This window comes from Rosa chinensis, chromosome 7, assembly GCF_002994745.2.
Source record: "Rosa chinensis cultivar Old Blush chromosome 7, RchiOBHm-V2, whole genome shotgun sequence".
NCBI classification, from domain to species: domain Eukaryota; kingdom Viridiplantae; phylum Streptophyta; class Magnoliopsida; order Rosales; family Rosaceae; genus Rosa; species Rosa chinensis.
Window position 1 is genome coordinate 33873609 of NC_037094.1, and position 69157 is coordinate 33942765.

The 69157-nt window shown below is 37.9% G+C and overlaps 8 protein-coding genes across 12 annotated transcripts; 7 read left to right on the forward strand and 1 right to left on the reverse strand.

The window, feature by feature from the left end:
• The first annotated feature begins 8439 nt into the window (after window positions 1–8439).
• LOC112176817 (transcription initiation factor TFIID subunit 4b) lies at window positions 8440–16647 on the forward strand. Of its 2 annotated transcripts, XR_002927121.2 has the most exons (16): window positions 8440–8722; window positions 8948–9104; window positions 9211–9316; window positions 11053–11588; window positions 11675–11770; window positions 11860–12843; window positions 13291–13415; window positions 13504–13591; window positions 13704–13839; window positions 13960–14015; window positions 14093–14149; window positions 14236–14376; window positions 14527–14592; window positions 14673–14937; window positions 16079–16335; window positions 16453–16647. XR_002927121.2 is itself a non-coding variant. In XM_024314906.2 (15 exons), exons 2-15 carry the CDS (start codon window positions 9063–9065, stop codon window positions 16249–16251), a joined length of 2871 nt encoding a protein of 956 aa, XP_024170674.1. In that variant the 5' UTR covers window positions 8440–8722; window positions 8948–9062; the 3' UTR covers window positions 16252–16647. The 2 variants fall into 2 exon arrangements, 1 of the variants encoding a protein (XP_024170674.1); XM_024314906.2 differs by having other exon boundaries at window positions 16079–16647.
• A 5667-nt stretch (window positions 16648–22314) lies between these two features.
• LOC112175644 (protein S-acyltransferase 21) lies at window positions 22315–27326 on the forward strand. The gene is made up of 10 exons (XM_024313352.2): window positions 22315–22808; window positions 23519–23632; window positions 23717–23828; window positions 24262–24443; window positions 24724–24792; window positions 24990–25061; window positions 25162–25290; window positions 25402–25482; window positions 25557–25763; window positions 26261–27326. The coding sequence occupies exons 1-10, from the start codon at window positions 22764–22766 to the stop codon at window positions 27146–27148; spliced, it is 1899 nt and encodes a 632-aa protein (XP_024169120.1). The 5' UTR covers window positions 22315–22763; the 3' UTR covers window positions 27149–27326.
• Window positions 27327–27967: 641 nt separating this feature from the next.
• On the forward strand, window positions 27968–29092 carry LOC112177809 (NAC domain-containing protein 67-like). Its single transcript, XM_024316062.1, has one exon. It carries the CDS (start codon window positions 27968–27970, stop codon window positions 29090–29092), a length of 1125 nt encoding a protein of 374 aa, XP_024171830.1.
• A 1588-nt stretch (window positions 29093–30680) lies between these two features.
• Window positions 30681–32924, reverse strand: LOC112176884. The gene is made up of 3 exons (XM_024314985.2): window positions 32644–32924; window positions 31355–31469; window positions 30681–30931 (listed from the first exon to the last, which is right to left on the reverse strand). Exons 1-3 carry the CDS (start codon window positions 32875–32877, stop codon window positions 30858–30860), a joined length of 423 nt encoding a protein of 140 aa, XP_024170753.1. The 5' UTR covers window positions 32878–32924; the 3' UTR covers window positions 30681–30857.
• Window positions 32925–33060: 136 nt separating this feature from the next.
• Window positions 33061–38432, forward strand: LOC112176883. Of its 2 annotated transcripts, none has more exons than XM_024314983.2 (2): window positions 33061–33200; window positions 35626–38432. In XM_024314983.2, exon 2 carries the CDS (start codon window positions 35656–35658, stop codon window positions 38404–38406), a length of 2751 nt encoding a protein of 916 aa, XP_024170751.1. In that variant the 5' UTR covers window positions 33061–33200; window positions 35626–35655; the 3' UTR covers window positions 38407–38432. The 2 variants fall into 2 exon arrangements, with proteins under 2 accessions (XP_024170751.1, XP_024170752.1); XM_024314984.2 differs by lacking the exon at window positions 33061–33200 and having other exon boundaries at window positions 36037–36175; window positions 36723–38432.
• Window positions 38433–39411: 979 nt separating this feature from the next.
• On the forward strand, window positions 39412–43965 carry LOC112177810 (MLO-like protein 9). The gene is made up of 15 exons (XM_024316063.2): window positions 39412–39734; window positions 39835–39892; window positions 39988–40238; window positions 41089–41205; window positions 41307–41361; window positions 41475–41563; window positions 41730–41804; window positions 41885–41973; window positions 42114–42163; window positions 42270–42310; window positions 42396–42569; window positions 42669–42704; window positions 42804–42871; window positions 43057–43117; window positions 43393–43965. The coding sequence occupies exons 1-15, from the start codon at window positions 39606–39608 to the stop codon at window positions 43639–43641; spliced, it is 1542 nt and encodes a 513-aa protein (XP_024171831.1). The 5' UTR covers window positions 39412–39605; the 3' UTR covers window positions 43642–43965.
• A 589-nt stretch (window positions 43966–44554) lies between these two features.
• Window positions 44555–47224, forward strand: LOC112175669 (peptidyl-prolyl cis-trans isomerase FKBP18, chloroplastic). 2 transcript variants are annotated; one of them, XM_024313380.2, is made up of 6 exons: window positions 44555–44862; window positions 45450–45523; window positions 45791–45877; window positions 46027–46176; window positions 46379–46438; window positions 46864–47224. In XM_024313380.2, exons 1-6 carry the CDS (start codon window positions 44595–44597, stop codon window positions 46924–46926), a joined length of 702 nt encoding a protein of 233 aa, XP_024169148.1. In that variant the 5' UTR covers window positions 44555–44594; the 3' UTR covers window positions 46927–47224. The 2 variants fall into 2 exon arrangements, with proteins under 2 accessions (XP_024169148.1, XP_040367590.1); XM_040511656.1 differs by having other exon boundaries at window positions 45453–45523.
• Window positions 47225–55382: 8158 nt separating this feature from the next.
• LOC112179956 (alpha-glucosidase 2) lies at window positions 55383–57782 on the forward strand. 2 transcript variants are annotated; one of them, XM_040512273.1, is made up of 5 exons: window positions 55383–55975; window positions 56612–56703; window positions 56828–56937; window positions 57077–57140; window positions 57229–57782. In XM_040512273.1, exons 1-5 carry the CDS (start codon window positions 55925–55927, stop codon window positions 57365–57367), a joined length of 456 nt encoding a protein of 151 aa, XP_040368207.1. In that variant the 5' UTR covers window positions 55383–55924; the 3' UTR covers window positions 57368–57782. The 2 variants fall into 2 exon arrangements, with proteins under 2 accessions (XP_040368207.1, XP_040368208.1); XM_040512274.1 differs by lacking the exon at window positions 55383–55975 and adding an exon at window positions 56388–56506.
• Window positions 57783–69157: the final 11375 nt, after the last annotated feature.

Here is a 69157-nt window from a genome sequence, read left to right on the forward strand (position 1 = left end):
GCTGGAATTGCGGCTGCTTTTTGGTTTTGCAAGAGTCACAATGGGGAAAAATACTTTCAGCTGCAACAAAAGGGAATTGGATTCAAAATGTAGTTCTGACCACAATAACATGCAGAAATATAATTTGTAATAAGTCTATTAGGCACCCAAATTTGGGAGCTCCAAAGCTACCTGACAATAAAGAAGACTAGTATCTTTTCCACGGAATATCTTCGCAATAAATTTACCACCTTCTTTAGTTACTTGAGTAACAATTGTTAAGGCCTGAAAGTAAGAACCACCAGCTGGTCTCTTATATAGTGTTGGTCTCATACATGTAATATATAGTGTTGATCTCTTATATGCATGTATTTCTACATCTTCACCTCCAGTTTTTGCAGAGTTGTCTGCCTTCTGCCCTTCTTTAACTGCAGCAGAATAATAAATGAATGAATTATGCAGATATCAACTAGTTAAGAAAATTTGGAGACAGGGAGAGCAGGAGCGAGAGATAGAGTCAATGTAAAGGGTAATTTAGAACAAAGTTCAACACAACCTAAGATATAAGAACAAAAGCATGATCGAGCTATACAGTTCCAGACGCATCTTGACAATAATATCAGACTATTTGCAGTGAACCCAAACAATATCTCAACCCCTTAATGCCACATACATAATATGCATTAATCCCATATATAGTGATTCCACCTCTTATATGTTCCAGAATTCAGGATTACAAAGAAATTCTTTAAATAAACCTATGGCTAATAAAAAAAGATCATGTCAACCCATTAATATCAAATTCGTCCACATAATTGGCCAAATTTCTATCATATGAGGCTATTAGGAATCAAAGCACTCTGTATCTTTAACATATATGTTTATTGAAGGTCTTACTGGATCAAGCTGGGAAAGAAAAGAGACAAACCTAATAACCAATTCACATCCTTGCTACATAAAAAACAAACAATTTTGATTCTAAATTCTACTTCTGTCTATAATTACTCTTTACTTTTTAATTCTGCAACTATAATTCTTTTATGTGCTACATAAAAACCTTATGGACAATCTTTTGGTAATCTTTTCAATTTCTAGAAGTATCTTTTGAGTTTCCACGGATAAAGTATCAACAATCATCTTATAGTTTGAAACCACTATCAAAATTATGTGTTTTACATAACCACGTTACATGTATGAGAAAATAAAAGACTTATATTGGTTAACTCTTCTACTGTTTCTGAACTCTGCAAATATCTTTTTGGCTTTCCCAGAAAAAGTATCAAGAAATCACCTAATGTTATCTGATCACTATCAACTTATTATTACATAGCTTTCTACATCAACATATTATTACATAGCTTTCTACACGCATGAGCTAGCAAGGCCATGCTCTCTCTTGCATAGGTGATACAGGCTGGAAACCCAGAGAGTATGAAAATAAACAATAATGCATACAAATGACTACTACTACTTGGGCCATCGAAATTTGCACAAATCAAAATAGGCTGGTGTCATTTAATTGAAGACAACTACCATTATTAGGACATTTAACAACACCACATATGAAGTGAAATTTAGAAGCTATAAGTAACGGGATTACTCAACGAAATATGACTTTAATAGATAGGAACACATCAGACAACCATTACTCCATCTAATAAATTGTCAAAAGACACTCCCAAATTTGAAGTCACAAATAAACATCCAAGACTTGAAACAAGATACGACAAGTCCTTACTAATGCATCCGCATGAAATGACATTAATCCAGAAAGCCACCATCCTCAAGATAAAAGAAAATAAGATAAAATCCAACTTGAGAGAAACTCTACCAACACAAATGCAGAAGGTAGCAAATTCTTTCTCTTATAATAACTTATAATTACCTCCATCCTCCGGGATGTCAGATGTCCACAATGTGAGGTTGTCCCTCAAGAGTTGCATGATTAAGGTGTTGTCCTTGTATGACTCCTCACTCAAAGTATCCAGCTCGGAGATAGCTTCATCAAAGGCTTGCTTTGCAAGATGACAAGCTCTGGTAAAAGTTACCAATGTACAACCAAGTAAATTTCTTTTCTTCTACTTTTGCTTTCCGTCAACAAACAAAAGTGTTGATTGAAGTGAAGCAGACCTTATTTTAATCAAATCAGACCTTTTGTTTCTACTCAAATCAGACCTTTTGTTTCTACTCTAAGAAATAGACCTCATTTTAATCAAATCAACATCCCACTGATGATTTATCATTCACCAAGAGAAAAACATAAAACACCATAATCAATTGCAGAAGAGAAATCCCACCACAATTGCAGAAGAAATTCCACCACTAATGAGTTACAAACAACTAATGCACTACTCAATTGTTCATGGAAATAATTAAATTGTAAATCGGTAAAGAATAGAACAATACCACTCTTTCTAGAATTAGGGAGAGACAAAAGTTGAAATTGGGAGCAGGCATTGCCATCAGTGCCTACACATTAACATACAGAAAACTTCAAACAAATTTCTTATTCCACCACTTAATCAATAACAATCTAAATCAAAAGTCGAAAGCTTTTCAAGATTGAAATGCAAGTTGAGGATCTTGACTCCTCCATCCTCGGAAACTAGCGGAGTACTTGCAACATATTCTCTAATACTCGACGACAGTTTCTAGCATTACCATTAATCATATTAAAATAAAAAATGCACATCAATAAACAAAATATTAACCATCTAAATACTTTCAATGCACATAAAACTACCTTGACCACTATTCTCCACCACATTGGCTTCGGAAACGTTCTAATAATACAGTATGAAAAGATTTAGTTGGCGTGGCATACCTTCTTCTTGTTGGTGTTGTTGTGACGATAGAGGGTACAGTCTTCACCAATATCAATGAAAGAGTGATCATCATCACTCCTGCAGTTGTTGAAATAAGAGAAGCTCTGATAGGAAGAGTGAATTCGGGAGCCAGAGGACAAGGCCCACTCAATCTCCATCATCTTGGGGTTGACAGAAACTACCTTGCCATCCAATGTGACCAAAAGCGCTCCATCATTCCTACTGCACCAACCAAGTTTCAGAAAATTCAGAACAAGAAGAAGAAAGAAAAGTGAAGATAATGAAGGAGGGGTGGTTGCAGTGCAGGAGGCAGAAGAGAGCTGAACAGCTGAAGAGTGCCGCCGGCGGAATCTAGGTTAGCAAGAAAGGTCTCCTCGACTGAACCTGCCTTAACGAAACACCCGATCAAGGGAGCAAATAGGAGAAGGAAGATCACCGATCGTCTTATTTGGATTGGATTGGTTGATTAGGGAATCTAGGAATTGTATGGGAATTGGGAATTTCGGAGTGATTCGGAGAATTATTGTGGTCTCCTCCGCCTTTTTTGAAATTTGGGTCAACCTAAAACAAACAGAGTGAATATCAATTGAAGGACCCATACCGAATCAACGGAGAGGATCAGCAGTATATATAAATCATAACCTTGGACTACAGATTGGGCTCCCAGACCTGATGACAACCGCTTGGATTATGGTCGGTGATGGCCTTGAGGGGCTCGTACCGGAGATGATGGGGAAGAACATCTTCTTATGTGACGCCTTCCGCTTCAACATTTTCCTCTTGAGATTGAAAATTGAAACCCTAGAAAACTGGGGATTTCGAATTCAGCAGAGTGTGATGGGGATCTGGAAGGGACATCAGAGGACGACTCGTTTTGGATTTAGGGCATCAAGTCGTCAAGCCGTCAAACTTCGGGGATATTGCTGCAATCCACATAGACTAAGTAGAGATGAGGGTCATGTTCTTTCTTGACCCGCGAGCGGGTAGAAGTGAACGAGTGCGAGGGAAAGAGAGTGATAGGAGCATTTTAATGCGACGTTTTAACTGTTATTTCCCTATATTTTCTGCGTTATTTCCTTAATAAAACTCTGTTTAGGAAAGTTTCCATTCTTCGAATGGGAAGGTTCCTAATTGTAGAAAGTTTCCGTTTTGTTGTTTCTATTTTCCATTTTTAGAAAGTTTCCATTTTAGTTTAAGAAAGTTTCCATTTCTTATTTTAGAAAGCTTCTATTTTCAGGTTTTTGGAATAAATAAGCTGAATTGAGTTCATAAATGGAACGAGAAGTTTCATGAAGATGACATGGCAAGGAGGGATTCAAGGAAGAGCTTTTAAAAAAGGAAAATACATTTTCCTTGGGAATTAAATTTGCCGTGTAATACTTAAGGGAAAACAAGGTGACAACGTGGGAATTGAAGATAATTGATTGAGGATTTCAAGGAGAGATTTTCTTGGGAGACTTTCATGGAAAGAAATATTGTTGGAGGAATAATTTGGTGTGATTGCCAACGTGAAAATCAGAAATAATCAAGGAGATGACGCCAAGAGAGATTCAAGGGAGATATTTATGGAAGGAAAATATGTGTGCACCAAGGAAAAGCTAAAAAGGCGTCTAGATTCATCCCTAAATTCCCTAAAGGAATGTTGGCCGAAATTCATGAAGAAAATCAGAATAATTTCAAGGAAATTCGGCAATTAAATATTAGGGAGGTATTTTAGAGAATTATGATTGGTTGGAACACATCACAAGGCTTACTTGGCATTCTATGATTGGTTGGACCACATCACAAGCTTACTTGGCGAATTATCATTGGTTGAAGCTATGTGGAAAATTCTGATTGCTTTGTGAACCCTAGCCATGCTCCTATATAAAACTCCCCCTTTCTCAACGTCAAAAGTTCCTCTCTCCCCCATACAATTTACACTTTAGAAAAAAATCAGAAAATCTTCTTAGCATAGCCGTGAGTTTCTCCATCCTCTAGTCATCTCCACGAGTTCAAGCAAGGCCAAGGGAGAAGAAGAATTGCCGTGAGCATCATCATCCACCACCATTCTTGAAGCTTGCTTTCGAGATTCAAGAGACCACAACGTTAATCATCCATCTTCATCCTCCATCCACGGTGTAATCCGATTCTCCTTTGTAACCTTTGCTTTGAATTTCGTTGGTTATGAACTAGTTGACATATGTGTTTGAACAAATATTAATTTCTGGAATTTTTATGATTAATTGAGAATTTTCAGATTCATATTATTGTTCTTCGAGAGTTGCTTATGTGGGTTTGTTTAATTAAATTTGCGTTATAGATAACTTTTGTATTTTAATCTTATGTGGTTGCAAACACTTAGGGTTTTGATATGAATGGTGCTAGGTTTAAGAACATGAAATCGACTTTTCGTTTTGTGTAAACTTGAATCAAAGTAGTAAAGGTTTTGTGCAAAAATCGAATTTAATTAACGAGGATTGCAATTAGGTGGACTTTTCCATACTAAGTTGTACACTTGAGTTGATAGCCTTTCTCTATGTGTAATGCGTTAAACATGACATGATTGACTAGCTTTCTAGGGTTTGATTGCATGTTTGATAGGATTAATCTAGGTGCTTTCGCTTAGGTTAATTAGCATTGAAAAGTAAAAAAATGGGAATTCATTTGCTTTCGAATGTTTCACATGATCAACTCCTTTCTCATGACTTAGATGAACAATATTAGGGTTTGAATCAATTTTAATCATATGTTTCGATTTTGATCTTTGTTCTCTCATTCCATTTGTATTTTTATGTTTTTGCATTTCAATTGTTTTGTTAACTTAGTTTTATTTTCAAAAAACCAAAAACAAAATCTCCCCTTTTCGTATATATGTATATATTTTGTTATATCTTTGTAAATATTATACTTTGTTTTAATTTTAATTGTTTAATTGTTTGATAATTACAGGTGTACCCTCAATCCCCGGAATAGAACGATCCCTATTTATTACGTACTACTAATGACATTTCAGGGTTAAATTATGCGCTTGCTCATAGCGCATCAGAGAGTGCTTCAGTTTCGCCAAAAAGGTATCGAGAAAATTGAGGTTGTTGGCTTCTGGAGGTTTGAGGAAGAGAGACTGGTTTTGGTTTTAAGGTGAGGCGCGAGCGAAGATTGATTTTGGCTGCAAGTTTTTGTTCGAGAGTGAGGAGTTATCGAGAGTGAGGAGTGAGGCGTTGTGGAGAGTGAGGAGTGCGGATTTTGGTTTTTGTTATTTTTTTTTCGCTTTAAGTGTAGGGTTTCAAGTTTGGCCATATCAATTTGGACAAGCCCTACAAGGACTCACACAACAGAAATTAAAAACAATGTGGTCTGAATGCATAAGTTTTAAATTTGGGATTTGTCTCGTGTTAACTTGACTTCTCCATTTGGGGGGTTGGAGAAAAATGGTAGTGGGAAATCTCCCTCCTTTTTGTCAAACTATTTTATCAGACCACAGTTATATTATTTTTCATCGTCTGATCAATACATGTTGGAGAAAACTTTGGGTTTCATATGAAGTATGGCACCACTAACACGATGGGAAACTTGCTGCTCAATTTTTTTGAGCATCACACAACAGTTTTTATCTTAAACGTCTTCTGAACTAATTTCTAAGTCTCTATCACACAACAGCTCTTACAAAAACGACGTCTGAAAAAAAAAATTCAATCACACGACAGAAAATTGCATACTGTCGTCTGATTCAATTTTTGTAGTAGTGTGTCACCTTCAACCAAAGCATTTGGGGGGGGGGGGATCCATTGTACTGGGGTATATTTTGGAGCCTTTACAGTCAAGGATGAAAGACCTAGCACGGCGAATAGGCCTTGCATTCTCAAAGGGTTAGAGCATGGCATAAAGTGAATGGAGGCAGATTCTTTCAAAGAAATTAGAAACCAATGCTTGAAATGTGCTAAGTTAAAAGTACCCTCATGAAATCAGATTTTGTTTCTCTCCCCCCTTGTATTTTGCAGTTTCATTAATTAAAGCTTGCATGAGGGCAGCCGCACCAGCCCGCTTTTATAAATATATATATATTTTATTTTTTTTAATAAAAAGATCTTCCTAGAGGAAAAGAAGATTAAATTAACAAAGGTTAGAAAACAGTCGAAAAACTGATAAAAATTAAGACAAACTTAACAATTAACAAAGAAAAGTCTTGATGAATGTCCAAGAAATAGCAAAAATTTGGATATAACAAAAAAAACCTTGTGTTAACAAAACTAATCTCTCCAACAAAGATAGTTTATGAGTCAAAACTTCAAGAACTTTTATTGATTAATGCGATCGAATACAATCAGAAGCTATAGCATCCAGAATACTTACTGGAGCTTGGTTTATCCATACTTGAGTAGTATTGGATTCATAAGCAATGACTGCTAACCTATGTGCCACAAAATTGGCAGTTCTAGGAGCAAGGGAGAATTTCAAATTATGCACAAACTTACTTCGAGCAGCAGGTTTGCATTTTCATTAAAGTCGCAGTCTCCCATATCAATATCTTGGATCACTCCTTGACAGTCGCTTTCAAGGCATACATTATGAAGGCCGCGCTGCTTGAGGAAGTCTAGGCCTTCTCTAATTGCTAACAGTTCCACTTGTAGTGGAGATGAGACATGCTGCACACATTTTGAAAAAGCAACTACAAATGATCCGTCACTTCATCAGATTACTCCACCAATACCTCCAAAGTCCTTTGAAGGCAAGAAAGCTCTATCAACATTGATTTTGAGCTGATTGCTAGATGGTGAAGACCAATGTTTACTTGGTTTGGCAGCTGGTTCATGCAACGAAGGCTTCTGCGCTTGTAGAAATTGTTCATACCAAGTGAACGTAGTAACAACAATTTCATGAGCATTTGCGCATGTATTGTTCCACAGCTTACTATTTCTATTTTTCCAGAGAGCCCAAAGTAGCATAAGAAGCTTCTCCCATTACTCTTTATTTAGATGATGTCCCTAGAGCAAAATCCATTCCAACAAAGACAGTTGTTAAAACATCTACTAATTTTATGCCATTAGAAAAATCTGCAAAGAATTAAAATGAAGTTGTAAATTTATAGTTGTTTTGTTGTTTCAGAGTAGCTTTTGTGTTGGTGGTAATAGTTTTCTCAGTCTCTAAAAATAACTTTCTTAGTTTCTGTGAGTAGCTTTTGTTATACTAGTTTTTAGTGTCGGTGAGAGTAGTTTTTTATGTTGGTAAGAGTAACTTTATGTTGTTGATGAGTGTATTTTTTTTTATTATTTGTGAGAGTAGCTTTTGGTGTTGAGGAGACAGTATCTTTTGTAACCTCACCGAAGGCCGCCAGAAATCTCACATGAGTAGGTTTTGTCGTTAGTGAGAATAACTTTTAGTGTTGATGACAGTACCTTTTGTGACCTTGTCGGAATTTTCCGAAAACCTCACCGGTGTTCAGCGGAAGTTGTCGGAGAGGAGAGAGAGAAAATAATTGTTGACTTTTTATTCTAGTGACATTTTTCGTAAGTATATTAATTTTTATATTAAAAATTTAACACAATTTTTAATCTAATAGCCGAAGAGGAAAAAAAAAAAAACAGAAAGATGCACGACATGTGTGATTAATAACACCACTACCCCTGATATAAAGAAGAGCTAATTTTATGTCACTTCCTTTCTTTGTTTCTGGGCAAAACTGGGACTCTCCCTCTCCGTCGTTTGAAGCTGCCCTATTTCCGTCGCAACTCCTAATTTGCTCACCAAACAACATAACCCTTTTCTTCCTTGAATTAATCTCAACACCCCATTCCTCACTGTTTGATTCTTTTCTGACTTTCAAAAGCTCCATTATATACATATGTATATATATTTTTCAAGCTTCAAGCTTCAGAATCAACTACACACTGTATACACAACCACAGGCTCCTTCATTTTCTTCAATTCGACGCAATCAGGTGCGCCCTATCTTCTTCCTTGTTTTTCACACTATTTCGCTCAATTCTTTCAATTTCTTCCGTAATCTCAACTTGCCGATTGGTTTATTCCTACTCTTCTTAGCAAAATTTGTTTCAAGTTTTCATCTTTACTGCTAATTCGCACTGTGGAGCTGTTTCTGATCTATATACATATCCCTTTACCTCATCAAGTTCGTTAATTGCTTATTGGAATCAAACTACTAGGTGTATCTCAGAGATCAAGACCCTAATTTCGATAACCTAGGGCATGACTGATTCGCTTTGGAGTGGCAAGTGGGGACCCTAATCTAAGTACTGAAAGGATATACATAACCCCATCATGGACCCGTCGATTATGAAGAAGCTCTTGGAAGACGATGAGGTTTTGTGTCTGTCTGGCTGTGTCTCTGTTTCTGCCACAGCTCTAGCTTTGGGTGCATTTGATGCTGAACTTTTTTTATTGTTTTTGTTTTTGTTTTTGGGTGAAGGATGAAACAATGCATTCGGGGGCGGATGTCGAGGCCTTTCAGGCGGCCCTGAATAGGGACATTGAAGGAGATGTGTCTGCTTCTCAGCGGTCTGATTCAGACTCTGGTATTGTTCTAAAGCGAATCTTGATTCAAGAACTACATACATGTTAATCGTAGAACTAATGCAGATTACTTGGTGAATACTTTGTTAGAATTATTTAGTTTTCAGTTATCAACTTTGGTGTTTGGTTAAATATCAGAGAGCACGAGTGGTTTGAATGGGAGTTGATTTTTGTGCTAATTCATTCGTCTCTTTTCACCATTTTCTTTATTGGTCATAAAACATCCGGGGTGGTTTGAAATGAATTTACCTTAAAATGATTTCTTCTCGAACTATGTAGTGTTTATTTCAGTTTACTTCCCAGAATGTGTGGAAAAGTTTGCAAGTTGTGGCCATAATCTCTAGTTAAATGTCTTTGGCTATTTGGGACTGGGAACCTCTAGGCAAGCAACACTTTTTTTTTTTTTTTTGGACAATGGCTATGAGATTTCCTTTGGAGAGGGAAATCTTTGTGGCATGCTGTAATCTAAAGCACGGAGCCTCTCCATTGGTTGATACTCTATTTCCACCCTGGTATTCTCCTGGCAAGAGGATATCGCTCCATAAAATCTATTTCCGATCTTTCTTTCATAGCCTTCTTTCTTGCAGATGTATATAATATAGCAATGGATTGAAGTGGTAGGCGAGCTAATTCCGTGTCCTCTGCGTCCCATGAAAATGGTTGAAATCCTACAGGGTCAAGTTCGAGCCGTTGGCAGGATATCTTAGTCCGTCCAAATAATATTCCCTGTTTACCAATTGGTTGTTGGCAACGGAAGGAGAGAGGTTTTGGGGAAGACACACGGGGTGGGGGTGAATGTTTGAAGCAATGTTTTCCAATACTCTTTAGATTATCAAGATTTTAAATTGCAACAATAATCAAGTTTACCACTGAGCTGTCTTATCCTATGGGCTGGGACTTTAGTTTAAAAAAAAAAGGAAAAAAAAAAAGAATCTAAATTATAGGAGATTCCAGAGGTATCTTCAATGACGGAACTCATAGATGGAGTCAGTTTGGTGAAACAACTAAGTTTAGATGTTAGGAGGTGGAAGCTAGAGTGTTTTTGAGGATTCTCATGGAAGTCTTTTTCAGGCATTAGTGCATATACAAATTAAAGGAAGAGTTTGTCAAAGGAGAAGACCAAATAAACTCCCCATTGGTGCGTTGTGCTTAGACTTCAAGGAGAGAAAGCTAATCATGTTTTTGTGCATTGTGCAGTGTCATAAAATTTATGGCAGAGATTGTTAGAGGGTGGGGAATCTCCAGCAGGGTGGTTTGTTCTGTTAAGCAAAAATTCTTACTGGCTTTGACAAAGGGAATAAGACTAAAGCTCTTTGGCATTGCAGTGGCTGTAATTTGGGTGATTTGGATGGAAAGGAATAGAATAAACTTTGAAAACTATAATGGTGTGGGGTGGAGGGCCTCTGGGAGAATGTTAGATTCTTGTCTGCCTTGTTGGCTTCAGTTTTGGTTGAACTTAAAGACTATTCTTTCTCCTCTGTTTTTCTAGGCTCGAAGGCTGCAGTTGTTGAATTTTATGTTTTTAGGCCTAAGGTTTATCTCTTTAGTTGTAGTATTCTTTGTTTGTGTTTTGTTTCTTGTAGTTGTGAACTTCTTGTCCAGTGCTTTTGTTTCTTGTCCTCTCGGTTCCTCTTTCAATAAAAGTTTCTTCTTATTGAAGAAAATGTGTTTTGCTTTTACTTATGCTCATACCTAGAACTCTTTGCTTATTTATATGCTGTGCAATTTAATGATGCAGCGGTTTTGTCTCAAGGAAGCAATAATACTTCTAGTCAATCATTACCACAGTTGCATACTGCTAGCCAGGATGAAAGTACTGCTGGTCAAATTCAGCATGACCAAAATATTGCACAACAGCGAGAAATGCAGTCATATGAAATGGAGTTAAAGCCACAACGTTCCGTCTCTGAGAATATGCCACAACAGAATGATGCATCGCAGGAACTTAATCATTTTACTTTGCCCCAGAAGCAACCCCACAGTGATCTTCAGCAAGGGAAAGGAGATCAAAAACCTCTCCAGACTGGAATGTTGATGTCTGGAAAAAATCCAGTGTCAACACAGGAGCAGGACTTAACTCCTAAACCAGAAAATGAATCTCAGTATGTAAAGCTTCAGAAGATGAGTAGTCAACAGGCAATGACCACGGAGCAGCCAAGCACCCCGATGAATCGCAGTAAACAAGTACCATTTGGTCTGTTACTACCTGTCTTATTGCCTCAACTTGATAAAGACAGAGCCATGCAACTTACAACTCTTTTTGGTAAACTGAAGGTGGGTCCTATATGCAAGTTCAATGTAAAGTAGTTTTGTATTTTGATAATTTTTCTGTTCTCTGAATTGTCTGCTGCTTATTCTAGAACAACGAAATCTCCAAAGATGCTTTTGTCCGACACATTAGAAGTGTTGTTGGGGACCAGATGCTCAAGATGGCAGTACATAAAGTACAGACACAGGTAAGAGAAGAAATGAAACTACTATTCTTTTCATGAATAAATAATGTTTTGATGACTTAGCTAACTATAATCATATGAAAACATGGCAGCCTGCTCTTAAACAACAGTTGATGCCTCAGGCTTCGTTGCAGCAGCAACCTCCTAGGATGCCATCTATTAGTGCAGGTGCTACCCAGTTCACTGATCCTCGTTTTGCAATTCATCAGAGAGGTGCGAACCCTTCCACAGACCCATCGCACATTCCCACAGTGCACGTGCAGACTGATTCAAGCCATTCGGCCATTGAAAACAATGCCAAAAAATTGCGGGAAGCAGAACGTCAGTCAGATTCTCATGCAATGCAAGTAAATCAGATGTCTTCTTCCAGCACAGGAGCTGCCAATCAAGAAAGGGAGCGGTCCTCGGTTGCCATGCAAGTACATAACAAGCAGCAGCAACAGCAACTGCACTACCCCCAATCATCCTTTGCCATGTATGGATCTACTGGTGGTAATTATCGTCCATATTCAGGGACAAATGTCAATACAATGCCTCTCAAACAGCAATCACATGACTCTCATTTGAGGCAAATTCCTCAACATCAAAGCATGGGCTCAGCTCAGCCAGGTGGGGTGGAAGCCCAGGGAACAAACATCATGAGTGTGCCCAAATTGGAGGGGCAAAATTCTATGAACGACCCTAGCAGACAGCAGGGTGGATCTCTTCCTCACTTCACAAATAATTCGACTTTACAACAAAATCCAGTTCCTTGGCAGTCTTCAAATAAAGAGCAGATTTCTGGCCCTTTATCATCAATGCCTTATGTAAAACAGGAACCCATTGACCAGAGTGCTGAGCAGCAGCACAAGACCCCGCTATCTAATTCTCAGCGTTTGCCTTATGCTTCTTCTGTGCAACATGAACAAGGAAATGCATCACCTGGAATTTCAATGGACGAGTCTTTAGAGAAGCAGTCTTCAAGAATGGGATTTTCAAACACAGGGCCCTCTGGGAGCATGGTGCCTTCGTCATCTACAAACACAGGGCCCTTGAATCCTGTTTCTTCTTCCACAACCACGCAAGCTGATCCTAACGTACATTCATCTTCTCATCTCTCTTCTAAATATCCATTCTTAGGTTATATTGTGGAATACCTATGTTCCATTGATGTGTTGTTGAAAAGTTCACTACTTAAGTAGTTAAGTTATATAGCACCTTTTCAATGGTGGTAAAACAGGAACTGTGTCCTGTAATATGTGTCCACTTGGTCATGAATTGCGCGATGATATGGGATATGGGTTGGGATCGGAGTGCAATTATTGTTATGAATATATAATTTGCTCATTATATTTGCTTTATCAGTAGTAATAGGTTTCAATTGTAAGAATACAATTTCACTGGGTGGCCTAGTTTCATGCTGGTTCTAGTTTTTCTGTATTTATTTTGACGTTTGTTTTTACAATTTATACTTTTGGTGTAATAAGAATATCTTTTCGCTCTACTCACAACTATTTTCTTCTCTGATTCTCCATTTTCACCAGTTAAGCTCTCGGATACCTACTGGCACTTCTCCTGCTGGGATTAATAATAGAGTAGCTGCAAAAAAGACTTCTGTTGGCCAAAAGAAGCCTAGTGAAGCACTTGGTTCTTCACCACCGCCTTCAAGGTAAAATTATTTTCTTTTATTGTATCATACTCTGGATGATTTAAAATCACATCCTCCATATAACTTTCTGTTGAATCCATTGTAACAGTAAGAAGCAAAAAGTATCTGGGGCTTTTTTGGATCAAAGCATTGAACAACTCAATGATGTCACAGCTGTTAGTGGAGTTAATCTAAGGGTACACTATCTTATCATTTTCAATCCATGCTAATGCAAAATATTATCTAATTAAGTGAACATTAGCCATAAGTAAACAAGCTCAGAACATTTTGATATTCTTGATGATATAGGAAGAGGAGGAGCAGCTGTTTTCTGGGCCCAAGGATGACGGTCGAGCTTCAGAAGCATCTCGAAGAGTTGTGCAAGAAGAAGAAGAAAGGCTGATTTTGCAGAAGGCTCCCTTGCAGAAAAAATTGGCAGAAATCAGTTAATAATCTTATTCCATATTTTATCTATTCTCATTCAGGTGTTAAGAATTGTTTTTGTCATGAAAGGAAATATCAGACACATAACGATGTATGGTATTTCTACATTTGTTCTTAACAGTGTTCAGATGTGGTTTGAAAAGTATAAGCAATGATGTGGAACGATGCTTGTCACTGGTGAGGGGCTACTTTGTACATTCATCTTTTTTGATATAAACTTGCATATATCTTATTCAAAGGCACTTGAATTTCAGTGCGTGGAGGAAAGAATGAGGGGACTGATAAATAATTTGATAAGACTGTCAAAGCAGGTTTGTTTCCAATAATTGTTTCTGAACAAGTATAAATCAATTTGAATTAAATATCTCCTGACTTCAAGTGAATCTTCTTATGCTAGCGGGTTGATGCTGAGAAACCAAAACACCACACCATCATTACCTCTGATGTTCGGCAACAAATTTTAAATCAGAACAAGAAAGCTAAGGAAGAATGGGAAAAGAAGCAAGCTGAGGCAGAAAAGGTCCGGAAGCTTAATGAAGTGAGTGTCCTTTTTTATTCCCAATTTCAGTTATGCAATCACACATGGTAACCTATCAGTGGGCTAACCATGCACGCATGCATACAGTTGAATCTTTTATCTTCATGTGCATTTAAATAAATTCAAAGTATTGATTATGACTGCCTACAGCCTGAGGTTAGCAATGGAGTTGACGGTGATAAAGACAGAGATGAAGGTCGTTCTAAATCATTCAAGGTATGTGGATTCTGCTTAGCATTATGTTTTTACTCTTGAACGGATATAACAACTGGTCTTCCAACTTTCTGGTTCTTCAGGTAAACAAAGAAGAAGATGACAAAATGAGGACAACAGCAGCAAATGTTGCTGCCCGTGCTGCTGTTGGAGGAGATGACATGTTGTCAAAATGGCAACTTATGGCTGAGCAAGCTCGCCAAAAACGTGAAGGTGGGAGTGATGTGGCATCTGGGTCTCAGCCAGGTAAAGATGTAAATCGCAAGCCTACATCAGCAGCTGGAAGAATTATGAAGGACAATCAAGAAGTAGAAAAAAGAGGGGGTGCAGCTCCTGTTTCTGCAGCTGGTAAGTGTCATTAAGGTTGATTGCTGGTCAAATCCTTTGTAGAGTGTTGTGTACTGGGTAGTGTGAAAGTAATTAAATAATAAAAAATCTTGAAAACTTTGTGAAGGAGGAACTGTATGGTTGTAGCTTATTGTGTGTACTGGGTAGTGTGGATGTAATCAAGTTATAGGAGTTTTGAAAACTTTTGGGGGAGGAGGAAATGTTGGGTTTCGGTGTACAGTCTATTGTTTGACATTAAGTGTGCACTCTTTCAAGATATACCTTTCTTCATGCAAATTTGAAGGTGGTAGTCTCTTGCATTTATGTTATGTAGTGGTATTCCATCAATAGGAAGGAAATGTTATGTAGTGTAATGTGTTTTAGAGTTACTTTAGTGTTTGCCTCGGACTTTTACCATTAAGTTTTCAGATTACAGGCACTCCATATTGTTTTGTAACTCTTACTAGTGGGCAGCTTGTTTTTACTGTGCTCTTATATTCACTTCCATAATAATAACATCTGTGTTTCTGTTATTTTTTTTTTCCTCTCGTGTTTTATTGGAAAAAGTGCCATTTTTTGCTTCTCTGCAATTTTTTGCTATTTGTACTAGTTCTCAAATTCTGAATATTTACTGTTCTCATTTGAGACATCTTGTTCAATGTTCTTGGAGTCGACTAGAAATGGTCTGATATCTTTTCATATAAATTCTTTTATTTCTCTCTGAAACTAACCTATGAAGATATACTTGAGATGGCTCGGATACAAATGGTCTTCTTTAGCCTAGTTTTTAATTTTAACGATAGGGTCGCATCTCATTTGTTTTGGTCTACAAGGGTCATGGAGGATGCCAATGGTGTTGCAACTTATGTAAGACCAAAAATCATTTGTTGCCTTCCTAATTGTATTTTTTCTCTCTTTCTTTTCATGGTTGCTAAAATTCTCCTTTGTTAGCTATACATATTCAATGTAATCCACATTCGCAATTCATAATATGGTATAACAATCATTTTTCTACTTACAATCATCTCGTGTAACGGCTTCCATGGATAAGTCTTAGTGAATAATTTTATCATCTTTGGTATGGCATTTGTTGAAGAATCATTCTATATCTTTCTCTAGTAGATGGTGATTTGTTAAATTGCGATTTTTTTCTTTCCTATAGGGACTGTTAGAAAATTTGGGAAAAACCAATTTATTGTGCCCCAGACAAGGGTGGCTCGTAGTATTTCTGTCAAGGATGTGATTTCTGTTCTGGAAAGGGAACCTCAAATGTCCAAGTCACCTCTGATATATCGCTTGTATGAGAGAAACCAATCTGACTCTGCGGGTGATTAATCCAAAACTGTGTGAAGCACGGTGCCTATGAGATCCTTAGAAAAGCTCTTTCAACCGACCTGGTCTCTCTGGCTGTACCATACGGTTCGTTTGAGTTATGATTCTTCACCTTGTTCGGTGGTTGTAATTATATTTATTTGGGTTGGGTAAGTTTGTTTATGTACGATTCTCTATTCATCCTGTTTTTGGTTTGTAAAATAGCATTGTAGCTGACCCTGAGGAGCAATAATGTTCAGCCAGAAGAGAGCAATGAAATAGCCCCACTGCATCCTTGGTCCTTGGATTATGCTGATATCTGAATATCTGAGTCTCTGATGGCATTGTAAATTACTTATTTTTTATTGAATATAGAGGAGTTTTGAGGCTGGAGGCAATGAAATACTTCATGCTTTACCACTCTGTGTAGTGCTCGTGAAATCCTATTAAGAGTTGAAAACTTCCAAAGCAATTTGTGCTCTTCTACGTATGAAGTGCTTTTACCTTTAGGGCTTTAGGTCTTGTTGGTTTGCAGATTTGAGAGCCTAACTCTTTCCTTTCCTGTGTTTGGTAAAGCATGAGGAAAGAAGTAACTTTTCTGAGGACAGAAAAAATAGGGGAAAGTGAAATTTTTAGGTGCTACAGTCAAACCAGCTTGGATATATTATTGGGCGTCAAACCAGCTGGTGATCCAAGCTTGTTTGACTGTAGCACCTAAAAATTTCTCTTTTCTAATGACTTTTCCATGCATTGAAAAAAAGAATTATGAGGATCTTAGTTTTCTATCTCTTGGGAAATGCAAAGGAAAAACTCTACTTTCTTTGAAAGGTGGTTCTAGTTGGACCTCTAAATTTACTATTTGAACCTCTCATACTTAGTACACTTCTAATTGCTTTTTAGAATACTTGAAAAGCTACGTAGATCTCTTTATTTTTATCAAAACACACCCTTAAACATGAGATACAACAGTTTGTTACTTTACTTTTTTATCTCTAGTTTCAACCATGAGATGAATAATGAATTAAAATCACATGATATTGCTCTCTTATGAGTAGGTCTATCATCCACTAAAATTAATCAGAGGGTTTGTTTTCGATCTTGATATGTTGTTGGAATTCCTTTAAATTTGCTAAAAGAAGAATTTCAAGGGTTTTGGGTTAGAAGATCGAGTAATAACTATATCATAATATTATTAATTTAGTTTAAGAAAGTTCTAAATTAGATTGTTTTGAATTTACTTTTGTATTAAATGATGAGCCATGTATAGAAATTATTATTTTTATTTAATTATTTTAGGTAAATTATAAAACTATATAGGCAATATAAGGAAATTTCAAAAAAAAAAAAAAACAATTTAATTGAATGTAATATTTGGTTGGAGGAGGTAAGAAGAGTATTTATTTATTTTTTTCATTTTTCTCTCTCTCTATTCTTATTTGTCTTTTCATATAACTTGACAAATTCTATTAATAATTAAAAAAAGTTGGAGGTCTAAATATCAAATTTAGAGGTTCAACAAAAACAACCCTTCCATAAATCAATATGAATGTGGAAGATATCTTTTGTGTTAATTACAGATCCTATGCTAACGTCTTTCTTTTTGTTTGTACATTGGTACAAATCTTATATGAACCATTGATTCAGACTAATTTTAACTCAATTTCTTGTTCTCTCTTGCCATTTAGCTAACCCCCAATGTGAACCGGTCGTCCTTCAGTAAACTAGATTATATGTTTGATATTTGGTACAGGGAATAATCACTTTGGTCACTCAACTATGATTTATTCGACACTTTGGTCACTCAAGTTTCAAATATATAACTTTGGTCACTCAAGTATTACACTGTCATTCACAAAAGTCACTTTGTTGTGAGAAAAAATGCCCCTTGGGTGACTTTTGTGAATGACAGTGTAATACTTGAGTGACCAAAATGATATGTTTGAAACTTGAGTGACCAAAGTGTCGAATGAGTCATAGTTGAGTGACCATTTGTAGACTTCTCCCTTTGGTATAATTAATACTGTGGACGCTACATACTCAAATCTCAATGACATCAAAGGATAGGTTGATAAGGGGGAGTGGAGTGGATAAAATAATATTTTCATGTAAATGCTAAATTTGATTTAGCAAGGAATGGTCTATTTTGAGATTTAAAACCCTCTCTATAGAACTTAGGAGAGAAAAGTAGATCTTAGACCAGCCTCCCCCTCCTTCTCCTAATCCCAGTGATCTAGATTTGTAGGTTTCAGGGTCGGGGGCAGTGGGTAAATTTTGAAAAGGTTTTTGTCTATTTACTCCATTTTTAGAGATTTTTTCCCACTTACCCCATTAAGTTTTTTTAATTCTCTCTTACCCAAAACACTCTAAAGAGGTCTTCCCTAATACTTCATTAAGATTTTTGTTTTGTTTTTTAATACCATTTTACCCTTACCCTTTTTTTACTTAGAGAGAGAGAGAGAGAGAGAGAGAGAGAGAAACCATGGGAGCTTCGCCGGAGTCCGGTCAACTTTCGCCGAATTCCGGTCAACGTTCGCCTGATTCTTGTCACCAGCCGCCGGATTCCGGTCAACGTTAGCCGGAGTCTGGTCACCGGCTACCGCCAACCGGAATTTGATGAAAATCTCACCGGAAAGTTTTTTTGCACCCAATAGACTTCTATAGACATCTATTGCCCCCCTAATAGAGAGGCAATAGCAGTCTATTGCCCCCCAATAGACGTGTGTTGCCCCAATAGTATATTGCCTCCTAATAGATGTCTATTGCCCCCAATAGTCGACTATCAGTCATGTATTGCCCCCCAATAGACGACTATCAGCCATGTACTGCCCCCCAATAGAACTTTTGGTAGCCGGAATAGGAACTAATCTTCCTAAAATTAGACAGATAAAAGTTTGATTAAAGAAAAAAACGAAGAAATTATATCAATTTTAAAACGTCTATTGCCTCCCAATAGATGTCTATTGCCCCCTAATAGAACTTTTGGTCACCGGAATGGGAACTAATCTCAGTAAAATTAGACAAATAAAACTTTAATTAAGCAAAAAAATAGAGGATATTACATCAATTCAAAACATCTATTGGGGCAATAGACGTATATTGCCCCCCAATAGAACTATTTTTTTCCCTTCTTTCTTTCTTTCTTTCTGGGCTTTCTGCCCATATTTTACCAAAAATAAAAATAAAAATTGGGCACCCAAAATTGATTTGCATCTCTTTCCGGTATCAGGAGCGTTCAATGCACCAACTACGGTGCCTTCTGATCCAGTACCGCCGTCGTTGTCCCTGTGACCAAGTTCGGCTCCGGCCTCCCCCGTCGAAAAAAAACACTGTGCGGCCAATCGTTCAACAATCTTCTCCGGCACCACCAACTCCACCGTGCACTCCAACTCCTCCAAATCAGACTCCTATACATTCATTCCACCACAAATCAAATTTAATCAAAGCGAAAATCCAAATCGCAGACCAGAATCAAAATCATACAAACCTAGAAATTCAAACAAATTTCCGAAAGATTAAGATATATAGAATCCTTACGAGCTTTTGATGCCAAGTCTCTTCGTCGCAACCAGAGATGAAGTGGAAGGGCGAAGCTGGCGATGAAGCTGTTGATGCAGGAGCACTGGTCCGGGTAGAGTCTCCACCTCAACTGGAGAAAAGTTCCGCCGCGTACAACCCTAGCTGCGAAGAAAGCTTCGAAACTCCTAATCTGAGTAGTGCCGGTGTCATGCTGGGGGGGGGGAGAGAGAGAGAGAGAGAGAGAGAGAGAGAGAGAGAGAGAGAGAGAGAGAGAGAGAGAGAGAGAGAGAGAGAGAGAGAGAGAGAGAGATCCGATCTGCTCTGGAGGATGAGAGAGAATGCAGATCGTGGAGAGGGGAGAGAGAGAGAGAGAGAGAGAGAGAGAGAGTAAAACTATCATTTTACTTTAAATAGTGTAAGTGGGAATAAATATTTGTTACTGGGGTAAGTGGGACAATTTTGGTTCATTTCGGTGCTTTGGGTTAAGGACCCTTTTGAAAAATTACCAAGTTTGGGCATTTCAATTGGATTTTAACCTTGTTTTTCAAAATCAAGTTGGGTATTTAAATTCTGCTAGGTTGTGTTAAATTTTATGAATACTTTTTTTTGGACGGAATAGAGACTTAGATTTAGGTTCTTTGGCATTCTTTGGCCTAAACCCTAAAAGGATATAAATGTTTTATTTTATTATTTGAAAATATCAATGATATAGCATAGCCTTGAACTAAAAGGTCTTATGTTTAAATATCATTATAGTAACATGTCGGCCCGCAATAAGTTGTGCTCAAGCTATGTTGGACATTATAAAGAGTAACTCTAACAGGTTCTCTATAATTTTTGTATTATAGGGAAGTAAAAGTCAAAACTTTAAGCAATTTTTCTTCTCTAACTCCAACAGATTCCCTATTTTACAGCAATCTCTAAAATCTCCAAATTATTCCTTAAAATTTTAGAGATTGCTGCAAATTTAGGTAATTTTATTTTTTCTTTCCTCACTTTCCCTAAAATGGGGATAGTTATAGAGAATCAGTTGGAGCAAAAAATGCTCGTTTTTTCCCAAAATAGAGAAAAAATAAAATATGAGGAAGCTGTTGGAGTTGCTCTAAGGAAAATAGATCATATGAAACAATTTAACGGTCCACGTTTTTTCTAGTTTATAAAAGAATTATGTAAAGCTTACATTATTAAAGCATTTGCAATAAAACAACACAAACTTTAAGGCAAAACCCCAACATGTTGTTGAACGAAACAGTAGTATGCTTATAGTTTAATGCTATGATGCAGCTCACTTAGCCTAAGCATCTAGGCAAGTCAAAGTGCTCATTTGTATAATTGTTTGGTTTATTTACTATAAAATCCCCATTTGATGCTTTTTGTTAGTATGATGATAATTTAAAGAATTCATGTGGAAGCCAAGTGTTTCTCCTTTAAATAGATTGTTCTTATAAAATGGTAATCATTGAGATTCTTTTCGCAGAATTCTCTAATCTTTCATAATTTTGATAAGCACACTTACCAGTAAGTAGAATTCATATCCATATTTAGTAAGCAGACTCTTGGGACATACCATATTATGATCAATCATCTCACAGTCTCATTGAGACTCTTTGTTTGAAGGAATAGTATCACTTCTCATGGTAAGAAAATTGTGATAAATTCAATCTAACATGATCTAGTTATTAAATATGTAGGCAGATAATTATAGATCAACCATTTTACATTTCAGACATATTAGTATGTGAGTTGAATTTGTATTTGAATTTATTTATTAAACACACACTTAATACATTGACACGATCGATACAATTGTCGTCCCATTGATCTTGACGAGGAAAACAAAAGAAGAAAAACAAGAATTAGACAAATTTCACCCCGTGTGAAACAGTGAAACCAACTCCTTTTACTTCAGTAAGAATGAAGTAGTTTTTATAATGATGGCACATAAAGCGCCAAATGGAAATTAGTCCTCTTTTTCATGTCTTTTTATTCGGCCAATCCATTGCTCCAAATTTGGTGAAGACAGTTACTACTCCCTCGTTGGCAAACAATAGCCAAATATTTGGTACGTACGTGGGCCATACCTGGAACTCTCTAACGGAATTTCAATTCTCAGTCAATGTGAAATTTGATTCACCAATATTACGGCATTCGGTTACTTTTTGTTTACTCTGTTGTGAAATTTTACCATTTTTGACTTCATCAGTATACTACTAAGGCCACTCTCCTTTGAAATGAGCACTAATCATCTTTTACTATTGGTAGACCACACGAGAATGTTTCTTTCCGAATGAATTATGGGAACAAAATAATCTAGTAATTTTTCGTTGAATATTCTTTATCGTAAGATTGTTACAGGAGAGACTCTCGTAACGGTACAAACTAACCAAATGTAAAATAAAAGGATAAAATCGGTGGAGAAATTAACATTGTAAGTAATTTTGGCTCTATTTTATTTATAAATAAATTGATGTAATGGAGAGACTAGAGAGGAGGAGGGGTCATGACTCATGGGGGAGCAGCAATATGCACTAATAAATAAACCTTTGCAGGTCTCGCCGGCACAAGTGTAACTTACTTGTACTACAGACTCTTCTCTGTGTTTGTGTCGTTTACTCCTTAAAACAAAAAACTAGAGACACAGACAGACAGAGTCCAATTCTCTCCTCGACAGAGTCCAATTCTCTCCTCTCATTATCTTCTTCTTCTTATGCTCTGAGTCAGTCAGTTTCATCCCATTTCAACTTCCCCCACAAGCACTTGAATCCAAAATCAGACTCAATGGGTTGTCTCGAAACCCCTTTTTGCCATCTGGGTCTGCATTGAACTCTTAAAACAGAGAATATATATTTTATTTCTGGCTTGGATTGTTTTCTATGGCCTGAAGCAAGGAACCAGTAATGGGGACACTTTTCTGAACCAGTCCTTCTCAGAAACTGGTTAAGATTTGTTTTCATGGAGGTCTTAGTTTTTTAGATGGTAGTGTTGACCCTTTTTGAATTTGGACGAGTCAGTTCTTGGTCATGGCTCGCCGTCATGGATGGGAACTCCCTGCTCACACTTTTCAGGTCCATAAATATATATTGGCTTGGCTCTTAATCTTTGTTCTGAATGTGGTTTTGAAATGTGTTTAGATTTTCATTTCGTGTATGTTGGTTGATAATAATATACTTCTGTGCATTCTGTGTTTTCTGTATTTTAGTTGTCAAAATTACTAAATTATATGTGTTTAGGCCTGTGCTTCTTTTGCTTTTGGTCCCCCTGTCTCCCACAATCACTTTTGTAACAGTTTGAAGAACTTGCACCAATTGGAGTACCAATTGCATTAAATTCTGCATCCACGCGAAAAAAAAGAAGCAACTGACTTCTTTTGTTAATCCCATTCTAATTCTGATCTAACTTATGCATGAATTATTCATCAAATTAAACAAGCCATAGTATCAGGTTTCATAAGATGGTAGCATGTGAGTTGTCTCTAGGAGGATTGAAGTTTAGTTGTTTCAAGTTGAACTTGAAACATAACTGAGATAAACACTGATAAAAATATAAATGGAAAATGGGGACTGTTGAAGCATCAGTGATAAGTCAAAGGTAAATGTATTGTGGTGTGCTTTTAGTAGGTAGCCAACCAGATTTGAATCGACAAGTTTGTAGTACCCAAATTATTACCGTGGTTTCTTACGTCCATGTTTTGTGAAGATTTGAGAGCCTGTTTGATTGTATTAGGCCTTCCTGACAATACTATACTCACTCCAATTATTCTTTCTGATGTGCACAGGTCGTGGCTATAACCGTTTTTTTCTTGCTAACGGTTGCATATTATGCCTTCTTTGCTCCCTTTCTTGGAAATGACATCTATGAGTATGTGGCAATTGGTGTATATTCTGCGTTGGTAAGCTAAATAGTGCCTTAAAATCTTACACTCCATCGGTTAGCTCTTCTTATCATTGTCTAATATCCTAGTCTCGATTTTCAGGTGTTTTCTGTATTCATACTTTATGTTCGGTGTACAGCAATTGATCCTGCTGATTCTGGAATACTACTTGAAGCTGACAAGACATTTTCCCACAAAGAAAACAATAACACAGGTATTCCTGGTTAGTGTATGAAATTGAATTTATATCTCTAAAGCTTGCATTAAAGTACACATTGGGGCCAAAAACAGGTTTATGATCTCACACTGAATATGAGGTCCATCATGTAATTGGGACAATGGTAATTTTTTAAGGACATTGGATACATAAAGATGATAAGGTAACCACCCTTGCTTGTGGAAAATAGTATAGTTCCATGGTCTGTTGGACACTACAAACAAATAAATAGGTTCCACCTATATAAATCATAACTTCCTTTTTGGTGTAATCGATCAGATAGGATGTTAATTGTTCACCTACCTGAGTGAAGTTAAAAATAATACTCATTCCATCAATCAGTGCACGGCAGCGTAAGCTGTAGATGTTAGCAACTCCTTATGACTTTGTCCTCTGGACTTTATGATTGAACCTTATGTGCTTTTATTAGGGAACATTTCATTCAGTTATGGAGGACAAGTGGACAGCCATGGTGCAAGTTGGTGCTCAAAAGTTGGAGGTTTCTTCTGTGGTTGTCTTGTAAGAGAAGATTGCCGCAAACGTGAAGATCTCTTGCAATTACAGCAGCAATCTGGAGAGGATCCTCTCTTCTGCACTTTGTGCAATGCTGAGGTACAAGATTTCTAGATAAGTTTGCATTTTTTATTTTCTCTTTGGAGTGCACTGGGATGTATACCTTGACATATGTGCTACCTACATGGGTGATTCATTGGGGGTTAATCCTCTGATTTAGTTGTAGACAAGGTTCAACTTTTCTGCTGCTGAAGGATTGCAGGAATTCTTGCCTCATTCTTCATGTTACAGAATACCAGTTACCTGATGTTCTACAGACTAAACCACAGAAGGGAAACATCATTACCAGGTCAACTGATGCTGTTATGTTCTTATGTAGGTCGGCAAGTTCAGCAAACATTGTAGAAGCTGTGATAAATGTGTTGATGGATTTGATCATCATTGTCGGGTAATTTCTAAATGTCGTACTATATATTAATCTCTGCCGCTTCATGGCCTCTTGTGTTATACTTGGGCGATTAGCCTATCTTCTATGACACACACCCTAGTGCTCAGTTTGCATTCTTAGTAACTTGTTCCTTAGCTATTTGAAGAGCATATCTATTTATTATGACATTGCTAACAGCACCAATGTCTTTCTTGCAGTGGCTAAATAATTGTGTGGGGAGGAAAAATTATATCACATTTGTGTCTCTTATGGCTGCAAGCCTTGTTTGGGTAAGGTCTTCAATATCTGCTTTTTAAACATTGTTTCACGTCTCTATGTCCAAACAAATTATTCTCTCATATGTCTGACGTTTGTGGATGTATGCCTCAGCTTATTGTTGAATGTGGTGTTGGTATTGCTGTCCTTGTTCGATGCTTTGCTGATAAAAATAGTATGAAAGGGCAGATAGCTGATAGGCTTGGAGTTGGTTTCTCTCAGCCCCCCTTTGCCACTGTGGTGGTATGTTTGCTGCCTTGTGTCTTTATCTTGTTTTACTTTTTACTCTCACACACTCTGTAGATTACAGGATTCTGTCAAATTCTGCCTCTAAAACGTTTATAATATTTGCAGGCCCTATGTACAGCTATTTCCTTCCTTGCCATTTATCCTCTGGCAGAGCTGTTCTTTTTCCACATAATTTTGATTCGAAAGGTAGGGTCACCCTCATAAATTACACCCCACCAGTTATACTGCACCAAAAATTAAAAACCATTGTTTCCGTGCAGGGTATTACAACCTATGAGTATGTCGTTGCGATGAGAACACAAAGTGAACCTCCTGGACCATCAGTGGATGGAGGCGATCAGCAAAGTATTGCATCTTCTCCAACAAGTTCAGCTGTGACTGCCATGAGTGGAAGAAGCTCTCTTGGAATGAATTTGCCATACAAAGGTGCTTGGTGCACCCCTCCAAGGATCTTTGTGGATCACCAGGTACTACTCTTTAGTAGGAAAGAAACTTTCACTAAAAGGAACAAGAGAATCAATACAAACCAATACAGTGGACAAGATATCCCCTGGAAAAGTTAGAGAACTCTATCGGTATGACCTACCTAAAAGAAAAACAATAAACCAGGACCACCACGTACTACCATTACATATTATTAATGATGTATATAGGAATCTTTTCAAGTACTAGTGCATTTACATATGAAAATTTGAAATTTGGTCAAACAAAATGGGGCTATCCGGATAAAATTTATCAACCAATAGCAGCCATTTTATCCCCCAGAAAATGAATTTTGAAAATGTTAGTTTTACTGACAATATAATTAATTGTGATGATATGCATAAACAAGAAATGGATATCTTCTGTGTGTGGTGACTAATGATTTTGTAAGACATTGGTTTCAAGCACAGCAGTGGGATCATATCGCAAGTTCCTTATAACCTTAATAAGGTTTAAATTGATTGTTTCATGGGTTCTCTAGATGCAGGATGAAATTATTCCACATTTGGAGCCAGGACGCTTACCATCGACACTGGATCCAGATGCAATACAGCAGCCTGATAAGGCAAAAAAATTACCCCAGCGTCCAGTCCGAATAAGTGCATGGAAGCTTGCTAAACTAGATGCTAATGAGGCAACCAAAGCAGCTGCCAAAGCTAGAGCATCATCATCTGTGCTTCGTCCAATTAGTTCTGAACATCATCCGTATGAAGCTGAATATGTATCGAGCAGTAATGTGAGTGGAAGAAGTAGTCCAACTAGTACTGATCAGGGGTTTAACAACAGAAACACTAGAACTGGGACATCAAAATTATCTCCTATGAGCTCATACCCACCTAGTCGTGCTAGCAGAGAAGATGTTGAAATTGGACGTTACGCTGGTAGTAACTTAAGCAGTCCTCATGTCTCTAGTCTCACCCCTTCTCCTCTAGAGCAGAAAACTTCAAACTTGGATCAGTTCAACCCCATTTATCAGTCATCAAATGATCAATCTCCATTGTCAGGAAAGCAAAGTGAAGCAAAGGTAAATGTAGGACAGATGCCTACAGAAAAAGGTAACTCAATTCTTCAAGGAAATGGGAGATCGTCAGTTTTTTGGGATCAAGAAGCGGGACGTTTTGTCTCATCTTCCAGATCTGGTGGTTCCTCCTCAGGAGCAGAGCTATTGTACACGGGACAATCCATATTTTTTGGTGGACCTGTTCTCAATGAACCACCCGCTAGAGGGACAAGGAATATTGGTTCACTGGCTTCCGAGCATGACAGAGGTTCTACATATCAACAGGGTAGATCACAGAGAGGTGGCCAGCTTCCCGTGTTTGTTCCAAGTGAGTCTGAGAAAAATCAGTTCTCTTCTAGATTGATTTGAGTAGTGTAACGAGAAACACTAGTCACCTTTCTTCATATATATAAAATTTGAGCCAGGATGTTTCTTCCAGTTTGATGTTACTAACCAAATACATGTGTTATTGTGTTATGTTGCTATCATAACATTGTTCCTTAACTAACTCCCCGCAAGGTAATTAAACTTGTAGTTGAATTTCTAATCATTTGCAGACCTGCATATATAAATTTCTTGAGATTGGTTAACATCTGTTAACTGGCATCAAGAGCAACAAAATATTTCCTCTCAATCTTTGAATTATATTTGTGGAAATGAAATTTTGTAATCATCAACATCAGTTTTTTTTTTTTTTTTTCTCCCACATACAATGCTCCCAAAATCCCAGCAGAGCGAGAGAGAGAGAGAGAGAGAGAGAGAGAGCAAACTGACCTGCCTGGCAACGCCGTCGTTTTGTACGAGTACTTCTGGGGCCAGGACGAGGACACGTGTTGGCTCATAGGTAGATGCTAGGCGGTGAGTTGCAAGGTGCCCCAACGCCGTCGTTTTGTACGAGTACTTCTGGGCCAGGACGAGGACACGTGTTGGCTCATAGGCTGGTGTTGTGCTCCAGAGGAAACCTTCCTTATAAACTAAGCTTATAATCCTCTTCTATATAAACTGAAGCCCTAAGTTTCTATAAACTATAGCCCTAAGTTTCCAAACCCATCAAAACCCCAGCTCGTCTTCTTTCCAGAAACAATTCTATCCATCAAAACCTAGCTACTCATCTTCTTTCCATAAACAAATCTTTCCGAAACCAAGAAAAGCAAGAGAAGATCGAGAAACATGCAGAAAGTATTTCCGATGGAGGAGAGCAGAGGCAATCAACTTCCTGGCGAGAGGTTCTGCCCCATGGAAGACGAACTAGTTCTCTTCTACCTCAAGCCCATGTTGAGCGGACAGATCGTGCCCGGCAGAAACCGCGTGGTGTTCGACTGCGACCTCTACGGTCACCAAGAACCTTGGGAGATATGGGAGGCCTTCAAGACCAAAAGACCACACGACTTGAGGCTCAACAAGGACATTTACTTCTTCACCCAACACAAGAAGATGAGTTCCACAGCCAAGCGCATACGCCGGAATGTTGGAAGTGGCACCTGGAAGGGCGACGACGCCGGCAAGCCAGTACGATCTGTTGAAACTGGTCGTGTTGTTGGCTTGAAGAAAAGATATACTTACAAGAACGATGACTCGGTTCACAACGGCTGTTGGATCTTATATGAGTTCTACCTTGATCAATCACTCAGAGACAATAAACAAAAGCTGGAAGACTATGTTCTTTGTCTACTACGAAAGAATGGTGAACCCAAAACCAAGATCGAAAAGAAAAGAAAGCAACGTGAAGAGGAAGGGGTTCTTGAAAACAATTATGCCTTTGATGATGGAGAAAAATCGAAAAGGGAGCAAGAAGAGTTGCTTGAGCCACAAGCGAAGCGGCAACGAACGGTGCCATCCATTGGTAATGCACCACTAACAATGCCATCAGAAGATGATGCTGCATTCGCAGCTGAACTAGAAGAGTCATTGGAATGCTTTGAAGATGATTTTGGCTTTGAAGGTGGGGAGAATGGTGGACTCCAACAATTAGCAGCCGAGGTGCAATCAGGCCGTTCATTTGTAGACGATCATGGAATATTTAATCCGCTGCCGGAGGAAGACTTTCTCTTGGCGGAAATGTTAGAAGAAATGGGTATGGTGAACATGGAAGAACTAGTTCTTATTAATGGTAAGAGTATTAATATAGATGTGGCAGCTGAAGAAAACGTGGAAAACAGCACCCTTCTCTCTGCTCCCACATCATCCATGTCTTTGGTGGAGGTCTCAAGTACTGTTGAGCAGACAGCTGATGAAGATTGGTCTGATTGGTTGGAGTCAATCAATTTTAATCCTGAGGAGAACAACTACCTTTTCAGTGAAATGCAATGGTGATCGTAGCTGATATTGGCATGAAAATTGCCTAGCTGTTTAAGATTAATTGACAACAATGTCAGTAAATTTTGTTTTAATTTGTTATATGTATGAACGCGTGGTACTCTTTCCTTTGGCCGGGTTTTGATCCCAATTGGATTTTACCCGGAAAAGGTTTTAACGAGGCCACATATATTTGCGTTCTCTCACTTTTGTAAGAAAGTCTAGTATTAATGAAATCTTCAGACCTTCATAAAAAACACTAGTCACCTTTCTTCATATATATAAAATTTGAGCCAGGATGTTTCTTCCAGTTTGATGTTACTAACCAAATACATGTGTTATTGTGTTATGTTGCTATCATAACATTGCTCCTTAACTAACTCCCCGCAAGGTAATTAAACTTGTAGTTGAATTTCTGATCATTTGCAGTTATATTAGTCATGTTCAAACAGTCGTTCCCTTATAAAAATACTGATTCAATTCGCTACACAGAGAAGTCACAGAAAACCCCAAGTCTGGTAAAAGTTCAAAATTATACAATCACATGCTTCATCTGCTATAAGAGAACTTCCATGCCTCTCACCTTCTATTTTCTGTGTCTTCCTTCCCTGCGCTTCTCTTCTTATGAACTGGCTCATCTCTCTCTTGTCTCGTCTGTCATCATCAGCAGATTTCTTACTGTAGTCTCTACCATCCCTCAAGCATGCACGTCTCTTTTTATAAAATTCATCGTCTCTCTTTTCTGAAGGGCTACCATTAGCTACACTTCTCTTCCTATATTCTCTATCCCTACTCCTTTCTGTGGGTCTATCACCATCTGCAGTTCTCTTTCTGAAATCTTCATTTCCCCTATGTGCCGTCATCTGCATATCTCTTTCCACTCTCCTGCAGGTCAATTTTATCATCCGTCTCTTCGTCTCTCTTTATGCTTCTCTCCATCACATTCTGCAGTACTCCTCCTCCTGTAATCTCCATCACGTCTTCTCTCTGCATAGATGCCATCATCTGTGTATCTCCTTCCACTCTCCCGTTGATCCAGCTTATCATCTGTGTCTCTTTGTCCCACCTTAGACTTTTCAGCATCCCTTCCCCTTTCAAAATCTCGATGACTTCTTCCACCGGATCGTCTTGATTCCTCTTCGTATCCTCTACTTCTGACACCGTGCCTTCAGTCCTCAGAACTCTGCCTATTCATCTTTTGGTTCTCGATTCGGTTATTTGGATCATGTCCTTGATGTCTCTTTTCTTGCCTTGGACTTTCTGGAGTGTCTCCATCAACTTTTCCTTTGTCAGTTAAATCCACTTCCTTCATTTGATTACTCTTACTCGTGGTTTTATGACAAATCAGGATGGTTAATAAAGGGGAACGAAATTTGTCACAAATACACCATCCAACATGAGTATTTTCAATTAACGTGTGCATGAATAGGGTGTAGTTTGCAAAAAAAAAGATGGAGTGCCTATTTCACCACCTTTAATAAATTCTAAGTATTGTGTTTAAGCCTGCTCCATTGGTGTCATGAACAATTATTCTAAACTCGAACTCAACCCGTTATCCAAACTCTACCAAGACATTGTTGCTGAGTAATAGAGAGATTGTTTCCTGTGTGGCCTTTATGCTCTAGTTAGCACGAGAGTTAAATTGTTTTGTCATTGAAATTTCAACATCCAATTTCTGATCATGAAGCAACAATATACTATCAAGGACAGAACAAACAAAACCAAGGAAAGTTAAAACAAGAACTTAATGTTTATTACTGCATTCTAGAATCCTTAATATGCATCACCGGACGCGACGGGCTTTCTCTTCCTGTCCTATTCCGAGTGATTTCTGTGCATTTGCTATACCTTCAGGATCTGCACACAAGAAACCACATTAAGCAGATTGGTTAATCATGAAGAAACCACATACATAGACTGATTGTTTAACCAATTATCAGCATGAAAGACGAGAAGTACCAGTGTCATGGCTAAACTACCTGTAAAAGTAACAGATATTTTTGCCAGAATAGTTATAAACTAGTTTTTAACCCAAAAAAAATAGTAATAAACTAGTTGTATCATGTTCTAATGAGTACAGATAGTCAGATACCCCAAAATGGACTGAAGGGGTAGTGTAAGCTACATCCTAGACTTCTACAAGTACCTAACTATAGCTAGAACTCATTCACAGAAAAAATTGGGTTTATTCTTTTCTTCTTTTTCTTCTTTTTTTTTTTTTCGCTTAAATAATGTTTCAACATCTTGGCACACACAAACACAATAAACAGATAAACTTACCAAAAAACTGGGTGAAAATGCGAGTGAAGAAGTTCAAGTTGCGGGAGACATTGTAAGCCATGGAAGCCGGAAGAGGTTTCACGATAGTATCAATGCTAAAAACTCGTTGAAGGAACTGCAAATTGAGAGGTTGTAAATCAAATCAGATTTCTATACAGAAAAATCAAATGAATCATGGATGCTAAATGCCAATAATAATAAAAACAGAGGGAAAAAAGTTCTAAAAGTCAGTAATTTTAAGAATAACTGAGCAGCTGTTAGATAGTCAATTCAACTTGAAGTCACTGTCTTCTAAATTACAAAACACTTCCAAAACACTATCAGAAGAGGTTTACCTAAAGACCAACTGTTTCAAACTTAGAGGAATTGTGTATGCAAGCTGATAAGTTGTCTTTTTTTTTTTTTTTTTTTGTTGAAAACACAAGATGACAAGTTAATCATAGAATATGTTTAGTGTTAAATGCAAAGTGTTTTGATTGCTCTGCAATTAGAACTGGGGGTGTAACTGTGAAAAATTGAGTGTCAAAATCACTCTCCTAAATTTGAAAACTGAGAAGTCTTGTCCACTCCAGTGTTTACAACTATTCAACTCCATATTATTCCTTCCTGAAGATATGAAGTTTGTGACTCGAAAAAAAAATGTTAATACCACTGTAAAACAATTACTCTCATTCCCAGAAAATATAATTCACCAAGTCTAGAGAGATGCCTAATACCAAGATTAGTCAGTAGAACCCCCCACACTCCAACAGAAATTTTATAAACTGCATACAGCTCCCGAACTAATCCAATACCTCCTCTGTAAAATATCCGACAAACAAACACATAAAAGCAGAATTTTACAGTCGTGGTATTCCTTCCTTATCTATTCCCGCTGCAGCATAAAGATCATCGGTGTCAAATTATACACTCTCCTAAGCCTCTAACATGTTTGCTCTAATCTGAAGTATATCAAAAGCACAGTAAAATGGAACGGGGTTCACTAAAGGAGATCTCATTCTACTAGTGGACATTCCATTGTCTCTTCAGAGAATCGATTTTTCGGCATAAAATCATCACTTGTTTCTGCATAATCCACCAGCGGCAGGCTTGTGGTCCGAAATTAACAAGAGTGCACAATCTCGTGCCTACAATTCATGTGTGAAATTTGACCCCACAACTTTCTGAGAGAATTTTCATTTTTCCCTCTACGAATTACAACTCTGACGAGCAAAACAGACAAAGCCTAGATAACATTGAATCGGTAATTCCGGAGAAATTGAGGGGTAAAAGTTGAAAGGAGGAAGTACCTGATAGTTACGTTGGAAGCTGTAGCGGAGCTCAGGGTCGATCTCAGTGAGAGAGTCGTCGTCGTCGTCTTGATAGTCCTGAGCGCGCTTGGTTTTCCTGCGAGGGACGTGCATGGTTGATTCCGCCCCCGCCTGCTGCCGTGTCACTTTCAGCTTCGCGTCGCTGAATTCTTCCTCCTCTTCTTGTACCCTCCACGGCGCTGACGCCATCAGCTCCTTCTTCGCCTTCGACATCTCTCTCTCTCTCTCTCTCTCTCTCAAGCAAGTAGCAACCACGAAGAAGAAGAAGAAGATAGGGGTATATGGCTCGGTTTAAGGGGTCCAGCCGGGTCAAGCGACGACGTCGTTTCGGTGGTTTTCCAATGCAAAATGAAAACGTCGTCGTATTAGTGTACCACGGTCCAAACGGCGTCGTATAAAGGGAACGTTGAATTTAAACACCGCAGCCCCTCTCTCTCTCCCACATACAGTTGAAGCTTTGAATCTTCTCCTTCTCCAAATCTGGTCTTCTTCTTCTTCTAAGCCTGACGAGTGAGGTCAGACAGCAACACACCCAGGTATGGTGTCTTGATTTATTTATTTATTATTATTTTTTTTCTCTTCGGATTTTGGAGTTGTGAATTGATAACTCAGTGACTGTTGGATACCTAGGGTTTTTTTTTCTTTGCTCCCTCCCTCTTAAACTGTGTCGATTTTGCTCTTCTCTTTTCATATTGCTGATTCGAAGGTTATGTTATGCTCACATTATTTTTTTGCTTCTTCTTGTTTATACCCTGTTACATGTTCTTATTGTAAATACTGATTTTGGGTCTTTGATACAGTTAGGTTGATATTAAGGTTTTAGTTCTTGCAATTAAGTCCAAGAATTGGCCAAAAATAAATAAATAAACTAGTTTTATTTTCAAGAATTGAATGCTGCAGGATGCCAGGATTCGTTACAATCAATATCTGAATGTGGAGTTTATCCCACATTGGCCTGTCCGCAATACTCATAAGGAAGTAGGCGGGCATATATTTGCTTAATCAGTGGAAATAATTGATTTTGGTATCATGCACATTGTGTATGTCCCTCACATGCCATTTAGGAGACTTGTCTGGGGCGTAATATGTGATCTCCTTTTCTTTCCTTTTCATGAGTATTCCAGGCAGATTGTCTGTCTTCTCATGCCGCTTAAAAACTGGCATGATCTTGCTTGAAAGTCTTCTAATATATGTGTAATGTTTATGAAAAATAAAATGTGTACACTTAATGCAATAATAAATTTGGAAACTACAAGTAGCATCTTACTTTAAATATTAGAACGTAGAATCTAAACAACAATGGAAAGGGTAAGGTTCTGGGAAGAGAAATGGGTGGTAGGGGAAGCAGCTTTTGTCATTTGTTTCCTCGGCCATATATTATCTAGGGTTTAGGGTTACCGGATAATAGTTTAGCTTTCCATTTGTTATGTAGTTCAGATTTCTGGCTTTCTGCTTCCCAGTGTCTTTGCTTTTTATGACTTTCTGGTATAGCCTGTGTTTCATATTGGATTTCTTATGAACTCAATTATGTACTTTATCCTTGTCTAAAAGACATGTTGGCTCCTATCACCAAAGGAAAAAACTTATACAAACACCAGTGATATGTATCAAGCAATTCTATACTACAGTAGTTACAATACTCAGGACAGAAAGTGCATCGGGCATGTTCAAAATGTTAGTTATATATTGTTGGTCTTAAATGTTAGGTCTACAAATGGTCTAACATAAGTATCATAGCGGTTGTTGAAGGGAGGGAGGTTTAGTTCTAGATAATAATGATATGTAGGAAGCCAGTGGGAGATATGACCTAGGAATAATATTATTGCAAAAGTGGTTGTAGCCAGTCACCAAACCAATCACAGCCATCAAGGCTATCAATTCCAATTCCAAACCCAATAAAGCACTGCTTCACTTTACATGCATATGCCAACCGTACTTGCACCTTACAGTTATCAGCTTGGGTGACACAACAGTTGATGTTGTACTGAATTTTTCTAAAAGATGATTGCTTTGGAGGAAGGAACAGTATTTTCCTAGATTAGTTAGTGATCTTCGTGTACTTTCATTTTGTAAGAAAATTAAAGAGTAATTCCTGTGGCGCATTACAGAATATTTTCATTTTTTCATTTGCAGACAATACATAGAGGTTTCCCTGTGGTGGTATTTATCCATTTTGTTTTCCTCTGTTAATTGTTGCATCTATTTTTATTTTTTTCCTTCTTTCTGGAGGTGAGGGGTTATAACAGGACCTGTTCTTAAGTTACTTTCATGAGGTCTCTCATATTATACTATAAACTGCACACATTCTATGCGTGTGAATGTGTGATAAAGGAAAGAGAAAAAATAAGGTAGAAGGAAGCCACCTGCAGAGACTAAATTATGGGGATTACCTTAATTTATTTTACTAGATTTAATATACTTTAGAGTATCTAAGTTGAAAAGGTATAACTGGAAGTCTTTGGCAAAAGAGGTTAACAAAGCCTCATCTGTATATGGTATAGATGGTTAATGGTGTTTATTTACGTATTAGGTTATTAACTATTATAGTCCTCTTGATTAAATGACCATATTTAGTCAATTAGTCATCTTACCAGGGTATTGCTCTTTTAATTTCTAATAAAGCAGCAGACCGCCACTGAGTTCCAGCCAACTGATTTTCTCTTATACCCAATAGTACACATGATAGATTAGTAATATGGTCCTAGTTGATTAAATGGAGGGAAATTATGGCTATATACAGTAATTCCAGTTGATTACCATGGACTTGTAGATGGTACCAGCTTCTTTTTCTTTGTGAAGAGTTATATACAATAAAATTTCATGATTGAATTGGTTACATAGTCAATTATTTATGTCTTGGAGTATGTTTATTGCATAGATTTATTAGTTGAAGAATTTTAATTTAAAAAACCCATTGTTATGTTTAGTTCCATTGTTTGACGTTTGTTTAAATTTTTGTAGGAATTGAAGGACTGTCCCAGCGAACCAAGAATGGACAGCATACCCGAAGAATGGAAATCTCTCTTCCCAATCTCATCAGTCTTCCAGCCTCCACTTCTCATTTCAAACCCTTCAATATTGGGTCCTCTAATCTTCAACCCAAAACCCAACAGCACTACTCTCCTTTTCTCTTGCCCCACTCTCCTGCCACCTCTCACTCCTTTACCTCATCTCTCTCTACCTCGTTTCCTCTTGACCTCCTCACCAGAATCTGCTCCTCTTCCCTCTACCTCTTCCTCCATAGCCTCCTTCTTGGGCCCTCATCAGTACAAAAATGACGTTCTTTCCTCTTTCCGAAACCGTCTCGAATTCCTTCAATGCCCACAAACTAACATTATTCTTATATTTTTCCCTACCGGTGAGAATTCTGACCAAGTTGGGTTGTTCGAGCTGGTATTAAAAGAATTGACTTTTGACGTTAAAGATTACAATCTCACTACGAGGTGTCAGTTCAAATACCAGATTTTAAGGATTTCTGTGAATCCCCTTCCTAGCTTATCCAATTTAAGAGGTAATGGTCCTGTTAACATTGGATATTTATTGGCTTCAACTTTGTACTCTGTGCATTGGTTTATTGTAGAGGTTGGAGATTTTGGTCCAAATTCATGTAGTGTTAGGTTAGTGTATTTGGGTGGTAGGGTCTTCAAGGCTTGCTGTGTTGTACATGCGTGTTGGAGTCCGCATGTGCAGGAAGAGAGTGTGGTTTTGTTAGAGAATGGTGCTTTATTCTTGTTTGATTTGGAATCTCGTCTAGACAACGATATTTCAAATACATATTTTAAAGGGACCAGATTGAAAGTCCCTTGGGACAATAATGGTTATGGTAGTTCTGGAAATTATAAGTGGTTGAGTTGTGAGTTCAGTTGGCATCCTAGAGTTTTGATTGTTGCACGTTCAGATGCAATTTTCTTAGTTGATTTGAGGTTCAATGAATGTAGTGTGACTTGTTTGATGAAGATTGAGATGTTGCATATGTATGCCCCGATTGAAAAGGAGCAGTTCCGTGTGCTTTCAACGACTAGTTCTGATAGTTTTCACTTTGTTTTGGCTTCCGACAGTTTGTTACTTCTTTGTGATGTGCGCAAGCCATTGATGCCGGTGTTGCAATGGGCTCATAGCATCGACAAAGCAAGCTATATTGATGTTTTTAGACTGTCAGAATTGAGGTCATACTCGAAGGATGACACATATAAATGGCCTTCGGATTCTGGTTTTTGCATTATCTTGGGTTCATTTTGGAATTGTGAGTTCAATATCTTTTCCTATGGACCTTCCCTCCCAATGCCAATTGGATCAGTAGCTTCAAAAATAATGGAGCTTAGAAAATCCTTTTATGCCTGGGAGCTCCCTTCAGATCTTTTACTGTCTAGTCAGGAATGCCATTGTGGAAATTGTCTTGTAAGAGAAGAGTTTTTAAAAGATGCGCTTCCTAAGTGGATTGATTGGCAGCGCAAAAAAGAGATAGTGCTGGGCTTCGGTATTGTAAACAAAGACTTGTCTTCTCTGCTTTCTGAACCAGATGAATTTGGTGGTTTTACACTGATAAGGCTAATGTCCTCAGGAAAGCTAGAATTACAGAGATATAGTGCATCTTGGGATTCTATAAAAGAAGTAGAAGAATCACATGGGGAGTTGCTGCATTTTAAGGATCATTTGCTCTACTCCCTCGAACATGAGGAATACAAATTTCCTAGGAGATTTAAGTACCTTGAACTTGACTACCTCTGTAGTTATCTAAATGGCAATCTTGATGAAGTCTTGGATGCAAAAATAAAAAAGCCCTCTAAGGTTCCTCAAGGGAATGAACTTTTTAGCCCAGAATTTCATGAAATATTATGCAAGAAGTTACATGAATGCGGTTTTGGTCAGTTAAGATCATTTCCTGCTATTACAATTGTTTTAAATGACATCAGCTTGCCAGCAAGCATACATGAAGTTGTTTTGAGGAGATTGTGGTCGGAGTTACCCATGGAGCTTCTGCAATTGGCTTTTTCTAACTATCCTGAAATTCTTGAAGTGCTTGTGAACAAAAAGAGGGTGGCTTTGGAATTCCCTGCTGTACCAGACCTATCTCAGTTGCCTCCTTTCATTTTAAGGAGGCCTAGGAAGCCGTTTTGCCGCAGCAATAAGTGGTCAAAGAAAGTGCAACCTGGTGAAGGCCTTGTGGGTCCGGTACTTCCTCTTCCTCTGTTGCTTACACTTCATGAATTTCGTAATGGGTGTCCAAATTCAGAGGAACAATCAGGCAGATTTTCAGTAGAGGCAGAGCTTAGCCGCAGCTGTGATGAGGTCATGCGGGTTGCCAGCGAAATGGCTGTTTCCAATTCTGATAAAGAGGTTCTTGATGATCAAGTGACTTCCCTTGCTAATGATGGAGAAGAGAAATGGTGCGACTCTCAAAGGTCAAAACCTTTCTTTTTATATCAGCCGGTTGCAGCTAGAGGCATTTCAACCTGTCGTAGACAGGGAAAATCTCTTTATAAGAATGACAGGTTTGACACCTTGATTTCTAAAGTGTCAGAGAAGAAGCAAACATCCAATGACATTAGCGATAGCGTTGGACCAGAACTCTTTGATGATCTTTGCCCTGTGGAATTGAGATTTGATGCTTGTCCCATGAAGTTTGAGTCGAAGGAACTGAGGGAATATAATATATTGAAGAGGCAATTCTTAGAATGGCAAAATAGGTTTGACTTGTATAAAGACTTCCGCTCTCGGATTGAATCAAAATCTAATATATGATTCATTGATCTTTTTTTTTTCCCCAGAATTATTTTGCCTTTTGATTTTCTTAGATTCATTATTCAAGATGAGCAGAAGAATTCTCCAAGTGGGGATGTTAACAATGCCGGAAGCGTTGAGGGTTCACATGTACAGGTAACAGGATACATCCAAAGGATGTTTATTACATTTCAAAAATAGAACCTTTTTTTCTCACATTCATAAATATGAAGTTGATATGAAGTTGATTTCAGATATTTTTGTAATCATGACTTGTATGGAACTTTGGACGGGATTTATAGTTAAAACCAACTCATGTTTCTATTTTTTTTGTGTGTGAGATCAAAAGGCCTAACAAATTACAATCTCAACGTATATAATTCTAATTCTAGGACTTTTCAAAAGTCATCAAGCAAGTTAGGAATAAGTTAAATAACTTATGGAGGGGATGCTCCATGAATTGAGCTTCAATCTCTGCATCCAAACCAGCTGTGGCGAGAATGTCACCCTAAAAAAAAAAAAAAGAAACAAATGTTTTCATGAAGTTGTTAATTTGGGCTCTTCTTCTTTTCTTTTTTCCCATGGTCTGGAGTATAAGTGCCAAAGTTTAAACAATCTCGAACGTTCATCGAAGTTCTTTGGACGTTCGATGGAATTCTTTGACGGTGTATTTGGATAAAGAAATAACAAACTGTGAGATTTAAATGAAAATGCGGGAATTCATAATATATAAACATTAATTATCTCGTTTAATATTCTCAACCTGAAAATTTAAAATTTCTCTGAAGGAATTGATTGTCCGAAATTCAAAATTGTATCAATTTTGTATGTCGACCACTTTGATAATCAGGCATTCAGGCTAACCATAAACTATCCTACGTTTCAAGTTTTCTATTTATGGTAATGGCAAACAAGAAATTAAACACCCGTAACATGGTTGTCTTGGAATCCATTAGCAAAGAACAACCAGGAGCCGCCAGCTGTTTGATGGCTAGCCTTCCCTTACAAAAACCAAAGAGAGAAAAACTCACCATAATTAAGCACAAACCCGGATTTCTAGTACTCTTTTTTTCTTCTGTATCATAATCATCGTGATTGATGATGATGATCACGATGATTCTTAGCTAAATTAGTGATCTCTTTTCTTTGTCATTGTTCTTTAATAACAATAAGGGCCAATTTGTTGAGATTGATTGAGGCGTGGCTGGTCGGGTTCAAAAATGGCCGGTGGTGGTGGCGCAGGCAGCAGAGAGCTTGATCAGACGCCGACGTGGGCTGTCGCCGGTGTCTGCTTCCTCATCATTCTTATTTCCATAATTTTGGAAAAGGTTCTTCACCTGGTCGGACATGTACGTAATAAACAAAATGTTTTTGCATGTTGATTTTGTCTTTTCATTTGAATTGTGTATGCATGCATGGTTTACGTTCCTTTTAATTTGCTGGTTTCAGTGGTTTGAACGTAGAAAAAAAGCCGGTTTGCTTGAAGCTCTGGAGATAGTTAAAGCAGGTGATCGAGTAGTTCTTTTTAGATGAATTTTTTTTATTCTTTTCTATTACATTTCTGTTTTTGTTTCTAATTGTTCTTTTGTTGTTGGATTGCAGAGCTTATGGTTTTGGGATTCATTTCTTTGCTACTGACATTTGGGCAAGCGTACATCGCTAAAAGGTGCATTCCTGAACACTATGCAGATACAATGTTGCCCTGTCCTTACAGAAACGGCCCTGATGATCACGGTGGTGGTGACAAAGGTGGTGACAAAGGTGGTGGAGGAGGAGGTCATCGCAGGCTTTTATGGTATGAGCAGGAGCGCAGAATTTTAGCTGCTGGTAGCTCTGGCCACGCCTGTGCAGAGGTAATTAAGTAATACCAACGATAAAACATCTTATGATCAGTTGTTTGATACATAATTCATTCTGCTACAATTATTATTGTATATGATCATATTTTATGTTTTATTATTCCTCTAAGACTGTGATAAGAAACCAAAAAAATCAATACAAATTGCTCATAAGTTCATTTTAGGACTTATATCATCAATTGAGTCATCATATGTTTAAATCCCTCGTATAAACACATATGAAAAAAAAAAAAAAAGTCTCAGAGAGAGAGAGAGAGAGTACCACATCTTTGCTGGTCCGCCGTCGAAAGATGACCGGAGAGCGGATATCTAGCTGGGTTGGGTTTGGCCTGAGAACGGGTCAGTAGATTTTCGGTTCTCCAGCAGTAGCTTTTCAGTTTCTTGATATTACTTTTTTGGTTCATCCACAATAGTTGTTCGAAAGATACCAATAATGTACTTTTCAAAAGGTTTTGTGAGTGACAGTAGATTTTTTGGAAAATAAAAATAACTTTTCAATTAGTCGATAGTATATAGCTTTTCCAAAAATGGTCGTCACTTTTCCGACGGATAACAATGACTTTTCTGTGAAATGACAGTAAAAGTTAGATTTTTCCATTGTAGCTTTCTGGTTCTTCAACAGAACTTTTGGTATCGTCAGAAATAGCTTTTTTGTTCGTTGGCTTTTCAATTAATGATAGCAGTTGTTTGGACACAATGGCTTTTAAGTAAATAACGGAAATTAAACATGAGGTGGCATTTTTAATGCTACATGGCTTTTCTGGAAATTCTACATGGATTCTGAAAATAAGTAATAACGCTACTGTTTGCCTAATCGTAATATTGTGTACTGCATGGGGTGCAGGGAGAAGTGCCGCTTATCTCTATAAATGGATTACATCAGTTGCACATCTTCATCTTCTTCTTAGCAGTATTTCACGTTATATATGGTGCCATAACCATGACACTAGGAAGATTAAAGGTCAGTATGCTCATTTCTGATTTGGTTTTCTTGTGTTTCTGAGTCAATTCAATTTTCCTAGAGGTTTCTCAACTTGTGATGAAATCCCTTCATGTGCCCAGATTCGTAGGTGGAAGCAGTGGGAACGAGAAGCTGTAAATGATAGTGAATTCAATGGTAAATCATTGGACACTAGAAGCTCAATATACTACTGCGAGCAAATTTTTATTGCTGCCTATACGGATACTTGTCTGCATTTAGTGCTGAATTGGAGTTCCTATTTTGAACAGATCCTACGAAATTCAGGCTTACTCACGAGACCTCATTTGTGAGAGACCACACAAGATGTTGGACAAAAACACGATTCACCTTCTACTTAGTAAGAATTCTGCTATTAATTCCTCTGTTCCAATTCGTTTGAGAGTTTGAAACTACTAATTAATTTGTATAAGTTACTGCTTTGAACCTCTGGAGTTGGAGTTGCTAGACTTTCTCTTCACTATTGTCTGGTTCTTGAATATTCAAACTTTTTTTTCACTTTTCAGGTATGCTTTTTCCGACAATTCTTTAGGTCTGTTCGTAGGGCTGATTTCTTGACCATGCGGCACGGATTCGTCACTGTGAGTTTCATTGGTTGATTATGACAGAATCTTCATCTGATAGTGGTATCTTTAGCTGACTGTATGGTCTGTTATTATAGGTTCATTTAGCACCTGGAAGCAACTTTGATTTTCAAAAATATATCAAGAGATCATTAGAAGATGACTTTAAGGTAGTTGTGGGAATCAGGTATATATTATTGCCAACCTTTTCTTTTTCATGTTTCCGCAAGTTTTTTAGCAAGTTTTGTTCTATCCATAAGGTAGTTATGTCATATCTCATGAAGATGACTGTATGCTTTTTGCTAACCATTCTGATGATACTGGCAGTCCACTGTTATGGACTACGATGACGCTTTATTTGCTTCTCAATGTTCATGGTGATTAACTCTTGTTCTGTTTCCTTTTTCCTATAACTGAGTTGACCTTTTCTTTTATCATTATATTTGATGTTGTGTTATTTACTCAAGGTTTCTTTCATTTCAGGATGGGAGGCTATGTTTGTCCTGTCCATACTTCCTCTAGTTGTAAGAACTTTACTAGAAAAGTCCTGCTTATGTTCAATCTAATAATATTGTTCTAAAAGAGTACTGACATTTGTATTGGTTGAAGATAATCTTAGCTGTTGGAACAAAGCTGCAAGGAATTATAACACAAATGGCACTTGAAATCCAAGAAAGACATGCTGTGGTGCAAGGGATACCTCTGGTGCAAGTCACTGATAAGCATTTTTGGTTTAGCTGGCCGGAGCTAGTGCTTTATTTGATCCATTTTGTCCTGTTTCAGGTAGACTAGCCTCCTCTTTTTTCTCAGACACCAATTTGTCCCTGCTATTATGATTTCTGATATTTTCGGTCATCTGATTGTTTATATTTCCATGTCCAGAATGCCTTTGAGATAACACATTTCTTTTGGATATGGGTAATAACAACTAAATCCAAGAACCTCTTTTGAATTCATTGTAGTTATTTATATGTCACTGCTGGAGTTCTAATTGCTTTCTGGTGAATCCTAATGCAGTATGAGTTCGGGATCAGGTCTTGTTTCCATGAGAACTTCAATCTTACATTGGTCAGAGTTGGTCTTGGGTATGTCTTTTCCTTTTCCCTTTTACTGATACAGATACATTTTTTTTATTATATTCGAGTAAAGCATGGGATCCTACATGGAAGTTTTTATGAACACATTATTCCCTGCTAGATTATATGATCATCATCATAAACATATACTTTGTTGTTCCTATACCGTGCTTTGACACATGCCTTATGATCAGGGTTGCCGTCCAGTTTATGTGCAGCTACATCACACTTCCGCTATATGCATTGGTTACACAGGTACAATCACTAAACATTCAAGGCACTTTTTATTTTCTGATACTGTGGAATTGAACTTATAAGAATTTTAAATCAAGATCTTTTATTTAATTAAGCTGTTATAGCATAGGCAAACAATAAAATGAGACTCTAAATGAAAGTAGGCTAATCCGCCCGTAACAATTCTCTTTGATTGAGCCTATTTTTATTCTGAGAATGGCATGTAAGCATCTGAACCCTTGCTTCTTCTGTTATGCATTTCATTGTTTCTTAATTTCCATTTTGTGAACGTACAGATGGGTTCAACAATGAAGAAGTCAATCTTTGATGAACAAACTAACAAGGCCTTAAAGAAATGGCAAAAGAATGCTCAAAAGAAGAATAAGCATGAGGGCTCGCATAAAACAACTAAACAAAAACTGGGTGGACAGTCAGCAAATCCTCAGAGTGACATGGAAACAGAGGGATCAAATCCACGACAATCGGCAAACATCATGGCCAGTGTCGACGTTCAAGGCAAGAATGACCTACTAACAGGACCGTGATTATGGTGATTCTGGCACTGAAGGTGGGAGAAGATGTTGAGGAAATGTTGCAATTGAGGGAAGGACCTTCCATATGTTTCCTTGTTTGTGACAGTATGTAAACGTACACATGAAATTGCAATTGACGAAATTAATTAGCATGAACTGAATCTTCTGCAAATACCAGGCCAGCAAACTGTTTCACAAACTAACATCAGCTTGAAATTATGTGGTGAAGAGATATCTCCTTCTTCCTTATTTTTGGCCAACGATATCTTCTTCTTCTTCCCATGTAATACTACATCTTCACAGTTTTGTTATAATACTAGAGACCAAATTCCACAATATGGATTCTTATTCTTTGCAGTGTATCTTCTGTATTCTCTGCAATTCTCATTCAAAGTAAATTTTAACTGTAGAAATCGAGAAATTTCATTGAATTTATTTCATTTCAATATCAGTTTGATGCTTGTGAATGAAGTGAACACAGAATATATTATTGGAGCTAGGTTTTGTAGGTAGTACTGTTGGGGGAATGAGATACAAGATGGTAAGGTATATATTTTGGCGCTTAGCATCTCTAGCAATACCATACAGATTTTAGCCACAACCAGAGCTACTCACTTAATGGACAGTTTTTGAAGAATTATAAGAGAAAAGTAAATAATCAAACTGTAACTTTCCCTCTCTCTTGAATCGCCATATTCTCTATCAAACCTCCTCTCTACTAGTAAGCGACTATTACTCGAGTCAAACTCATCACCGCCACTTATAGTAGGAATAGACAAAACGGTCGTGGGCGTCTGGGATTGGACATTGGAGTTTGGAGATGCATTTTTTTTGGTCAAAATCAGTGATACAAGAATGGGCATTATTGTAACTTTAACCATCCGAAATGGATAGGGATATGGTTGGTATTAAGGGACCCATAAAATGTTGGCACCAGAGTCTGTTACTCCAAGTTTCCAACGGCCATGGCATCATCAATAAGGTGCTTGCAGTTGCACCCCCAAATCCAGTTCACCGCTTCAACTTGGAAACCCAGTAACAGTAGGAGAAGCCAAGTCCAAGTAGTCAAGGCAGAGCAGCAAAATGAAGCAGCCATTTCAAGACGATCATGCGCCAATATTCTCATCACTTGGCTGCCGGCTTTGACCCTCATTTCGGCGTCTCCGCCGTCGTCGGAGGCCAGAGAGAGACGCAACAGGAAAGTCATCCCTCTTGAGGACTACAGTACTACCCGTAATTATTTACTCACTTAACTCTCTGTGTCTCTTCTTTACTTGTGTGTGTATCATTGTCTAAAGAGGCTTGTGAATGCTTGATGTCCGATGGTTGCTTCTGTTTTTTTGCATTGGGATTTTGATTTTGATTTCAGGTTTTCTTTTACTGAATGTAAATAAAAGTTACCCGATTCTTGATTCTCTGTTGATTGTGAAGGGTAATTTTCCAGAGTAGTATGTTCATGGAAAATTTGGTCCCATTGAGCATGCGATGTATTGTACACCAAACAAAAGAAAGCAAAAAACAAGAGAAATTATTGGCGATCGTAATACATTGGATGCAGTGCTCAGGTCACAATTTCGTCTCTAGTATAATGTGGAGTAATTAGGTCTTATTTTTTTGTCAGTCATATACGTAATGTAGTGCTCAAGTCAAGTGAAACTTTAGTTGTGTTGTTCTCCATTTAAAGTTATTACCTTGGGACAATTTATGTTATTTTGATGACTAATCGTGTATGTTGCTAGCTCTGAAGATTGTGGGAAGGCATCGGTGGGATTTGTTAGTACTAGTTGAATTTAACCCCTATTTCCTTTCTGCTATCTCAGCAGCTGATGGATTGAAATATTATGATTTGGTTGAGGGAAAGGGTCCAGTAGCTGAGAAAGGATCAACAGTTCAGGTTTTTAATTTCTCTCAATCAAGTTATAGCAAGAATATATCTCTAATGCAAGTAGAAAGATGTTTCTGTTTTCATGTCTTTTGACATATACATACATGTATCGTATGTGCAGTTGATAAGTTATTATGTTATTCGTTTCCAACTTACACGGTTAATACTGCAACCCCAATATTGATCCAAATAAGCCTAATTAGGCTGTTAATGCTAAGAATGTGCGTGCTTAACCTGTCCATGTTTGAAATTTTGACTTATACTTCACAATTGCAGGTTCACTTTGATTGCCTATATCGTGGGATTACCGCTGTATCAAGCAGGGAATCTAAAATCTTGGCTGGAAATCGTATTATTGCCCAGGTTCTCTCACCCTACTTTTGAGGATGTGTTAACCCTTTTGATTGTTCATGCGCTACCTCTTTCCAACCAAACCAACTAGCTAGCTTTTCATAAGGTAATTTCTGATTGATGAATGAATTGCTAAGGCACAGTTCCTTCTTTTCTATTAGCCATACGTCTTCAAAGTTGGCGCTACTCCAGGGAAGGAACGAAAGCGAGAGTTTGTGGACAACGCAAATGGTCTATTTTCTGCACAAGCTGCACCAAAACCCCCACGAGCAATGTACTCGGTAACTGAAGGGATGAAAGTAGGGGGGAAGGTGATGGCCTTCTCTTTTATTTTGATACATATATACATACAGAGAACAGCTATAGCAATGTCTTATCTATGTCTTGCTGAAATCATTTGTCCATTTAGTTTCGGAAATCTTCATTCCCATTTTGATACTGTACATTTCCTTTCCTTCCTCTCTCCTGTCAACTTGTAAGCTCCTTCATCATCATTTTCTGGTCTCCTTGCAGCGAACTGTGATTGTTCCTCCAGAGGCTGGATATGGCCCAAAGGGCATGAATGAGATTCCTGTAAGCCACTTCAATCATCATTGTTTTGCTGGTTATAATGCTTTGGTTTCTTTACTAATTCTGACTCAAGACTTAATATGGGCCTATATATAATTTTTTTACACATTTTTGTCAGTAATTTTATATGGCTGTGGTACTGTTATCTTTTAATATGTTTCTTGCATCAAATCTTTCTTAATTCAGGAAAAGAAAATCATTGGATCATCCGAAAAGCGAACATGTTTCTAACCTTAGAAGTTAGAACTAGTCTTGGCATAGTCCGCCTTTACTCATGTTACAAAGCTTATTGATTCCATTACTGGTGCAATTCACATGATGTATTGTATAAACATGTTTAAATTTGATATTCGTATATGCATTCTGGTACATAACATTGATACACCATAAGTAGGGTATGGAATTTTCACAAAATACATTTGCTGCAGCCTGGAGCAACGTTTGAGCTAAATCTGGAGCTTTTGCAGCTGAATCCACCTTCAAGAGAGTGAGCAGCCTGATACAGGATGTGACAAGATCATGGTAATTAACTTCCGCATCATGACATCTCTTCATTTTTTAGTGTAAGAAGAGGCTGTGTTGGAACAACCTTATTCAGAGAGAAGTTTTGATCCTGAAAGATTCTTTTTTGTACCTAATAGAAAGATGGCAAAAAGCCGAATGTATCTGCATTTGCTGTATGCTGTTCAGATAGGCAATTTGACATTTGTATGCAACAGATTTTATCAGTGTGCAACTGTGCATTTTACCATTACTGTCATCAATGAAGTGAAAGATTTTGTTTTGGCATGTACAGTTGACAGACTTTTTTTAGTATATGCTCTTTACCCTTTGAAACAAGCAGAGCAGGTTTTTTTCTTTCAAAAGAACGGCTTATTTTGTCAGCAAGTATAATTCCTCTTCTTTCTTTTTTTTATTCATTTGGTTGAAGAGCAAGTACGGTTTGGTAATTCGGATAATTTGCTTTCCTTAGTTTTACCTCTGTAGTGGAGAAGGGCTGGTGAGCTACACAAAACTATACTTAATTAATATCATACGAACAATGTCAGATATTTTTTTTTTTTTTTTGTTCAAGTGAAATATCATTCATTAAAACTGCAATTACAACATTGCTGCAATTACAACACCCAAACACGGGCTTACAATCGAGTAAAGCAGCAACTAACTAGTACTGCGCAAACTTACTCTGAAGACACTAAATTGATTGGATGGTCAATCAAGTTAGCTAGGCCAAAATAAGTTGCATTGACTGGGATAGGGTCAAACCACAATAGGTAACTATTGGGCGGGCCATCCCAGGATAGGCAGCACAGGCTGATAACAAAATGCACGGCCAAAAGATGGCAAAAGACTGGATCCTATTACCCCTAAACCAACCATCCAACTCAAACGATTCGTCAGAATCCATAACACTAACCCTAACTAGTAGGGACTTATTAACACTACAAAAACCAGAAAAACACAAACCAAACAAAACTAGACACTAATAGAGGCCCAAATAGCCAGGCCCTAACACAAAGGCCCGGCCCAACCACCACTCCCAACAAGACTCCAGCGCCATAATCCACCAAGGCATCACCGCGATCCACCAAGGCTGCATCCCGTGCCTGCACGCTCCGCCATCCCTCCACCTTGCACTGCCCCGCCGCTGTAATGCATCCCAATGCCACAACACCGTCACACCACAAAGCCAACCACACCAAAACCTGGCCGGCTTCTGAGATCGAACCCCGAGAAGAATCGGAACCCCACCGGGCTCGTTGCTTCCATGAAATCGAGAACCCAGCCAGCACCAAGCATCCATCCTTAGTCGAGACGCCTACAACAACTGGCAAATCGAGCCCCGCCGGCAAATCGCACCAAGCCGGAAGTCCTTGCTGTTTGGACCCAAAATGAAACTGGAGCCAAACACTTGCCAGCTCCCACCCACGATTGAATAAGAAAGGAACCAGATCGGTTATCTCCGCCACGATCCAATCTGAAGCCGACAACTTCCATCCCTGAGCCAGACCTCCGCCATAGAGCCACACCGCTAGCCCTTATTATCTTCCTCTCCTAAACTGGAACGCAGCGGCAAGGACGCCGGCGTTCGGCAGGGAGAGAGCGCTCTGGTTCTCAATGTTTTTTTTCTCCGCGCCTGAGGCGCGTTCTCTTGCCCTAAACCTAACCCTCTTATAATTTAAGATTGATGGAAAATGGTTTAGATTCACTAAAATGGTAATGTAGGATTTTTCTGGCCGTGGTGATGTTGACGCGGAACTGCCGTATATCTCATCTCTGAAAAGATAGTTAAAGAGACCAGTCTGTTTGATGGCTGCTAGGATGGTAAAAAACAAAAACCTAAAGAGGTTAATCATACTCTGCAGGGTAGACCAAAATAGGCAGAAAAAAATTGTCTCCAAATGTTTCAAGCAACTTTGATAAACCATTAACAAGTTTGAAAGTTCACCCTGTTCCGAAAGTTTTCCACCCTAAAATCAATACTACAAACAACTATAAACAGACAGCTTTCGTCAATTTTAGCGAACTTTTATTTTGAACATGATGGATGTCTTCAAATTTCAATTTCCAAGAGGAACTGAGGGAGGGAGAACTGGTAATCAGTCTTGGTAAATGCACAAAAGGTGATGAATGATAAAGATGTATATGAAAGCCAAAAATGACCTGCGGTACTCATCAGGAATGACAATCCCCTAACTTTGTCATTCTTCACAAGGCAATATGACAGTTGTTTGAAACAAATACATCAGCTAGTATCCCTATTACTAGATGATCAAATGAGCATGATCCAAGGTCAAAATCATGTATTTGACAGTCGCATAACTATCATAAAATAAATAAAAAAAGAAGATAGCTCTGCGAGCAAGCATTGTTCTGGGGAGAATAAATCTGACATGAAAAGCAAGCAACATGATGTAGACAAAAGTAAACAGAAACCCTTATGCAAGATTGAGCTCTATGATAGGAGCATTATATGCGACGTTTTAAGTGTTTATCTTCTCACATTTTTCTATGTTATTCTCTTAACATTATCATTTCTAACTTAGTTTAGTGTCTTTAGATACATTTGAGCTACAAACAAAGGAAATGAGCTACAAAGAGAAAGAAATAAAAGAAATGAAGGTAAGGAGAAAATGAGGTGCATAACTGGTCAAGAAATGAAAAAATGGTGTATTCCCAATCCTACTAGGAAAAGGAATCCCAGTTGGAGTAGGAATCCTGATGATATTAGGAAACCTGAGGGAACAAGGAGATCAAAGATATTTTGGCAAAATATCTCTACAAGATAAGAGATATTTTGAAAATAAAGAAGTTCTATAATTCAATTTGGCTTCTACAAACCTAAAATAATATTTTGGGAGGAGTTATAATTCAATTTGGCTTCTACAACTTAAAAGAGATATTTTGGCAAAAGGAAGAGTCCTAATTCAACTTGATTTCTACTTGCTTTCGGAGGATTTCTATTGGTCAAATTATGAGTAAATATCATGACACCAAGGCTATAAAAAGGGGAGAGTAAGACATCAAAATCATCTTTCAGACCCTGAATCAATTCTGCAACTCTCTCCCTTTTCTCTCTCAAAGTTTCGTGAAGCAAGAGCCACTACCTCCATCACATCCTTGCCGTAGCCTCCATCCTCTTGAAGTTCATCTTGTGTTCTTGAAGTTCTTCAAAAGTGTACCCATGTTCATCTTTATTTTGCTCCCAGTTTCTTATGTTTGTAATTCAGAACATATTCTTGTTTTGTTTTGTTGGATTCGAAACTTTGTAAGATTAAAGAGTAAGTTTTGATGTTTAGTTTTCTATAGCCTTGAAGCATGAAAACATTTTAGGATTTTTAGGTTGTGAATTGTGAATTGTGATTTCATTATATGTTCTTTGATGTTTGTTGATTTTGTGGTTCAATCCCACCTGCCATGTTTTTGTGCTCTTTGATGGCCAGCTTAGGACTCGATTGCATGATTGATTCCAAATTAGAATATGCTAGCGTTCTAGGTCTTAATTGCTGAGTGGAAAACCTATAGTTCCTTAGGTAAATCAACAAAGAGATTTACATACTTGATTAGCGTTCTAACTTGTGTGTTCTTCTTAAATCAATAAAACTTTCATGGCTCTTATTGCGTTAAGCATTTTTTATTAGGGATTTGATCACTCACTAGCATAAAATGTTTAATAGGGATAACTATGATGCGTTCATCTAGTTAACCTAACTAAGGAGTGTAAAAAGATCTTTGTAGGTGTTCCACTCTATTCTTGATTGATTTCTCCCAAGTACATGTTTTGATTCGTGATTTGCAACTTGATATTCTGTTTTTGTGTTAATGGTTGCTGACTACATCTTACATCTTACCCATCCATCTCATCTCCTTGATTCATGGTTTGATTGATCATTGTAATTAGTTAATTAGATTAGAATACAAACTTTTCAAAACCCCTTTCTTCGTAATTCTTGTAAGTACCCTATACTTGTGAATAATAATTCTTTCTTTGACGTTTAATTGACATGAGTACCCTCAATCCCCGGATAGAACGATCCCTACTTGCTTTATACTAACAATTGACAAGAGGGTTAATTTTGAGCGCTCAATTCAAGCGCATCACTCTACAGTCAGTAAAGAAAGGTGACATTTTGTCTGTAAATAAAGCCATTGGGACACATGGCTTGGCTTCAACATCATGTTGTACTCCTAAATGATGATGAACAACTTGTGTATCATACAATTTATGCATAAAATTCCACAACTTATACAGAGGCACAATTGGTTTCAATTTCAGCAATTTCTCACATATACCATCTGCAAAAGAATGACAAGCATGCTAGTGTAACCCAAAGACAGTAATTGAAAATCATTTTCTACTACTAGGAAATCATACAATTCCATAGAGTCAGCCCTCAATTCCCTCATAGTCACCCTAGTATTAGTTCCTAGGTTCCATCTACAGAAGACTGTCTATCGTGGGTTTTAATACAAAAGTTATTATTATGGTTACATATTAGATGAAGCTCTACAGTTTCTCTGCTTAGTTGACTTCACTCAATTATGAATTATTAAATGACATATATAACTTCTTATAAAATGACTATTAATTAAGAACAACAATTATACCCAAAAAAAATTATATTTAATTTCTCTAGACTTTCCAATTCAATAATATTATATTGCATTCTTTATTATTTTCCTTATCTATTTTCATTTTCCAATTTCACTACATACTCATTAAAGCATTTGTGTATATTTAATAAGAATTAAAACTATAATCAAGATCATGTGACATAAAAATTCCTATCATCATATATGTTGAACGCATATTGGTGAGGGATAACAAAAGAAATCATATATATTATGACCTAAATCCCACTCTATCCATTATATTTGCAACAAAAAAAAAAAAAAAGAGCTAGCAATAAAATATAAAAAACCTAAAAACTATTAAATAATTAATCATGAGGTACAGAAAATAGAGAAAATAATTAAACATTAAGAAAAATTACTCTTCATTTTTTTTTTGCACATCTACAAGAGAAAAAAAAAAGTAAAAAAAAAATTATTAGAAATTAATTTTTAAAGCCCAATACCTTGTGTTTGAGTTTCTTTTTTATTGAATAAGTGTTTAAGGAAAACTGAAATTGGGAGAGAATTGAGTCGTACTTTCATTGATAATAGGGGCCCTCTTTATATAGAGGATTACAAGGCATAGAATCAAAGTTCTACAAGGAAACGTAATATTACAATTGATTGGATATCTCCAAGATTATCTAACCCTATTACCACTAGGTCAAGTAACCTAGAATTTGGGTCAGACACATATTCTGGATTTACTTGAACACTCCCCCTTGTATCGCCCAAACATGGTGCTCCTCTCGTTGCCTCATTAAAAATCTTGCCGGGTAACAAAAACCCAGTGGGACAAAAATAACCTCGGTCGAAGGGGGAAAAGAGCACAACACACCCTTCACGTTTCAAGACCCTACATGTAGACACCTCCCCCTGATGTCTGCATCTCTCCCTGAAGACTACGGTCATTGGAGTTCAGATAACTTCCGCAAACAATACTACCAACATGTTTCTCAAAAGTGGAATTTAGGCAATGACTTAGTGAGCAAGTCTGCCATACTGTTCTCAGATCGAACCTAGTTCACTTTGATCTTGAGGAGACTTTGTTATTGCTAATTATACTTGGTGTGGTCGCTTTTGATGTAGCCTTGCTTCAAAACAAGCAGCATTATCCTATATGCTCGTAGGCTCATCTGTGGTAGACTTCAAACCACAATTGTTCGAATATGCGTAACTATGGATCCAATCCATATACATTCACTAATCACTTCATGAGGAGCAATAATCTCTGCATTGTTTGAAGATATAGCGACTAGGGTCTGTTCTGTAGACCTCCAAGATATCATGGTCTTTACCCATGGTGAACACTTAACCAGTTTGGGAATGACCTTTGTATGGGTAAGAGAGATATCCAATATCAGCAAAACCTTCCAAAACACATGTCGTTTTAGGATGGGGATAGAGGACGCAGGACAGTGTTGGCAGCGTTCCTAGTTTGTGATGGGTCCGAATCCATCATCTCTCTGTAGGGATAGAACAAGCCCATATCAATCGTACATCTCAAGTACTGAAAGATATCTTTTACACCAATCCAATGGCGTCGCGTTGGCGCAAAGCTATATCTAGCTAACAAGTTCATTGCAAATTAGATGTCCGGTCTTGTGCATTTAGCTAAGTACAATAATGCGCCTATTGTACTTATGTAGGGCACTTCCGCCTCTAGGACATCTTCGCCATCATCCTTTGGACGAAGAGGATCCTTTTCAGGATCAAGACTACGGACGATCATGGGGGTGCTTGAAGGTTTGACCTTGTCAAAATGCCTAAGCATCTATCAACATGATGCTCAAGTTCTAAACTGAGACATAATCGTGTTCACCCAAAATCCTTTATCTCAAACTCGGATTTCAAGTATTCAACAGTTTCCCTTAACTCTTTAAGGGCTTCTAATGAAGATCATGTCCAACATGAACCGCGATAGAATCCGAAACTTGTTATTGAAACGGGCGGGCATATCCCTTCTTAATCAAGTAGTCACTTTAGTGAGCGTTTCAACCTTATTGCAAACGCGCTCCATGGTCTAGAGCCACTTGACATAGGTAAATGAAGTTCACCATGAACCTTCATGTATATTCCGTATCTAGATCCCCATAGAGATACGTAGTGACCACATTTGTAAGCTGCATAATCAATTATTCGGAAACTACCAAACTGACAAGGTAATGGAGTACAATGACATCCATTACGAGAGAATGTGTCTCATCGTAGTCGATTCCAGGGCATTTTGTGAGAAGCCTTGTGCCATAAGGCGAGATTGCCATCTCTTTTTCTCATCACACATTCTAACGAAGACCCATTAGTCAAAAGTTTTTATGTTAGGAGGTGTTGGCATCGTTGGCTCAAAAACCCTCCTCTTCGTTAGAGAATCCAACTTAACCTAGATCGCATCTTTCCATTTAGGCCAAATCTCTCTACATTGACATTCATTCATCAACGAAGCGTGGTTCGATATCATCGGACTCAACAAACTCATGCGCAACTACATCATCAATTATGATGGAGTTTCTATCCCACTTCTCATGTACACTAGTGTAATTTTCATAGAGCTCTATATTCTTAGGAATTGGTTCTGACGTTAAGGAGTCACCCAATGATAACCATAACCCGGAAGATTCTCATGAGATGCATTTTGAGTCTTGATGATCAAAGGATTGGAATGTTCCAAAGTATCCTTCGAACCCACGGGCCTCCCATGCATCCTAGCTGGGGCCATGGCCTATAACGCCAGAATGCCACTCTTTGGCGTTGGAGCCATGCCTACCTCCGTGTAGGGTGGCGCTACGTCCTCTCGTAGGGACGTCCATCCTTGTAGGCATGTTTGCAGCATATTTGTGTGATCTCGTCACTTTAATGGGGATCGAGATGAGACATAGTAGGGACAGGCCACGACATCCTGTTGGAGTGACAACTCACAAATCTAGCGGTATGGAGATCGCCTTGCAAGGGCATTAAGTGGCGGACGATTGTTGGAGTCTCAAATCCAATGTAGTTGTGTTTATACCCAATATTAGCATATCGGCTTATCGATCATATCGTGGCCGTTTAATGAATGAAGAGATTGAGATAATTATGGGTAATTTTTAATTACTATTTTGATGATAATTATCTTGATTTGGAAGATAAGTATTCATTAAAAGATTTTATCTCCTTGGTAATGCATGGATAGTATTCGCAATGAGTAAGGAGAGCAGCTTATGAAGTGGGACTTAAAGATGAGTTTTCTTTTGATTAAACAAGCTGCTAGGTTGTTGTGTCAAACTGTCCAAACCAATTAATGTAATCATGCAATAATACTTGTTGAATTGGAGTAGGATTCTATTGCATGACAGTGGTACATGCTAAAACTAATTGCATGATTAACATTGATAAGTCATACATGCTAGCTGATGACGTGAGACCTTGATTACTTATGACGTGTATTAATTACTTAACATGCATTAGGAGTCCTAATAAGCTTGAAGCAAGCAATTTGAGTTCAAGAGAAAGATCAACTCGGCTTGATTATCAATGACCTCCATATAAAGAAGCATCGACAGAAGACAGAGAAAACACACACACATCTCCAGTCAAAACTCCATCATGGGTTTCCTTTTATTTTTCTTAGCTCCAGATTAGTTTCATTGTCTTTTCAATTCTTTAGTTGTTGGCTCTACTAGTTCAAGTCATTTCCCTTCGTTTTCTTATAACCTAGTATCGTTCAATTGTTTCGTTTGTTACCTTTTTATAATAGTTGATAATTTTATTCTTCAAGCCATTTATTATTTTCTTTTTTCGCTCTTTACTTTATCGCTATTTACTTTCCTGCGATTTACTTTGTTGCTATTTACCTTTCTGCACTTAATCTAGAGTTTATTTTCTTGCTCTTTTACTATTGTGTTTATTAATTTCTTGCACTAGGAGTAGTTTTAACGCAATTGTTCGGTTACCAATCACTATTTGCGACTCGTCCATTGAACAACCCAAAAGTCCTTGATCCAAAGGCATCGAACCCTAAGCCGAGATTGTTCCTTCCTCGGCTTTCAGTCGCTCGACGAAGTCAGAACACGCGCACTACATCTTCTACATCTACAATTGCACACTTGGCCTTCTGGCCGTGTGCTGGCATGCCCCGCAATCTACTCACCAGGAAGGACATTTGTTCCTTGATCCCTCGGCTGTATAGACCGAGGTGATTTGCAGAGGCAACACATGTTTAAAGTTTATGTTGTGTTATTTACATATAGTTACTTGAATATGTACCTTTTGCCATCGTATTTTTATGTTTTACCGTGGTGGGGTTGATTGAAGACGACTTTTTACCAAGCTTAATTGAGCGTTGTAGTATAAGGGTATGCAAACCTCTTATGTTCTTGATGCTTGAACAGATGCATTATGACAATGCGTATGGATCTTTACTTTGATTTCGGGAATCATACAGAAAAGGTATGCTGCTTGCATGCATGTCATATATAATCCTTTTTATTCTTTTTCGTCTATTTTCTGCTCTGATTTTTCTGTGGCATTGATTGCACATGGTATATTGTGTCCTTATGATTGTCATTGATAACTTGATATGTTGGATAAAAGGTGATCTGAAGATTGCCTAAAATTGAATGATTATTGGTTCTGGGGCTAATGCTTTTTTATAACATCACAGTATCTGCTGTCACGTAATTATAGGTTCTTACATATTTTATGCTATACTATAGACGGTTTGCTTCTGCATCGAATGTCCATAACCTAAAATCTTTCCAGGTGGATAGCCTATTTGCTCTTCTGCCTTTGTTATGTCTTCTTAGTTAATTTTGGGCATATGTTCCATCATTCTAGGTTCATTTAAGGTGGAAAAAAATAATGGTGGGGAACATTTATCAAGATCTTTCACGGGTAGTATTGGAAACTCCCAAGCTGAGACTGGTTCCTCATATTGGCTATGTTAGTCTTTTCCCCTTCATGGGAAGGATTATTCCAGCTGTAAGTTTTATGTCATCTGAACGCAAAGATTTGTTCTTGTTATGTTGCCAATTTGACTCTTCTCTCTCCTGTTTGATTATAAATCTCCATGTTTAAACTGCATAGGATTCGTGGATTCTGGAGAAACAGCTAGATCTTATATCAAACCGGACCATCTTGTGGACAAATTTTGGACTGCGTTCTCTTGCAAGAACAAGGTGAGCTATACATCCAACTCAATTGTGTTGGTTTTCTTGATGGAGATAATTTTCTGTGACTTCTTCTGAGGACCATGTTAATTCTAACTTCTAAGCACTAAATATTTCATCTTTTATGCAATAGCTCCATCTATATGAAACATAACACAGAGTCTGAAGCTCCTGAGTGGAGGGGTCCAATAATGATGAACATGAATTACATGATTCTTTCATCACTCTATCGTTACTCCACAGGTATTTCGCCTGACCCCTCTAGCAATGTGAAAAACTAATAATATCAAGAAATTGTCATTATCCGAAGGAAAACAAAAAGAATTGCCCAAACAGGCTTCATATCTTCGTTTAATTACTGTTTCTATTTCAACCGTTTCAGAGGACGGGCCATATAGAGAAAAGGCAAGAACCATCTATGATGACTTGAGAGGCAATTTGATTAGGTATTTGAAACAACTCTTTTAATGCCTGTTTGTTTGCTTGCGCTTATCTATTATATTCAGTCTAAATGGTTTACCACTTGTGCTGCAGAAATGTGGTTCGGAATTACCAAAAAACTGGGTTCTTCTGGCAACGGTTTGATCAGAGAAATGGCAAGGGTAAAGGAGCACGCGTATTTACTGGTTGGACTTCTCTTATCTTGTTAATCATGGCAGAAGCTTACCCATAGCTAGAGCCAGAGCACAAAATATATGGCAAACTGTAATTAAGGAGAAACATAAGGGCAAAAGCGTCACTCCATTTCAAGCCCTTATGCACAGTGGGTTCAACTTTAGATGTACTAGAAAGAGCACCCGCGCTTTGCTGCGGGTACGAGATGAATTTGTGGAAGTCCAAGTGAAACGGAATGTATGAGAAAAAGCATTGGTTACATGTTGAAGCATTGCCCTTCTGTTATGCTGGACAGATGTATTTGCAGCTTTATTTGTTTTGTTCCTATGCATAGAGATGTATGAGAATGCCGATTTTCCGCAGAATGAGTAAAAGAAAGTGTTAGCTGATGTTTGTTTGCAATATAACCATTAGAAAAATATTTGTCGCGTATACCATACTTACATTGATAGATTTCGCTTTTTTTTTTTTTTTTCCAAGAAAAAGCTTTTGAGTGTTTCAAATATGTAGCAGAATAGTAGAGATAGTTTTGAACTTGAATTCTTATTGTATAAGAATTTAAAACTAATGGTAATATCAACACATTTACAGTCGAGCTAATTAGCTAATTCAAAGCTAGTTTGTATCAGCTATACACACATACATTATACTATATCTAATTCATCAAGAATGTTTGCATCTGCTCTTATATCTTAGATACAAAATATGTAATATAGAAAGTAACCAAATGAAAATGAATTTGTCTTAACTATTGACCAAATCACCAGAACACAATTTCAGTACATAGATTGAACAATGATGTGCACTTTTATATTCTCAGTTATTTTTCCAGAGTTTGCCGTTTTCTCAATTTCAGTACAATTTCAGTACATAGATTGAACAATGATGTGCACTTTTATTTTCTCACTTTTATTCTTAGTCTTTAGTTATTTTTCCAGAGTTTGCCGTTTTATATTGAGCAAAATGTGAAGCTAAGAATCAAATACAAATGCGGAGAACTGATATGGAGTTTGAGATCAACATATAAGAAAAAACTTATATGGATTGGAACATTGTCATCAAAAAGCAAAAACCTGTTCAAAATTCAATGTGTCTATATTTTGCAGAAATCTATAATTCATTCAACTATATCAAACTAAATCATATTGATGATAGATGAATTGTGAATGCAAGTTATAAATATAAAAAAGAAGTAAAAAACTTGGAATCAATTAAGATCATTTATCTGAAAAGTAGATGATCAAGAACTAAATTTATGTCTTGTATCATGTAAAAAGCTAGGCAATGAATTAAAAGAATGAATACTGCAGCCTAGTCAGAAAAGCCATGCAATATAAATGAAGCAAAATAAAAAAAAACAAAGGAATATAGTAAATTACCATATTCAGTGAATATGTGCTGAAACTTGACTGCAATATTACACAAATTGGAAAAACAAACAAACAAAACAAAAAAGGTTAGTAATAGTAAAACAGAGAAAGCTTACAACGTCTAATTGATTTATGATAAGGATAGAGATAATAGTTTTCATGTGAAAGTTTGTTTAGCTTTGACATAGAAAATACCAAGTTGCTGGTTGCGTACGTGTCTGTTGTTGCCAAGTGATTTTAATTTTTGAGAGAGAGAGATCAACCTGCAGCAAGAATTCTGTAGTCAGTGAATAATCAGAAACTCTAGTATTTAATTAGTTACCAATTCTTGCTTTTGAAATTTTTGCATATATTATATTAATTAAAACAAACAGTTGAAGTATCCAGATCTGGAACCGATAATATCAGTTTAGAACTGATGCAGTATTAGTTCATTGAATACTTTTTGATTATTTAGATTCATATAGTTAAAAGAAAAACATGATTGATAAAAATCTAAAACCAAAGTATGAAATGCCTTACATGTTTAAACTATCTGATGTTGCTAATTCTTCTTAACTACTCAATCATCAAAGCATATATTAAGTATTGGAAAAACTACAGTGACACATGTTTTTCATCAGCAAGAACGATTCACTGGCAGAACAAATAGAATCATCACGCAAAATTTTAATCCTTAAATTAGATACAAATTCTTGTTTTCAATTGAGAACATGTGTTTCTTGCTTTCCAAAAACTATTTAAGGTTTAGTTTAATTGAAAGAAGAGATTTATAGTGTATCAGATGGATAACTTGAAGAAGAAAAAGCTAAAGATAATGAGATTCAATCTATAGATTGAATTCAACCATAGATTGAATTCACCCGAACAATCGTCCATACTCAGATTTATACTCTTAAAACAAACAATGAGATTCAACCATTCCAATCATCCTTCGTATGCAACAAAGTTAACTTTCAAAGATGAATATTCAAATACCGAGCTGAAGATATAAGAAAAATAACAATTTCTGGACAACAATCCAACAACAGACACCAGCTGATTCGTTCTATATCTAATTCAATTTTGTTTGATTTTGCTTCAATTTCACGGCAAACAAACAAAAACTAAGCAACTGCAGAAAGTGATAAACCGGAAATTGTACCCATTGGTATTTAAATTTCACTAATCAGTCGCAACAGGACGCGCGCGGCTTGTGCTTCCAAAAGGAGGTCCATGGCAGCTTCTGCTTTTAAGGAGTTCACAAAACACCAAATAGGGCTTTGCTTATAAGCGCAGGACCTTGGGGTATAGAGCATCATCCCTAAAATAATAGAGCAACTACATGCTAGTTGAGATGCAGTGCATATAGATATATCAAACAAAATAATTAAGGGTCTCTTCGATGTTAATGGGGTTTGGCAAGAGTCCAAGGTCGGTATCGAAAGTGTTGTTTTGGAGTATTTTTAGACTATTTTTAGTTCCCAAACACCTGATGTGGAGGCTCAAAATTTGGTTCTTCAGACCATTGAACCCCGAATTTCTACCCAAATGAACGGGACGTTACTAGCTCCATATAATTTGGAGGAAGTCCATCTAGCTCTTTTTCAGATGCACCCGTCAAAGGCGTCGGTCCGGATGGTCTTTCACCTTTCTTTTTTCAGAAATATTGGGACCTAGTTGGGCATGAGGTTAGTAATGTGGTAATTTCGATGTTAACTCATTCGGAGATGCCTCCATATTTGAATTATACTTTTGTTGCTCTCATCCCTAAGGTTAGGGAGGTGGTGAATATGTCACAGCTGCGACCCATTGCGTTATGTAATGTCATTTATAAAATTGCTTCAAAAGTTCTTGCTAATAGACTCAAGAGCTTCCTGCCAGCTATTATATCTCCTCAACAAAGTGCGTTTGTCCCTAATCGCCTGATTTCTAATAATACGTTGGTAGCTTCGGAGTTAGCTCATTATATGCATAAGTTGAGACGGGGACAAGAGGGCTTTTTAGCCCTTAAACTGGACATTAGCAAAGCCTATGATCGGCTTGAGTGGGATTTTTTTACAGAGAATCATGTTGAAGATGGGCTTTGTTGAGCAGTGGGTGCAACTGATAATGTCTTGCTTATCTACAGTGCGTTATTCTTTTCTTATTAATGGCACTCCTCGAGGTTTTGTCACTCCACAACGTGGATTGAGGCAAGGTGACCCATTGTCACCCTATCTTTTCCTGTTATGTGCCGAAGGTTTATTTGTGCTGATTACGCACTCGGTCTCGTCTGGCCATTGGCAAGGGTTGCGTATTTGTGAAGGGGCGCCAACTATTAGTCATCTTCTTTTTGCTGATGATAGCATGCTTTACTCTAATGCTACGTCTCAGGATTGTACTTTGATTCAGAATTTATTAAATGTCTATGAACGCGCTTCTGGGCAACAAGTGAACTTGCAGAAGAGTAACGTAGTTTTCAGTGGGAGTGTTCTTCCACACAGGAGGGTCTCTATGGCACAGATTCTGGGAGTGCAAGTGGTGGATAAGCATGAAAAATACCTGGGTATTCCAACTCTTGTTGGCAGATCCAAGTTTGATACATTCGCTTATATAAAAGATAATTTGTCCAAAAAATTGACTGGCTGGAGGTCTAAATTGCTTAGTGCAGCAGGAAGGGAGATTTTGATTAAGGTGGTGGCGCAGGCATTGCCGTTGTACACAATGAATTGTTACCTGCTCCCCCAAAACCTTATTCAGGAACTTCATCAGTTATGTGCCCAAGTCTGGTGGTGGAGTACGGACGAGAAGAAGGGGATGCATTGGTGGGCATGGGATGATTTGTGTAAACCTAAAAGTGTGGGAGGCATGGGTTTTCGCCATCTATTTGCTTTCAACCTAGCTATGCTTGCCAAGCAAGGATGGAGATTAGTCCAAAGTCCTGATTCTTTGATTGGTCAGTTGTTTAAAGCCCTTTATTTTCCACATAGCAATTTTTGGGAAGCTACATTGGGTACACAACCTTCATATGCTTGGCGAAGTATTTTGCATGGGAGAGACAAACTTCAAGCGGGCATCCAGCGTCATATTGGGAATGGTCTGTCTACTAACATATGGACAGAACCATGGTTGTGAGGGGAGGAACTGGGTGTTCATTTTTCTGACCGTGTTACATATGTAGCTGACCTTTTCTTGTCCCCAGGTGTGTGGAATTCTACTTTGCTTTCAGAACTGTTTCCTGCTCATATTGTTCAAAAGATCCTTGATATTCCGCTTATCCCCTGAAATCATGCAGATAGATGGATTTGGGGTGGAGACAAAAAAGGCCGGTTCACAGTCAAATTTGCCTACCATGTGGCTCGGAACAGAGTTCTTGCTAATCATTCTTCTGCACTAAATCCAAGTGTTGCTCTATGGCACCAATTGTGGAAAGCATCTGTACCCAATAGTGTGAAAATTTGTGCATGGAAGGCAACGGCTAATATTCTTCCTACTCGGAGCCGGCTAAGTGAACGTGGTATTGATCTTGATACCCAATGCCCACTCTATGACGAAGAAGTTGAGACGCCTATCCATGCGGTTCGTGATTGTACTTATACCGCTAGTTTGATTCAAGGTGCCAATTTACCCCTGGTTTCGGCCCTTATAAACGTTGCTGACTGGTTGATTGCTGTCCATACTTTGAATTCTCAAAGCTTGGCCCCTTCCTTAATGATCTTGTGGGCTACCTGGAGAAATAGGAATGCCAAAGTTTGGGACTGAGATTTCAAGCAAGCCTCTGAGGTTGTACCCATAACGTTGGGATGGTGGGAGGATTACAAAGTAGCTCATGTTGTTACTCAATCCGTTTCGGGGACCCGGGCGACGTCAAAATGGACTAAGCCTCCAGTTGGTTATGTGAAGCTGAATGTTGATGCAACTTTTGATCCGTCCTCTAGGCGTACAAGGTTGGGAGGAGTGTTTCATGATCATACTGGGCTATTTTTGCATGGGTTTCGACATTCGGTCATGTTAGCAAACTCGGCCAAATATGCTGAGTTGTTGGCTCTGCTTCTTGGGGTGCAGCTAGCCATTGAGCATCATCTAACCCTCCTGATAGTGGAACCAATTGCCTGGAGTTGGTGACGGCTCTGTCGTCTTCTTCTTTAGACCATTCGGACTTGGGTTTTTTGTTAGCAGACCTACGGGATTTGCTGCATGAAGCTTTGGATGCTCGAGTTCTTAAGGTAGGAAGACTAGCCAATGGAGTAGCTCATATCTTGGCGTAGGATGCTAAGACTACCGAATCTCAGCTGGAATTTTTTTCAAATATGCCTCCGTCTGTGGAGGCAATTTTAATTTATGATTGTAATGATGTTTCATCAATGAATTAGTCTTTCATTCCCCTAAAAAAAAAGAAATCTCCTTAAACTTAAATATGAGTAAGTCTAAAACATTGAGCCCAGAGTAAACCAATGTGCATATCATATGTTTTCGCTTACAGAACTGATGCAAACACAATAGACATAGAACCTGCAACAAATATATATCCTTGAACATTTTTTATTACAAAACTAATAGCTGCTTTTCAAAAATCGGCCAATGAACCAATTAAGAAAATGATAATCACACATGACACTCATAATCCTATACTTATTAAGAAAAACAAAGCAGAATTAAAGAGTGTATAGCAAAAGAAAATTTTAAAGAGTTAATCCATTTCAAGTCCAAAATTGATGTTAACTAAAGGAGAGTTTTATGGTGCTAGGATTTTTTTCGCTCTGCTAGGGTTTCTTCGCATCGTCCTCTCTCTTATTATGGTTGATCACATTACCGCTCGTCTGGCAACAGCTTTGGCGATCTCCCAAGATGGTAGGACATCCTTTGGTCCGGCTTGTGCTGCTGTTGTGTCTTCTCATCACTTCGCGGTGGGGAGACTTCTCTCCGTCACGGCCAAACGTCAGGCTAATCCCAAGGCTTTTTTGGGGACCATGACCTCCCTATGGAGGCTTGGAAATCGTCTCTCTGCAAGGGCAGTTAAGGATCGATTTGTTTTTTAGTTTTCAAACCCAGAGGATCGTCTGAGGACGGTCGAGGGAGGGTCGTGGTTTTTTGGTAAGTGAGCGCTGGCTATGGCTGAGTTCGATGGCTTGAAAGATCCGGAGCAAGTGCCGATCTCTTCTTTTCCAATATTGGTGGAGATTATGGGTCTACCACCGGCCCTAGTTACTGAGGACGCTGTGGCGCTCATTGGAGCCACCTTAGGGAAGATCGTGCATCTGGATAAGACTGGCATTTGAAAGGGCACAGCGGCACGGGTTCGTATCCGTCACACTCTGTCGTCTCCGGTGAAGCAGTTCTTCCCTCCATCCACCTTTAATTTCACCTTTGGGGCATCTGCGACGGTCAGGTTTCGATATGAGAGACTTGTCGAGTTCTGTCGGGTCTGTGGTATGGTCGAACACCAGCGGTAGGGTTGTGCTGGTCCTCCGGAAGCGCTGCAGGTCTCTGTCGGCGCCAACCCTAACCCTAGCTTGGTTGGGTCTGCTGCTCCGAGTCTTGCGGAGGTTTTGGCTCAATCCACAGCACCAAAACTCTTTACTTCCGTGGCTAAGTCGTCCTCAATTCAGGTTTTCTCGGCGTCGGCCATAGCGGCCCAACTGGCCAAAATTCCATCTCCGATTCAGGAGGTTAGTGAGCCCATGCAAGCTACTGAAGTTGTCCCATCTCTCAGTGGGAAGAAGCAGATGGCTCCTGTGGCCCTCATGCAATATACTAAACGTAAGAAGACAGGTGCGAAGGTACCTCAGGTGGAGGCTGTTGATCTGGGGTTTGAACCTGAATTGGCCCTGAAGAGCAAGAATGGGGTTATCTTAGTTTCCCCGACAAAGAAGGTTAAGTTGGGACGTCCTCCTGGGCGCAAGAATAATCCAAAACCCGTGGGTTTGAAACCTAAGAAGCTGATTTATGAGGATCCAAAACCTTGGAGGAAGAGGAATTTTAAGGCAGTGGAGAAAACTTCCTCTGGTGAAGGCCGCTCGGATCTGACTGCAGTAACATCAACCCTAACTGGTAGGGAGGTTCACATGTCTTCTGGCAAAGGTTCTGTGTTTGAGGTATGCACTCCCATGGGTGCCCTAGAGTAGGGGTCATCGAAGGGAACATGAATAAATTGGGATGGTCTTTTGTCTTTAGTCGGGGACCATTCTAGTAGTGTCGAACTTTGTTTCTACAGCACTTGAGCTTCATCTCATGGATTCATTATGTTTGATTAGTCTAGGTTTGTCTTAGATTTTTCATTCATGACTCTTTCCGTCGTTGCCCAGAGTCCGGGTGAGTCATCTCTTGTAATGTTTCCTACTTTACTTCAATGGACTAACACCCCCAGCGTTAAAAAAAAAAAGTCCAAAATTGATGTCCTATTTTAAATGTATTCCACATGTATTTTTTTTGCTAATTGTGGTCCAATGACTCGCCTGCCACATAGGATTACTTTCTTTTTTTCGTATACTCAGCATAGCGTATTGATGATATATTTTGTTATCCTATTCTACCCTTAATATTAAATTCCTTGAATGATGATTTTTTCTTATCACAATTTATTATAATGGTGCATTTAAGATTTTATCAACTCATTATTATTGAAAGTCCCTAAACAACTCCTTATACATAATATATAATTACTTTGAGTTTCATTATATTGGTTGAAAATTGATACTAGGCTAAATATATAACTAGCATATATATAACTATCATATACCATTGCATCTTGATATGAAGAAGTGGGATGTTGTGATTTACTAATTTTAATTTATCAGATTGCGTCACCATATGAAAATCATGGAGATTATGATATTTTTAATTCTTGTAGTAAATAGGGAGTGAAATGATAGACTATATCGGTTTTTAAATAATACACTTAATTATTGTTCTGTTGCAATAAATTTAATTTGCTTATATGGGATGAATTGCAGCCTCACTGACTTAGTTGTAGTAATTGTTTACATTTGGCCTGATAAAGATAAAGTAGAATAAAGTGGTCTACTTTACTGACATTTTTAGTTAGTTAGCAATTACACTATGAGAACTAGCATTATATATGGTAGAGGCCTATGTATTGATTATACTTGTTATTATCTTTACAGATACCGGATATCATAACTCTTTTGTTATTAAGTTGTGGTGGAGGCTTGGAAGGTTGAGAATTGAGATATACACACTTTGATTTTCTTTTCTGTTGACATCGATATACACCCAAATGTGTGTAAATTATGCTGTAATAGAGAGATATATTGATTAACTATGTAAATCAATTTTCTCAATGTATGGATGCCTTATTCGTTATTATTTGATATTGAATTTTTCATTTATTTTTCTGGTGTATTAATAGCATGTAGGCAAAAAATAAAAAATAAAAAATAAAAAATAAAAAATAAAAAATAAAAACAAATAGGGGCCAGTTCTTTGGCACTATTCGTGAATAACTAAAAATTACTATTTCACACCATAAGAATGGTGTGAATGTTGATTGGACAGCTAACAAGGGATAATAGTAATAGAGACACTATAGCCCAATTGATGCTCTACGTTCTATAGGAAACTAGAGTAAATGACACTGACACTGACACTGAATAGGTGGCTGCAAAGTGGCTATTGTGATAAAGGGTGTCTATTCTTGTCAATTCACAGTTTCACACTAATAGTAGATAGTGTCCTGTAGCAGGAATTCTAGTAGTGGATGATACTTAGTATATGTAATATGTTACGGGTAGAAGATGTAGTTGGAGAAATATAGTGGCGAAGATGAGAATTTATGATAGTGGACATGGATGTTTGATGGTAGTGATAGAGCAATAATAATGGTGGTAGTAATGAAAGAGAAAGAGTAAAAGATAGAGAGTATGGAAGTATGGGTATTGGAAAACTTGTAGGAAGATGACATCATGAAACAGGATAAAGAGAGAGCTTAAAAGATGAAAGGAAAGAAGAGAATCAGCTAGCTTTCCTCCTTGCATGTTGGAAACAAGAGAGGAAGAGTGAAAAATGATAACAAATGAAGGAAATGATTTGGGAAGAAAAAGAGGAAAATGATGAGAAGAGAGAAGTAACTAGCTTTCTTCATGGTGCATGGGAAACAAGTAAGGGATGAATGTTCATATGATTTTGAGACACCAAAGTCAAGGGAAAAATATGTGGGAAAGAAGGTGAGTGATTGGACACTACTACATAAAATAGATTTCTGAACACCCATTTTTTTTTACAAGGACGTTGTTTTACTTTGAATGTCATGAAAATTATTAAATGTAGGGCCCAAAACATCTAACACTTAAAAACAAAAGTGTGATATGCACAAATTTTAGTGTCAAGGCCAATTTGATATTCAAACTCTCAACCATACCAATGTGATACCTGAAGTCTTATTTTGATATCGACGTGATACCTCCATCCAATTTCCGTGACAGCTCCATGTTAAGTATGTGTCACGCATGTGATATTTTTATCAAAGGCAAAATTGTCTTTCACTATAACTAATTAACAAAAAAAAAAAAAGAGTTTATTGAACCCAGATGAACAAAGTGATCTTCCTGTAAAAAAAAAAAAAAATGTGATCTTCATATGTAGCAAGAGTTGCAGGCCAAAATGGTCTTTTATTGATAAAGCTTATATTTGTAGTTGTTATAGTTCTTCACTACTCTTTTATTGATATTGCAGTTTAAGACAAACTCATGGATGCTCATAATGAATGTGATGTGGCAATGCCTGTAAAGTTGTAGTTAGATTAGACTAGATAAACTGCCCGCGCGATGTTGCGGGTTTGTGTTATTTTTCTTTTCCCTCAAAGTTTGTACGCAAAATACTTACAATAATAAGCTGAAAAACATCAATATAAATGTACATTTTACAAAGGTTGTGTTTTTACCATACTGGTATGTTTACATACTGCAAAAATGAAAGTTTTAGGTAGAAGCTGGTATTTAAATCAATCTTTACATTTTTTTAAAAAAATTGACATTCTAACCTATGTTACAAAAGTAGTTAGTTGCCTTCAAAATATTATGTATCAATACTCATAATCCTACATGAGTTCTTCAGAAGTTTCCTCAATTGGGTCTTCCACTGTAAAACCTTCGTCATTGGTTCCTAGATATGGTGCCATTGAAAATTTGGCTAGTCAGATAAGAAAAAGACTAAATGAAGCTGCAGTTGAAATACAATCTTCAAGGTAATTATATGAAATACAAGGATGAAGGAGATCCTTCTTAATATTGTTAAGAGACTCTTATGTAGAGGTTTGGCATCTCATGCTTGTTAATAGAAGCAGACATACAATTTAGAGTACGAGCAAAATGTCAGCCCCAAAAAAAATAAAAGCAAACATACAATTGCCAATTCTCTGTTACAAATTTATAATCATATCAAATATAAGAATTGCAACTTAAAATGCTAAGTTTATAGGTTAAGGATTTTTAGGTTTCATATCCAAATGTTAAAACTCGATGTTTCTCAAATAGTTTCTAACTAACTTGATTGCTAGAAATGGTTTTCCACAATAAAAATTTTATTAGTAGCTTATTGAACATAGCAGAAAACAGAGTTTGAAATCAATTTATAAATATATAGCAAATAAAACAACTAAGTTGATGATCAAAATAGAGAATGCGGGTACTAATATTAAAATTGCCGAATTCAGTTTATTAATGCTCAAAGTCCGGCGGTAGCCGAACCTTCGTTTAACGTGGGCCCGGTGGGCGGACCGCTACTCCTAGGACTTGGTGATCTTCGCTAGCTGCCAAATGAAAGACAGGGCGTCAGAGGGAGACCGTGTTGGGCGGTCTTCTCTTCTTCGATGCCTAAGTTAGTCAATGCATATAGACAGCATAACAATAAATGAGTAGTAAATGCGTAATTAATGAGGAGAGAGGAGAGAATCTTTTATAGGTGAGGAGAGATCTGCTCTTTTCCTTGTTTTCGATGTGGGACTGATGTGCTTCGATTCCCAGCGTCTGGAGCTTCTGATGCTATCTTGACGCGGCGCGTGGCGGCGCGTCAGCGGTGATCTGGGGGCAATCCGGGGCTCAGGCAGTAGCCTGCCTGGCTGTGTTTCTGTAGGTCACTCCTTTGGCGGGAGTCAGTACCTCTGGCTGTACTATGAACGTGGCTTATTATAGCTAATTATGTTTGCAAATGCACATGTATGTGCAAGTCCCCCAAGTCCCCAGTCAAGGAGGGCAATCTTGGTTGGGGAGTTGCACATCGGTTTGAAGCGTTACTTCCGCTAGACTTGCAACAGCATAATTAGCGTCACTGCGTTGTCAACCATGGATTTACTGAGCAAATGCTTTATACCCTTTCGGGTGGGCCCCTGCTAGGCCCCCCAGGGAGTCCCCCACTCCCTGGCTAAGATAAACCTTCGGATGGTCGGTAAATTGTTTGTTGAGGGGAGCTGCGCGGAGCAGAAGGTGTTGGGTAGCGAGCCCAATCTTTGGTACCCAAGTGACGGGGGTCAACGTGCCTGATCAGGGTCGTCGTAGACTGTT

Excerpts from the sequence above, each read along its gene's own strand:
- LOC112177810 (XM_024316063.2), top strand. The coding sequence starts at position 39,606 with ATGGCCGGTGGTGGTGGCGCAGGCAGCAGAGAGCTTGATCAGACGCCG. Across the intron at positions 40,239-41,088 it reads CTGGCCACGCCTGTGCAGAG|GGAGAAGTGCCGCTTATCTC; the intron begins GTAATTAAGTAA and ends CATGGGGTGCAG. Across the intron at positions 41,805-41,884 it reads TGCGGCACGGATTCGTCACT|GTTCATTTAGCACCTGGAAG; the intron begins GTGAGTTTCATT and ends CTGTTATTATAG.
- LOC112177809 (XM_024316062.1), top strand. The coding sequence starts at position 27,968 with ATGGAGGAGAGCAGAGGCAATCAACTTCCTGGCGAGAGGTTCTGCCCC.
- LOC112176817 (XM_024314906.2), top strand. The coding sequence starts at position 9,063 with ATGGACCCGTCGATTATGAAGAAGCTCTTGGAAGACGATGAG. Across the intron at positions 14,016-14,092 it reads TGGAACGATGCTTGTCACTG|TGCGTGGAGGAAAGAATGAG; the intron begins GTGAGGGGCTAC and ends CTTGAATTTCAG. Across the intron at positions 14,593-14,672 it reads GTCGTTCTAAATCATTCAAG|GTAAACAAAGAAGAAGATGA; the intron begins GTATGTGGATTC and ends CTGGTTCTTCAG.
- LOC112175644 (XM_024313352.2), top strand. The coding sequence starts at position 22,764 with ATGGCTCGCCGTCATGGATGGGAACTCCCTGCTCACACTTTTCAG. Across the intron at positions 23,633-23,716 it reads TTGGTGTATATTCTGCGTTG|GTGTTTTCTGTATTCATACT; the intron begins GTAAGCTAAATA and ends CTCGATTTTCAG. Across the intron at positions 25,764-26,260 it reads GGATCTTTGTGGATCACCAG|ATGCAGGATGAAATTATTCC; the intron begins GTACTACTCTTT and ends TGGGTTCTCTAG.
- LOC112176883 (XM_024314983.2), top strand. The coding sequence starts at position 35,656 with ATGGACAGCATACCCGAAGAATGGAAATCTCTCTTCCCAATCTCATCA.
- LOC112175669 (XM_024313380.2), top strand. The coding sequence starts at position 44,595 with ATGGCATCATCAATAAGGTGCTTGCAGTTGCACCCCCAAATCCAGTTC. Across the intron at positions 45,878-46,026 it reads GAAATCGTATTATTGCCCAG|CCATACGTCTTCAAAGTTGG; the intron begins GTTCTCTCACCC and ends CTTTTCTATTAG. Across the intron at positions 46,439-46,863 it reads AGGGCATGAATGAGATTCCT|CCTGGAGCAACGTTTGAGCT; the intron begins GTAAGCCACTTC and ends CATTTGCTGCAG.
- LOC112179956 (XM_040512273.1), top strand. The coding sequence starts at position 55,925 with ATGACAATGCGTATGGATCTTTACTTTGATTTCGGGAATCATACAGAA. Across the intron at positions 55,976-56,611 it reads TCGGGAATCATACAGAAAAG|GATTCGTGGATTCTGGAGAA; the intron begins GTATGCTGCTTG and ends TAAACTGCATAG. Across the intron at positions 56,704-56,827 it reads CGTTCTCTTGCAAGAACAAG|CTCCATCTATATGAAACATA; the intron begins GTGAGCTATACA and ends TTTATGCAATAG.
- LOC112176884 (XM_024314985.2), bottom strand. The coding sequence starts at position 32,877 with ATGTCGAAGGCGAAGAAGGAGCTGATGGCGTCAGCGCCGTGGAGGGTA. Across the intron at positions 31,470-32,643 it reads GCTTCCAACGTAACTATCAG|TTCCTTCAACGAGTTTTTAG; the intron begins GTACTTCCTCCT and ends CTCAATTTGCAG. Across the intron at positions 30,932-31,354 it reads CATTTTCACCCAGTTTTTTG|ATCCTGAAGGTATAGCAAAT; the intron begins GTAAGTTTATCT and ends TCTTGTGTGCAG.